The sequence below is a fragment of the Triticum dicoccoides genome, chromosome 5B, assembly GCF_002162155.2.
Source record: "Triticum dicoccoides isolate Atlit2015 ecotype Zavitan chromosome 5B, WEW_v2.0, whole genome shotgun sequence".
Classification (NCBI taxonomy): Eukaryota; Viridiplantae; Streptophyta; class Magnoliopsida; order Poales; family Poaceae; genus Triticum; species Triticum dicoccoides.
In genome coordinates, this window is record NC_041389.1 from 338,406,905 (window position 1) to 338,478,993 (window position 72,089).

General features: G+C 44.9%; 2 protein-coding genes across 2 annotated transcripts; one reads left to right on the plus strand and one right to left on the minus strand.

Annotated features, from left to right (window-relative positions):
• Positions 1 to 45,092: 45,092 nt before the first annotated feature.
• Positions 45,093 to 47,212, plus strand: LOC119308789 (bZIP transcription factor 44-like). Its single transcript, XM_037584937.1, has 2 exons — positions 45,093 to 46,135; positions 46,555 to 47,212. Exons 1-2 carry the CDS (start codon positions 45,953 to 45,955, stop codon positions 46,819 to 46,821), a joined length of 450 nt encoding a protein of 149 aa, XP_037440834.1. The 5' UTR covers positions 45,093 to 45,952; the 3' UTR covers positions 46,822 to 47,212.
• Positions 47,213 to 50,224: 3,012 nt separating this feature from the next.
• Positions 50,225 to 50,642, minus strand: LOC119305477. The gene has a single exon (XM_037581989.1). It carries the CDS (start codon positions 50,536 to 50,538, stop codon positions 50,419 to 50,421), a length of 120 nt encoding a protein of 39 aa, XP_037437886.1. The 5' UTR covers positions 50,539 to 50,642; the 3' UTR covers positions 50,225 to 50,418.
• Between the last annotated feature and the right edge of the window lie 21,447 nt (positions 50,643 to 72,089).

Consider the following 72,089-nt stretch of genomic DNA (forward strand, 5'->3'; position numbering starts at 1 on the left):
GTTGTTCTGCCTTCAAACTGAGCTGAACCTTGTCTACGTTGCGCATGGGCCTCCTTTTATATGCTCAAGGGGTCACCGACAGGTGGCAACGTAGACAAGGGTAAAAAATGGAAAAGGAGTTGCGGTTGGTACAACTACCTGTACAGTGTATCCTACCTAACCCTGACGGCAGGGGACAGGCATTAAATGCCTGTCTGTGTTGCTCAAATAGTGCAGGAAAGGACCGTCAGGGACGCCACTGTTCGCCACGATGGTAATCTTGTCAGCGCCGCTTGCCACCGCACACCGTTGGCTGCACAGCCTCTCGCCACGCGCGCCTGGAAAGGCCCCAGGGCGACACGTTGGTGGATGTGCTGGAGCGCAGGTACAGGGTGGTAGCTTGTCGCGGCAAGCGCCTTGCCGCGGTCATTGTCTTGTCGCGCCTGGAAGCTTGACGCTCACCGGGCCTTGTCGGGACACGTGGCGCGTCGCGGCAAGTTCCTTGAGATGCCTTGGTTGGCCTTCCCGGCAAGCTCCTCTTGCCGGGGTCTTGTCTCTTGGCTTGAATACTTTGTTCTTGAATGGTTCCAAAGGAACCATGGAGGACCTTGGCGGTCGCCCGGCAAGCCTTGCCGCGGGGTGCTGCAACTGCCCGTGCACAAGTTAGGGATACTAGGGTACCCCTACTCTAGTACACCGACAGTCTCTCGTTATGCGATGAAGTTGGAGCATGATTTATTTTTTATTGTCTTCCTTATGAGTGGCGGCCGGGGACAAGCGATGGTCTTTTCCTACCAATCTATCCCCCTAGGAGCATGTGTAGTAGTACTTTCTTAGAGGGCTGATAAACTTTTGCAATAAGTATGTGAGTTCTTTATGCCTATTGACTAATGTTGACTCCATGGATTATACGCACTTTCACCCTTCCACCATTTCTAGCCTCTTCGGTACCATGCATTGCCCTGTTCTCACCTTAAGAGTTCGTGCAAACTTCACCGGTGCATCCAACCCGTGATATGATACGCTCTTTCACACATAAGCCACCTTACATCTTCCTAAAAATAGCCACCATACCTACCTATTATGGCATTCCCATAGCCATTCTGAGATATATTGCCATGCAACTTCCACCATCCCATCTTATTATGACACACACAATCATTGTCATATTGCTTTGCATGATCATATAGTTGACATAGTATTTGTGGCTTGGCCATCGTTCATATTTTTATACATGTCACGCTAGATCATTGCACATCCCGGTACACCGCCGAAGGCATTCATATAGAGTCATATTTTTGTTCTAGTATGAGTTGTAAGTAAATAAAAGTGTGAGGATCATCATTATTAGAGCATTGTCCCATGTGAGGAAAGGATGATGGTGACTATGATTCCCCCACAAGTCGGGATGAGACTCCAGACTTAAATAAACAAAGAGGCCAAAGAGCCCAAAATAAAAAAAGAGAAAAAAGAAAGAAAAAATAAATATAAATGAGAGAAAAATATAGAAGGGACAATGTTACTATCCTTTTCCGCACTTGTGCTTCAAAATAGCACCATGTTCTTCATAATAGAGAGTCTCCTATTTTGTCACTTTCATATATTACTAGTGGTAATTTTTCATTATAGAACTTGGCTTGTATATTCCAATGATGGGCTTCCTCAAATTGCCCTAGGTCTTCGTGAGCAAGCGAGTTGGATACACACCCACTTAGTTTTCTTTTGAGCTTTCATACACTTATAGCTCTAGTGCATCCGTTTAATGGAAATCCCTACTCCTTGCATTGACATCAATTGATGGGCATCTCCATAGCCCATTGATTAGCCTCGTCAATGTGAGACTATTTCCTTTTTTGTCTTCTCCACACAACCTCCACCATCATATTCTATTCCACCTATAGTGCTATATCCATGGCCCATGCTCATGTGTTGCGTGAGACTTGAAAAAGCTTAAGAGCATTAAAAGTATGAACCAATTGCTTGGTTATCACCAGGGTTGTGCATGATAAATACTTTGTATTATGAAGATAGAGCATGACAAGATTATATGATTTTATAGGGATAACTTTCTTTAGCCAAAATATTTTGAGAAGACATGATTGCTTTATTAGTATGCTTGAAGTATTATCGTTTTTATGCTAATATTAAAATTTTGTTTTGCATCTTATGGATTTGAATATTCGTGCCACATAAAGAAATATTACATGATCAACATGTTAGGTAGCATTCCACATCAAAAATTCCGTTTTTATCATTTACCTACTCGAGGACGAGCAGGAATTAAGCTTGGGGATGCTTGATACGTCTCCAATGTATCTATAATATTTTATTGTTCCATGCTATTACATTATCCATCTTGGATGTTTTATAGGAATTATTATGCTATTTTATATCATTTTTCTGGGACTAACCTATTAACCTAGTGCCCAGTGCCAGTTGCCGTTTTTTTTATTTTTTGTCTTTTATTACAGAAAATCAATACCGAACAAAGTCCAAATGGAATGAAACTTTTTGACGAATTTTCTTGAGCCAGAAGACAACTAGGAAGCTTCGGGAGGAGTCCAGAAGGTCCACGGGTGAGCCACAAGGTCACCAAGCGCGCCATAGGGGGCGCCCTATGAGCTTGTGGGCCCCCATGTGGCTCCTCTAACCCTAATCTCAGCTCTATAAATACCCAAATACTCCTCGTATACCATAGGGCACACCAAAAATACTTTTCTGCCGCCTCAAGTTTCTGTCCTCATGAGATCCCATCTGGACACCTGTTCCGGTACTCTGCTAGAGGGGATTCGATCACGGAGGGCCTCTACATCAACTTTGTTGCCCTTCCGATGATGTGTGAGTAGTTTACCACAGACTTACGGGTCCATAGCTAGTACCTAGATGGCTTCTTCTCTCTCTTTGATCTTCAATACAATGTTCTCCTCGATGTTGTTGGAGATCTATTCTAATTAATGTTCTTTTGCAGTGCATTTGTTGAGATCCGATGAATTGTGGATTCATGATCAGATTATCTATGAATATTATTTGAGTCTTTTCTAAACTCTTTTATGCATGATTAAGATAGCTTTGTATTTCTATATGATCTATTGATTTGGTTTGGCCAACTAGATTGATTTTTCTTATAATGGGAGAGGTGCTTTGTTTTGGGTTCAATCTTGCGGTGTCCTCCCAGTGACAGAAGGGGTAGCGAGGCACGTATTTGTATTGTTGCCATTAAGGATAAAAAGATGGGGTTTATTTTATATTGATTAGATCTGTCCCTCTACATCATGTGATCTTGCTTAAGGCGTTACTCCGTTCTTGTTAACTTAATACACTAGATGCATGCTGGATAGCAGTCGATGTGTGGAGTAATAGTAGTAGATGCAGGCATGAGTTGGTCTACTTGTCAGTGACATGATGCCTATATTCATGATCATTGCCTTAGATATCGTCATAACTGGAGCCCTAGGTTATGACTATTGTATGATGAATATTATCCAACGTTATCACTGATCCAATGCCTACGAGCTTTTCACATATTGATCTTTGCTAAGTGACTACTATTACTGTTACCATTACTATTGCTATTACTATCAAACTATCATATTACTGTGCTACTGATCACTTTGCTGCAAATATTTAATCTCCTGGTCTGGTTGAATTGACAACTCAACTTCTAATACTTACAAATATTCTTTGGCTCCTGATACGTCTCCAATGTATCTATAATTTTTGATTGTTCCATATTGTTATATTATCAATCTTAGATGTTTTATATTCATTTTATAGCAACTTTATATCATTTTTTGAGACTAACCTATTGACATAGTGCCCAGTGTCAGTTGCTGTTTTTTGCTTGTTTTTTACTTTGCAGAATATCAATACCAAACTAAGTCCAAATGCTATGGAACTTTTTGGAGATATTTTTCTAGACAGAAGACACCTTGGGAGCCAAGGAAGTGCACGAGGGGAGGCCTGTGGAGTCCACTAGGCACCAGGGCACGCCCTGGTGGGTAGTGGGGCCCACGGGAGGCTTCTCCACCAACTATCAACTCTATAAATACTCTAGAATCCCACAAACCCTAGGGGAGTCGAGAGATCAGAGTTTCCATAGCCGCAAGTTCCAGAACCACGAGATCCAATCTAGAGGCCTTTTCTGGCACTTTGTCGGAGGGGTCAACAATCACTGAGGGGTTCTTCGTCATCACCCTTGCCCCTCCAATGATGCGTGAGTAGTTTACAATAGACCTACGGGTTCGTTGGTAGTAGCTAGATGGTTTCTTCTATCTTTTTGATCTTCAATACAATGTTCTCCTCGATGTTCTTAGAGATCTATTTGATGTAACTCTTTTTTGCGATGTGTTTGTTGGGATCCAATGAATTGCGAGTTTATGATGAGATCTATCTATGAATATTATTTGAGTCTTTGTTGAACTCTCTTATGCATGATTATTATAGCCTCGTATTTCTTCTCCGAAACTTTGGTTTGGTTTTGCCAACTAAATTGATTTTTCTTGCCATGGGAAGAGCTGCTTTGTGATGTGTTCGATCTTGCGGTGCTCATTCTCAGTGACAGAAGGAGACATGACACGCATGTACATTACCATTAAGGATAAAATATGGGGTCTATTCCTACATGAATAGATCTTGTCTACATCATGCCATCGTTCTTATTGCATTACTCCATTTCTCTGTGAACTTAATACACTTGATGCATGTTGGATAGCAGTCGATGTGTGGAGTAATAGTAGTAGATACAGACATGAGTGGGTCTACTAATATTGGACATGATGCCTATATACAAGATCATTTCCTTGGATATCGACATAATTATTTGCTCTTCTATCAATTGTCCAACAATAATTTGTTTACCCACCGTATGCTATTTTCTCAAGAGAAGCCTCTAGTGAAATCTAAACCCCCCGGGGTCTATTTCGTATCATATTGTTTTCAGATCTATTAATCCAAAAATCCAAAATATCTAGCTGCACTTTTTATTTATTTATTTTATTTTGTGTTTTTGCTAGATCTATTTATCCAATCTCATACAATTTAATCTATCTCAATACCAAGGAGGGATTGACAACCCTCTTACACGTTGGGTTGCAAGTTTTTGTTATTTGTGTGAAGGTACTGCTTACATAGTTTGGGTGGATCCTCCTACTGGATTGATACCTTGGTTTCATAACTGAGGGAAATACTTACCGTTGTTGTGTTGCAATCAGCTCCCATTGTGTCGAATCAATAAATTCGGGTTGAATACTCTACCCTCAAAAATTGCTGCGATCCCCTATGCTTGTGGGTTATCAATACCTGCGCATGAACAGGAGCAAATCCTGCAGAAGGGTCACTCCGAGGCTTATGGAGGACACCATGTGGGAGATAGAACTGCACACAATGTATTACAATCTTGTTTTTATTGGCCTACTCTTTTCAAGGATGCTCGTAAATTTGTCTTATCTTGTGATGAATGTCAAAGAATTGGTAATATTTGTAGATGTCAGGAAATGCCTATGAATTATTCACTTGTTATTGAACCATTTGATGTTTGGCGATTTGATTATATGGGACCTTTTCCTTCCTCTAATGGGTAAACACATATTTTGGTTGTTGTTGATTATGTCACTAAGTGGGTAGAAGCTATTCCAACTAGTAGTGTTGATCATAACACTTCCAGTAAAATGCTTAAAGAAGTTATTTTCCCAAGGTTTGGAGTCCCTAGATATTTAATGAGTGATGGTGGTTCACATTTTATTCATGGTGCTTTCCGTAAATTGCTTGCTAAATATGATGTCAACCATAGAATTGCATTCCCATATCACCCTCAATCTAGTGGTCAAGTTGAGTTGAGCAATAGATAAATAAAGTTAATATTGCAAAAGGTTGTCAATAGATCTCAAAAGAATTGGTCTAAGAAACTTGATGATGCACTATGGGCTTATAGAATCGCTTATAAAAATCCTATGGGAATGTCTCCATATAAAATGGTTTATGGAAAAGCTTGTCATTTGCCTCTCGAGTTAGAACATAAAGCATAAGCAATTAAAAAACTCAATTATGATTTCAAACTAGCCGGTGGAAAGAGTTTATTTGATATTAGCTCATTAGATTAATGGAGAACCAAAGCCTATGAAAATGCCAAATTATTTAAGAAAAAGTTAAAAGATGGCATGACAAAATAATCTAAAAGCGGGAATTCAAAGTGGGTGAGTATGTTCTATTGTACAATTTTCATTTTAGATTTTTTTGCAGGAAAACTTCTATCTAAATGGGAAGGACCATATATCATTGAGGAAGTATATCACTCTAGAGATATTAAGATCAATAATGCCGAAGGCACTAACCCGAAGGTGGTCAATGGACAAAGAATTAAGCATTATATCTCTGGTACGCCTATTAATGTTGAAACTAACATTATTCAAACTATGACACCAGAGGAACACATCAAAGAGACCTTCCAGAACACTCTAGAACCCTGAAAAGGAAGAGGTATGTGATACGGTAAGTAAACCAACTCAAAAAATTCCATAAAAATATTTTTTGTCATTTTTGGAATATTAGAAAAAATACAAAAATATGAAACACCAGAGGGGGCTACCCAGGTGCCCACTAAGCACAAGGGCGTGCCTATCCCTCCTAGTGCGCCCTGGTGGGTAGTGGGCCCCACGTGAGCCTTCCCAACTCCATTTTGTTCTAGAATACTTGTTTCGCAAGATAAAAATTCTTCATATATACTCCTGGACGTTTTGACCACTGTATCGTGGAAATATCCTTTGTTCTTGTTTCATGCTATTTTTCTGTCAGATCTAGATCACCATGGCTCCACCAAGCTCTTCCAAGGACAAGTTCTATTTGAAGGTCACAAACCCCTACCTACTGGAGGTGATAAAGCACCCTCAAGCCATTGAGATGCGTGAGGGGGTGCTCCACATCCAGGATGTTCAAGGGCCCAAGAAGACGGGAAGCGTGGAGGCCAGGATCGAGGTAGTGGAGTAGGAGATCTTCAAGCCCAAGGGATGGTGGAGCATGGACTTAGTGCCAACCACTCCATGATCACAGAATTCACCCGTGACCACAAGGTGGATGGCCAGTCTATGAAGGACCTCGTCTTCAACTTCAATGAACAATGATTATCTGCAAGGCCAAATTATGATCTTCAAAATCAAAATTTTGAGTATGAGGCAAGGTTCAAAGGTACGATTTTAGCTGCAAGTTTCAGGACTCCGGAGACTCGTGCATCCTTTTACAATGGTGAACCGATGCCATGGAAGTCGGAGGACAAGCCCACCACTTCATCACCACCACCATCACCTAAGAAGGAAACTTGAGTACATGGGTATAGGCACCCCCCTTGGCTTATGCCAAGCTTGGGGGAGGTGTCCCGATATCGTATCACCACGACTCCTATTATATTTACCTACTTTAGTTCAATCCTTAATTATTTTGTGATTAGTTGAATAAATTTTTTGCATGACCTATTTTCGAGTGCTAGTTTTGTGATCTATCTATGTAATCGTGTGAGAGTTATATAATAAAGTTTAGTTTGAGTTTTTGCTTATTTACTATTATGTTTCAATAAAAATAAAGAAAATAATGAAAAAGATAATATGCTAATCTTATGGAAAGTAATGACATTACATAAGGAAAATTTTAAGTGGTAAAATTCATTGAAAGTTGACAAACATAGCATTGGTCAATGATGAAATTCATGAAAAATTAATTAAGGAAGAGAAGATTCACATGCAAATACACTATCTTGGACATCTTTTATGATTGTGAGCCCCCATTAAATATTTTATGCCAAATTTTTGATGTTGGACAAGGAAGACAATGTAATGAATTATGTTTGCTTATATTCGCATAGAAGTTGTATTGTCATAGATCCTCCAACATGTGGTGCTTGCCCAACATCTTTGCTAGCCAAAAATCTGCACCAAGTAGAGATACTACTTGTGCATCCAAAAATCTTAACCCCAATTTCATGTTATGAGAGTCCACTGTACCTACCTATGGATTGAACAAGATCCTTCAAGTAAGTTATCATCGGTGCATAAAGCAATAAAAATTGCTTCTAAATATGCTTGATCTTTTATTGTAAGGGAAAATAAGAGTTGTACAAATTTGTGATGGCAAAGTAATAAAAGTGACAGACTACATAATAAAAGTTGCTATCATAAGGGGCAATATAACGTGGCGTTCCTTTGCATTAAGATCTTTTCCATCCAAAAACAAAAAGCGTATGACAACCTATGCTTCCCTATGCGAAGGGCCTATCTTTTACTTTTATGTATCTACTTTTTTATGCAAGAGTTGCTACTTCTTGAGCTTGCGTTGGTTTTTCCCTTGAAGAGGAAAGGGTGATGCAGCAAAGTAGAGATAAGTATTTCCCTCAGTTAAGAACCAAGGTATCAATCCATTAGGAGGAACACACAAGTCTCCAATAGTTGTACCTGCACGAACAAACAAATACTTGCACCCAACACGATAAAGGGGTTGTCAATCCCTTCACGGTTACTTGCAAGGATGAGATTGATAGTGATGCATATAAAACATAAGTAAAAGTGCAAAATAAAATAAAAGTAAATAAATTGCAGCAAGATATTTTTGTGTTTTTGATTTTGTAGATCTGAAAATAATATGATAAAAGATAGACTGGGGGCATAGTTTTCACTAGAGGCTTCTCTCTTGAAAGAAAGCATACAATGTGTAAACAAATTACTCTTGAGCAATTGATAGAAAAGCGCATGGTTATGACGATATCCAAGGCAATGATCATGTATATAGACATCATGTCTGAGACAAGTAGACCGACTCCTGCCTGCATATACTACTATTACTCCACACATCGACCGCTATCTAGCATGCATCTAAGTGTATTTAGTTAACAAGAACGGAGTAACGCCTTAAGAAAGATGACATGATGTAGAGGGATAGATCCAATCAATATGAACAAACCCCATCTTTTATCCCTAATGGCAACAATACAAATATGTGTCATGTCCCTTTCTGTCACTGGGATTGAGCACCACAAGATTGAACCCATTACAAAGCACCTCTTCGATTGCAAGAAAAATCAATCTAGTTATCCAAACCAAATCAATAGATCGGAGATAAATTACAAAGCTATATAAATCATGCATAAAAGAATTCAGAGAAGACCAAAATAACATTCATAGATAATCTGATCATAAATCCACAATTCATCGGATCTCAACAAACACACCGTGAAAGAAGATTACATCGAATAGATCTCCAAGAACATCGAGGAGAACATTGTATTGAAGATGAAAGAGAGAGAAGAAGCCATCTATATAATAGCTATGGACCCATAGGTCTGTGGTAAACTACTCACACATCATTAGAAGGGCAGCAAGGTTGATGTGCAAGTCCTCCGTGATCAAATCCCCCTCCGCCAGAGTACCGAAAAAGGTCTCGAGATGGGATCTCACGAAGACAGAAACTTGCGGTGGCGGAAGTATTTTTTTGGTGTGCGCTCTCATCTTAGGGGAATATTTGGGAATTTATAGAAGAAGAATTGGGGGACGCGCCCCCTGATCTTGTCGCCATCTCGTGGCCCTTCTGGTCTCCTCCCGAAGCTTCTAGGGTGTCTTGTGATCCAAGAAAAATCATCAAAAAGTTCTGTTCCATTTGGACCCCATTTGGTATTGATTTTCTGTAAAGACAAAAACAAAGAAAAAACAACAACTAGCACTGGGCACTAGGTTAACCGGTTAGTCCCAAAAAATGATATAAAATAGCTAATAGTGCATATAAAACATCTAAAATTGATAATATAATAGCATGGAACAATAAATAATTATAGATACGTTGGAGACGTATGAAGCATCCCTAGTATTAATTCATGCTTGTCCTCAAGCAAGTAAATGATGAAAACAATTTTTTTTATGTGGAACGCTACCTAACATGTTTATCAAGTAATCTTTATTTATGTGGCATGAATATTCAGATCCATAAGATTCAAAACAAAAGTTTAATATTGACATAACAGCAATAATAATTGAAGCATACTAAAAAGCAATCATGCCTTTTCAAAATATCATGGCTAAAGAAAGTTATCCCTACAAAATTATATAGTCTTGTTATGCTCCCTCTTCTTAACACAAATTATAAATCATGTACTACCACGGTGTTAGCCAAGCAATTGGTTCATACTTTTTAACGCGCTTCAGCTTTTTCAACTCTCACGCGTGAGTCATGGATATAGCACTTTAGGTGGAATAGAAGGTGGTAGTAGACAAAAAAGGGAGAAATTCTCACATCAATTAGGCAAATTAATGGGCTATGGAGATGCCCATAAATCAATATCAATGCGAGTGAGTTGGGATTGCCACGGATGCACTAGAGCTATAAGTGTATGAAAGCTTAAAAGAAAACTAAGTGGGTGCGCATCCAACTTGCTTGCTCATGAAGACCTCAGGCATTTGAGGAAGCCAATCATTGGAATAAACAAGCCAAGTTCTATAATGAAAAATTCCCACTAGTAATATATGAAAATGACAAAATTGGAGACTCTCTATCATGAAAAATGGTGTTATTTTGAATCACAAGTGTGGAAAAGGATAGTAACATTGTCCCTTCTCTCTTTTTCTCTGAGTTTTTATTTTATTTTTTTATTTTTTTATTTTGTTGGGCACTTTGGCCTCTTTTTTCTTGGGATCATTTGGCCTATTTTTTATTCCTCACATGGGACAATGCTCTAATATTGATGATCATCACACTTTTATTTACTTATAACTCAAGAATTACAACTCAATGTGACAACTCAAAATAACGGAACGGTGGAAGTTGCATGGCAATATATCTCGGAATGGCTATGGAAATGCCATAATAGGTAGGTATGGTGGTTGTTTTGAGGAAAGCTATAAGGATGCACTGGCGAAAGTTGCGCGGTACTAGAGTGCTAGCAAAAGTGGAAGGGTGAGAGTGTGTATAATCCATGAACTCAACATTAGTCATAAAGAACTCATGTACTTATTGCAAAAGTTTATTAGCCCTCGAAGAAAAGTACTATTATGCATGCTCCTAGGGGGGAGGTTGTTAGGATTTAACCATCCCCCCAATCTTCACGCAAAGGAAGACAATCAAGGATAAATTGTGCTCCAACTTCATCACATAACAGGAAGACCATACATGCATGCTACGGGAACCACAATCCTTAAAACAAATATTTTTACCATTCCACAATATACTACTAGAATGACTCTAATATCACCATCTTTATATCTCAAAACAAATGCAAGGAATCAAAGTTCTCATGTATTCAATGATCTTCATGGAAGTTTTTATTATATCCCTCTTGAATACCCATCATATTAGTTCTAAATTCACAACCCAAGCAAATTACCATACTATTTATAAGACTCACAAAATAATATAAGTGAAGCATGAGAGTTCAACAATTTGTTTAAAATATAACCAATGTCGTGCTCTAAAAGATATAAGTGAAGCACTAGAGCAACTGCCTAGCTAAAAAGATATAAGTGAAGCTCAAAAAGTATTCTAATAAATTCATAGTTAATGTGTGTCCCTATCAAAAAGGTGTATCCAGCAAGGATGATTGTGTCAAACTAAAAAGAAAATAAAAAAAGAATCATATAATATACAACGCTCCAAGCAAAACACATATAATGTAGTGAATAAAAATATAGCCTCAAGTAATTTACCGATGCATCGTAGATAAAAGAGGGGATGCCATCAGGGGCATCCCCAAGCTTAGATGCTTGGCTGTCCTTGAATATTAACCTGGTGTGCCTTGGGAATCCCCAAGCTCAGGCTCTTTCCACTCCTTATTCCTTAGCCCATCGAAACTTCACTCATAACTCGAAAACTTCACAACACAAAACTCAATAGAAAAATCGTGAGATCCACTAGTATAATAAAGCAAATCACCACTTTAGATATTTTTGTTAACTTATTTCAATTTTATATTTGCATTATATCTACTGTATTCTAACTTCACCATGGCTCATTCCCCCCGAAACAACCGATAGATTCATCAAAACAAGCGAACAACACAACGAAAATAAAATCTACCAAAAACAGAACAGTATGTAGTAATCTGAACATTAGACAAACTTTTGTAACTCCAAAAATTCTAAAACATTTGGACAACTTAGGAAATTTGTGTATAAATCTTGTGTAAAAAAACAGAATTTTATCACACTCCAGCAAATTTTAATAATTCTCCTACTAGACGCAAAAGTTTTTGTTTTTTCACAGAATCAAATCAACAATCTTCCAAATCATCCTAAAGGCTTTACTTGGCACAAACACTAACTAAAACAATAAAACACAATCATAACAGTAGCACAATTGTGTACACACATAAAAACATAAAAGAAAAATATTGGGTTGTCTTTAAAGCCTCTTAGGTAGGCATTGATAAAAGAAAAATAGGAAGAAGGAAGCATTAATAATTTCAACGCAAAGAGAGGCGATTTAGTAACATGAAAATTTCTACAACCATATTTTCATATCTCATAATATACATGTAGGATCATAATCAAATTCAACAATATAAGTATCACATAAGATATTATCTTTGTGATCCACATGCATGCAAAGTTGACACTCTTCCAAAATAGTGGGATTATCATCAAATAAAGTCATGACCTCTCCAAGCCCACTTTTATCAAAAAATTCATAAGATTGATCATTCGCAAAAGTAGTGGGATCATTATTACCTAGAGTTGACACTCTTTCAAACCCACTTTCAATATTATTGCAAACACTATTATCAATATCATATTCATCATGAGGCTTAAATAAATTTTCAAGATCATAAGAAGAATCACCCCAATCATGATCATTACAATAAGTAGTGGACATAGAAAAATTAGCATTCCCAAGCTTGGGGTTTTGCATATTGTTAACACAATTGACATTAATATAATTTATAATAACATCATTGCAATCATGCTTTTCATTCAAGGAGCTATCGTGAACCACTTTATAAATTCCCACTTCATCACAATTTTCACATTCACAAATTTCAATCAAAACTTCATAAAGATAATCTAGTGCACTCAACTCACCAAAAATTGATTCATCATAATTAGATCTTTTAAAAAGATTAGCAAGTGGATGAGTATCCATATCAATAAATTTTTAGCAAGCGAAGATGCAAGCAAATAGAAGGCACATGGCAACACAAGCAAAAATAGCAAACAAGCAAAAAGGAAAATGGAAAAAAAAGTATTTTTGTATTTTTGTAAAAAACTTTTAGAAGTGGGGGAGATGAAAACGAGAGGCAAATGGAAAATAATGTAAATTCAAGAGACGAGAGTTTATGATAGGTACTTGGTAGGCTTGATGTAGATCCTTCCCGACAATGGCGCCATAAATTCTTCCTGCAACTTCTTGAGCTTGCATTGGTTTTTCCCTTGAAGTGGAAAGGGTGATGCATAAAAGTAGAGATAAGTATTTCCCTCAGTTAAGAACCAAGGTATAAATCTAGTAGGAGGAACACACAAGTCTCCAATAGTTGTACATGCACGAATAAACAAATATTTGCACCCAACGCAATAAAGGGGTTGTCAATCCCTTCAAGGTTACTTGCAAGGATAAGATCTGATAGTGATACATATAAAAGATAAGTAAAAGTGCAAAAGAAAATAAAAGTAAATAAATTGCAGCAAGCTATTTTTGTGTTTTTGATTCTGTAGATCCGAAAATAAATATGATAAAATATAGACCCGGGGGCCATGATTTTCACCAGAGGCTTCTCTCCTGAAATAAAGCATACGATGGGTAAACAAATTACTATTGAGCAGTTGATAGAAAAGCGCATAGTTATGATGCTATCCAAGGCAATGATCATGTATATAGGCATCACGCTTGATACAGGTAGACCGACTCCTGCCTGCATCTACTACTATTACTCCACACATCGACCGCTATCCAGCATGCATCTAGTGTATTGAGTTAACAAGAACGGTGTAACGCCTTAAGCAAGATGACATGATGTAGAGGGATAGATCCAATCAAGATGAACAAACCCCATCTTTTTATCCTTAATGGAAACAATACAAATACGTGTCATGTCACTTTCGATCACTGGGATTGAGCACTGCAGGATTGAACCCATTACAAAGCACCTCTCCCATTGCAAAAAAAAGTCAACCTAGTTGGCCAAACCAAATTAATAGATCGGAGAGAAATACAAAGCTATATAAATCATGCATATAAGAGTTCAAAGAAGAGTCAAATAATATTCATAGATAATTTAAGGAAATATGCCCTAGAGGCAATAATAAAGTTGTTATTTTATATTTCCTTATTCATGATAAATGTTTATTATTCATGCTAGAATTGTATTAACCAGAAACATGATACATGTGTGGATACATCAATAGAACACCATGTCCATAGTATGCCTCTACTTGACTATCTCGTTGATCAAAGATGGTTAAGTTTCCTAGCCATAGACATGTGTTGTTATTTGATGAATGAGATCACGTCATTAGGAGAATGATGTGATGGACAAGACCCATCCATTAGCTTAGCATAATGATCATTCAGTATTATTGCTACTGCTTTCTTCATGTCAAATACATATTCCTCCGACTATGAGATTATGCAACTCCTGGATACTAGAGGAATGCCTTATGTGCTATCAAACATCACAACAAAACTAGGTGATTACAAAGATGCTCTACAGGTATCTCCGAAGGTGTTCGTTGGGTTGGCATAGATCGAGACTAGGATTTGTCACTCCGAGTATTGGAGAGGTATCTCTGGGCCCTATCGATAATGCACATTATAAGAAGCCTTGCAAGCAATGTGACTAATGAGTTAGTTGCAGGATGATGCATTACAGAACGAGTAAAGAGACTTGCCGGTAACGAGATTGAACTAGGTATGAAGATACCGATGTTTGAATCTCAGGCAAGTAACATACCGATGACAAAGGGAATAACGCATGTTGTCATAACAGTTTGACCGATAAAGATCTTCGTAGAATATGTGGGAGCCAATATGAGCATCCAGGTTCCGCTATTGATTATTGACCGGAGAGGTGTCTCGGTCATGTCTACATAGTTCTCGTACCCGTAGGGTCCGCACAATTAACGTTCGATGACGATTTTGTATTATATGAGTTATGTGATTTGGTAACCGAATGTTGTTCGAAGTCCCGGATGAGATCGTGGACATGACGAGGAGTCTCGAAATGGTCGAGAGGTAAATATTGATATAGAGGGCGATAGTATTCAGACACTGGAAGTGTTCTGGCGGTACCGGGTACGTATCGGGACACCAGAAGGGGTTTCGGGCATCGCCCCGGCAACTACATGGGCCTAATGGGCCAAGAAGGGGACAGACCAGCCCCTGAGGGGCTAGTGCACCCCATGTACGCCGAAATAGGAGGGGAAGGAAAGAGGAGAAGAGAGAAAGGAAGGGGAGGGATTCGGCCTCCCCCTTCCTTCTCTCCTCCCTCCTCCTTCCTTCCCCCTTCGCAAAGATATGGTAAGGGGGGGCGAATTGCAGTAGAGCCCCAAGTAGGATTCCTCCTACTTGGGCGCCCCCTTGGCTGCTCCCTCTCCCTCCCACCTATATATATGAAGGGTGGAGGCTCCTAGAACACACAATATTGATCCCTAGCCAGGTGCGGCGCCCCCTTCCACAATTTACGCCTCGGGTCATATTCGATGTGATCGCCATCGGCACGCTACCTCTACATCTACCTTCGGGATTAGTTCTAGACCTGAATAATTGTTATTTGGTGCCGGCGTTGAGCATGAACATTATATCTGGATCTTGTTTAGTGCAAAACGGTTATTCATTTAAATCAAAGAATAATGATTGTCCTATTTATAATAGTAATATATTTTATGGTCATGCACCCTTGAAGAGTGGTCTATTTATGTTAAATATTGGTTGTGGCGATACACATATTCATAATATTGATGCCAAAAGATGCAAAGTTGATAATGATAGTGCAACATATTTGTGGCAACACTGTTTAGGTCATATTTGTATAAAGCGGATGAAGAAACTCCATGCAGATGGACTTTTGGAATCACTTGATTATGAATAATTTGATACTTGCGAACCATGCCTCATGGGCAAGATGACTAAAACTTTGTTCACCGGAACAATGGAACGAGCCAATGACTTACTAGAAATAATACATACCGATGTATGCAGTCTGATGAGTGTTGAGGCTCGTGCCGGGTATCATTATTTTCTGACCTTCGCAGATTATTTGAGCAGATATGGGTATATCTACTTAATGAAACACAAGTCTGAAACATTTGAAAAGTTCAAAGAATTTCAGAGTGAAGTGGAGAATCATCGTAACAAGAAAATAAAGTTTCTTCGATTTGATCGTGGAGGTGAATATTTGAGTAAGGAGTTTGGCCTTCATTTAAAACAATGTGGAATAGTTTCACAACTCACGCCACCTGGAACACCACAGCGTAATGGTGTGTCCGAACGTCGTAACCGTACTTTATTAGATATGGTGCGATCTATGATGTCTCTTACCAATTTACCACTATCGTTTTGGGGTTATGCATTAGAGATAGCTGCATTCATGTTAAATAGGGCAACGTCAAAATCCGTTCAGGCGACACCGTATGAACTGTGATTTGGCAATAAACCTAAGCTGTTGTTTCTTAAATTTTGGGGATGCGATGCTTATATCAAAAGGCTTCAGCCTGATAAGCTCGAACCCAAATCGGAGAAGTGCATCTTCATAGGATACCCTAAGGAAACAATTGGGTACACCTTCTACCACAGATCCGAAAGCAAGATCTTTGTTGCCAAGAATGGAACCTTTCTAGAGAAAGAGTTTCTCTCGAAAGAAGTGAGTGGGAGGAAAGTAGAACTTGATGAGGTAATTGCACCTTCTCTCAATTTGGAAAGTAGCTCATCCGAGAAAACCGTTCCCATGATGCCTACACCAACTAGAGAGGAAGCTAATGATAATGATCATGAAACTTAAGATCAAGTTACTACAAAACCTCGTAGGTCAACCAAAGCATGATCCGCACCAGAGTGGTACGGCAATCCTATTCTGGAAGTCATGTTACTTGACCATGACGAACCTACGAACTATGAAGAAGCTATGATGAGCCCAGATTCTGATAAATGGCTTGAGGCCATGAAATCTGAGATAGGATCCATGTATGAGAACAAAGTGTGGACTTTAGTGGATTTGCCCGATGATCAGCGACCCATAGAGAATAAATGGACCTTCAACAAGAAGACTGACGTTGATGGTAATGTTACTGTCTATAAAGCTCGACTTGTTGCAAAAGGTTTTCGACAAGTTCAAGGAGTTGACTACGATGAGACTTTCTCACCCGTAGCGATGCTTAAGTCTGTCCGAATCATGTTAGCAATTGGCGCATCTTATGATTATGAAATCTGGCAAATGGACGTCAAAACTACATTCCTTAATGGATTTCTTAAAGAAGAGTTGTATATGATGCAACCAGAAGGTTTTGTCGATCCTAAAGGTGCTAACAAAGTGTGCAACCTCCAGCGATCCATTTATGGACTGGTGCAAGCATCTCGAAGTTGGAATATACGATTTGATGAGGTGATCAAAGCATATGGTTTTATACAGACTTTCGGAGAAGCCTGTATTTATAAGAAAGTGAGTGGGAGCTCTGTAGCATTTCTAATATTATATGTGGATGACATATTGTTGATTGGAAATGATATAGAATTTCTAGATAGCATAAAAGGATACTTGAATAAAAGTTTTTCAATGAAAGACCTCGGTGAAGCTGCTTATATATTGGGCATCAAGATCTATAAAGATAGATCAAGATGCTTGATAGGACTTTCACAAAGCACATACCTTGATAAAGTTTTGAAGAAGTTCAAAATGGATTAGTCAAAGAAAGGGTTCTTGCCGTGCTACAAGGTGTGTAGTTGAGTCAGACTGAATGCCCGACCACTGCAAAAGATAGAGAGAAAATGAAAGTCATTCCCTATGCCTCAGCCATAGGTTCTATCATGTATGCTATGCTGTGTACCAGACCTGCTGTGTGCCTTGCTATAAGTTTAGCAGAGATGTACAAAAGTAATCCAGGAGTGGATCACTGGACAATGGTCAAGAACATCCTAAAGTACCTAAAAAGGACTAAGGATATGTTTCTTGTTTATGGAGGTGACAAAGAGCTCTCCGTAAATGGTTACGTCGATGCTAGTTTTGACACTGACCGGATGACTCTAAGTCACAAACCGGATACATATTTTTATTGAATGGTGGAGTTGTCAGTTGGTGCAGTTCCAAGCTGAGCGTCGTGGTGGAATCTACGTGTGAAGCGGAGTACATAGCTGCTTCGGAAGCACCAAATGAAGGAGTCTGGATGAAGGAGTTCATATCCAATCTAGGTGTAATACCTAGCGCATCGGGTCCAATGAAAATCTTTTGTGACAATACTTGAGCAATTGCCTTGGCGAAGTGAGGGAGTCCTAGATTAAGGGGTCCTTGGGCGTCCGGCCTGTTGACATGGGCCGGACTGATGGGCTGTGAAGATACAATTCCGAAGACTCTTGCCTGTGTACGGATAGGGACTCTCCTTGGCATGGAAGGCAAGCTTGGCGCCCGGATATGAAGATTCCTTTCTTTGTAACCAACTTTGTACAACCCTAGTCCCCTCTGGTGTCTATATAAACCGGAGGGCTTAGTTCGTAGAGGCAATCATAATCATACAGGCTAGACTTCTGGGGTTTTAGCCATTACGATCTCGTGGTAGATCAACTCTTGTAATACTCATATTCATCAAGATCAATCAAGCAGGAAGTAGGGTATTACCTCCATAGAGAGGGCCTGGACCTGGGTAAACTTCGTGTCCCCCGCCTCCTGTTACCATCAACCTTAGACGCATAGTTCGGGACCCCCAACCCGAGATCCGCCGGTTTTGACACCCACATTGGTGCTTTCTTTGAGAGTTTCGTTGTGACGTCTGAGACAGGATTGATGGCTCGCCTTGTTGTTAAGGATAGTATCACCTCCGGAGGAGCCCTGGCCCCAGGTCAAACCCTCTGGCTGGGCGGATTTACCATGACTGCCCGTTCGGCCGTCAAGCCAACGATGACTTCTCGGGTCATCGAAAATCGCCTCCGTGTTGACTCTGAACACTCCAAATGGATGGATCCGACGGAGTTGTCGTCTTTAAATGAACTCCTTGATCGCATCGCCACCCTGGGGGTCGCTACAGACTACGATCGGATTGGGCTTAAACCCCGATCAGAGAGAAATCAAATCTCCACTGATCACCCATCAGGTAGCGGTAATCGAGGATCAAGACAACAAATCTCCCTCTATATTGAGGATGAACTATGTTTGGATTTCTGGGCTTGAAGAGCCAGATACCCGTCTACAGAACAAATGCCCTGCCCTCCGAACCTAGAATCGGACAACGGGCAGAAAAAATCGGTTGATATCCCGGAGCCTGGACTATTAAGTTCAGAAGTTTCTCAAACTCCGGATCCCAAATTGGTCAAGGTTCGGCTTTAAATCCAACCACTCACCCAGATACACGTGGTCTTATGTACATATGGCAGCAGTCTCAAGAAACGGTCCATCACTTTTGAGCCAGATTCCTCCTTGTCAAGGACAAGATCAAAGATTGCCACGACGAAGACGCGATCTCACTATCCTGCAACAATTGCATGGACGAGGGAACCCTCAATGCCATTAACCGCCGTCGCGTATTACCCTTCGCTGACTTGACAGCCATAGTGCAGAAGTACTGCGCAAAGGAAAGCGCCTGGAAAACTCAGGCAACTCCCTGGAAGCCACCAGTTTCCACTCAACCCCTCGCCCGGGCAAAAAGGATGCACCCTCATGGGTCGCCCCATCCAATAGTAAAGAAATCGAAGCCCATTACGGGGTGCGGAACCATTCTGGAGGGATGGCTCGATAGGCCATGCAAAATACACACAACACCGAATACCATACGAACCCACAACCTTAGAGCATGTTGGATACTCTGGCAAGTGGCCAAGAGCAACGAGGATCTCATCACCAAAAATACCGCAGAGCAACACCCCACGGAAGACGACGACCTCAGAGTATTGACGGTCTTCAAGACTTTCGCCTCAAACAATAGGCGCAAAAGGGCACTCCGCGGCCTCGCTGAAGTCTGCCAAGTCGCAGTAATAAACCCCTGGGATGACACGGCCATAACTTACAATGCCAGTGATGAACCAAAATTCAGGACAGTCCGAGCACCAGCCGCGTTGGTCCTAAGTCCAATCATGATCGGCTTTCAGCTTACGAAAGTGCTCATGGACGGCGGCAGCAGACTAAATATCATTTACGAGGAAACTCTCAACAAAATGGAAATAGACAGGAGCCGCATTGAGCAAAGTAGCACGACCTTCCGAGGAATCATTCCCAGTCGGGAGGCGTGATGCGCGGGGAAAATCACACTCGACGTGGTATTCGGCACACCAAAGAATTACCGGTCCGAAGAGATAACCTTCCAAGTGGCCCCACTCAATAGTGGATATCACGCCTTATTAGGGCGAGATGCATTTACACGCTTCCAAGCTATACCTCATTACGGGTACATGAAGCTCAAGATGCCCGGGCCCAATGGTATTATCACTCTTGCCAGTGATCCAGAGATAGCACTCCACGCCGAAAACAAAACTGCAGCCCTGGCCCTCGAGGCATTGTCTGAGGCCCTCGCGGCCAAAGAGTTAACCGCACTACGCTCCATGGTGGATAGGGACGACGTGATCCTGGACAAGTGACCCAAATCCATCACCTTTAAACCAGCAGATGAAATAGTAAAATTTCAAGTCCACCCGACGGACCCCAAGAAGACAGCATCCATCGGGGCACATCTGGACCCAATGGTTGACGCCACGCTACGAGAGTTCCTGCGCGAGAACTGGGACATATTCGCCTGGCACCCTTCTGATATGCCGGGAATCCCACGCAGTTTGTCTGAACACAGCCTAAACATACTGAAGGGATATAAACTGGTCAAGCAAACACTATGGCGCTTTTCCGAATTCAAACGACAAGCTATGGGGGAGGAGCTAGCCAAGTTAATCGAGGCCGGATTCATCAAAGAAATAAAACACCCGGACTGGCTGGAAAACCTGGTGATGGTGCCAAAGAAGGATAAATCCTGGCGCCTATGCGTCGATTTCAAAGACCTCAACAAGGCCTGCCCTAAGGATCCATTTCCCCTCCCTTGCATCGATCAGATTATTGATGCTACAGCCATACACGACTCACTATGTTTCCTCGACGCATACTCCAGATACCATCAAATCAAAATGAAGGAGTCCGACCAAGCCGCAACAACATTCATTACCCCATATGGGTCATTCTGCTTCAACACTATGCCCTTTGGACTTAAAAACGCCGGCGCCACCTACCAACGCATGATTCAAACATACCTGGAGAAACAGATCGGCAAGATAGTTGAAGCGTATGTAGATGACATCGTCATCAAAACTAGGAACATCGAGACATTAATAGACGATCTACGTCTCACATTCGACAACCTCCGTACATATGACATCAAGCTCAATCCGGAAAAGTGCTTTTTCGGTGTTCCCGCTGGAAAACTGCTGGGCTTCATCGTTTCCAATAGAGGAATTAAGGTGAACCCAGCTAAAATCCGAGCTTTGTCACAGTTGGCTATGCCAACAAACCTTAAACAAGTCCAAAAACTAGCCGGATGTGTGGCATCTTTAAGCCGCTTTATCTCTAGACTAGGAGAAAAGGCATTGCCACTTTATCGCCTTCTCTGACGCACCGATCACTTCGAGTGGACGGATGCAGCAACGGCCGGACAGGAAGAAATAAAGGCTCTTTTAGCGAGCAACCCAATCCTGGCCGCACCGAACGTCGGTGAACCCATGTTATTATACATATCGGCAGCACACCAAGTCGTGAGTGCGGTTCTCGTCGTTGAACGAAAGGAGGACGGACACAAATTCCTTCTTCAGAAGCTGGTATACTATGTATCCACTGTCCTCACACCATGCAAATCCTGGTACCCTCAGTACCAAAAAATAGCATACGCAGTCTTCATGGCATCCCGGAAGCTACGACACTACTTTCAAGAGTGCTTAATCACGGTGGCATCCGAAGTACCACTCAATGACATAATAAATAACCGCGATGCCACGAGCCGGATTGCCAAGTGGTCCATTGAGCTCCTCCCATTCGACATAACATACAGACCGTGCCGGGCCATTAAATCCCAAGTACTAGCCGATTTTGTCGCCGAATGAATGGAGGCCGAACTCCCTAAAGAGTACGACACATATTCCAACTGGGTCATGCACTTCGATGGCTCCAAAATGCTGGCGGGCTTAGGGGCGAGCGTTGTCCTAACATCCCCCACTAGAGATACAGTTCAGTACGTACTCCAAATATTGTACACAGACTCCAACAATGCATCCGAATACGAGGCCTTATTACATGGTCTTCGGATGGCTGTCTCCATGGGCATACAACGCCTGGAAGTGCGAGGGATTCAAACCTCGCAATATCTCAAATAAATGGAGATTTCGATGCCAAAGATCCGAAGATGGCGGCTTACCCTAACACCATTCTCAAAATGTCGGCTCGGTTCGAGGGGCTCGAGTTTCATCATGTGGCTTGAGAAAGTAATCAAGCGACGGATCTTCTTGCTCGCATCGGCGCTGATTGCAACCCCGTCCCACCTAACATCTTTCTGAAAAGGCTCTTCAAGCCATCTGTGGTGTGTCAAGGGGAGAGCGGTAACACCAGTTCAGATCTGATTATAACCCCAAATTCCAAACACACGGTATCATCAGGGGCTCAGCCACCAAAATAACACCGTCAGCCCATCTTATCATGGTAGTCGTTGCCCCATGGACTGAACCCTTTTTGTCCTACCCTAATCGGCGAGAAATCCCTGAGGATCAGAATGAGGCGCGCCGCATTGTCCGGCGCTCGAAAGCCGACAAGGTTCACGACGGAGAACTCTACAAGAAAAGTGCTATCGGAGTACTTCAAAGATGTATCTCCGACGAAGAGAGGCGATAGCTCTTGGCTGAAATTCATGCTGGTCTCGGTGGTCACCACATCGCGGCTCGGGCCCTTGTAAGCAAGGCCTTCCGTATAGGTTTCTATTGGCCGACGGCCCGAGCAGATGCGTAGGACCTTGTCCAACATTGCGTCAGATGCCAACTTTTCGCCAACCAAAGCCATATGCCACCCACCGCCCTACAAACAATCCGCATCACTTGGCCTTTCGCGGTCTGGGGGCTTGATATGGTCAGACCCCTTAAAGGAGGAAGCCATAAGAAAAAATATCTATTGGTCATGGTGGATAAATTCACTAAGTGGATAGAGGCCAAACCAGTTAAAACGGCCGAAGCCGGACCAGTGATAGACTTCATATCCGGTGTTGTGCACCGTTATGGTGTCCCACACAGCATCATCACTGATAACGGCTCCAATTTCACAGCCAATGAGGTGAAACCTTGTGTGTTAATCTGGGCATTAAGCCTGATTACGCCTCCGTCTATCAGCCGCAAACAAACGGTCAAGTCGAATGAGCCAATGATCTTATTATGAGCAGCATTAAGCCCAGACTAGTGCGGTCTTTGAAAGAATCAAACAAGCACTGGGTCGAGGAGCTCGACTCCATACTCTTGGGGATGTGGACCACGCCCAATTGCACTACCGGATATACACCTTTCTTCAGGGTGTACGGCGTAGAGGCTGTGTTGCCCCACGACATTATTCATGACTCACCTCGAGTGCACATGTATGAAGAGAGAGAGAGGTCGAGCTTGATCGCCAGGACATCTTAGATGCCCTAGAGGAGGAGCGCGACGTCGCAAAAGCCCTTTCCGCATTTGATCAACAATAGGCCTGCGGATATCAAAGCAGAGAAGTGCGGGACAAGACTTATAATGTTGGCGAACTCGTTCTACACTTGCCGGAGAAGAAAAATGACAAACTCAAGCCCAAGTGGGAGGGTCCCTTCATCATTGAGGAAGTTCTCACTGGAGGAGCGTACCGCCTGCGTGATGCATCAGACAATCACCTAGAGCCGAAGCCATGGAATGCGGCCAGACTTCGAAGATTCTATGCACTCCGAAGATTCTATGCCTAGCGCCGAACTCTTTGTTCGTCTCCTTCTCCCTTTCATTTCCATTATATTTTCCCTTTCTTTTTGTTTTTCCTTTTTTTAGCCTTAAAGCTTTCATGCGGCTAAACTGTGCACCTACGACATACACATCCTCAAATATGTACGTCTGTAGGATCTTGAAGTATGTCTAGAGGGGGGTGATTAGACTACTTGACCAATTAAAAACTTAGCCTTTTCCCAATTTTAGTCTTTGGCAGATTTTAGCTATCTTAGCAAAAGTCAAGCAATCTTCACACAATTCAAGCAAGCATGCAAAGAGTATATGAGCAGCGGAAAGTAAAGCATGCAACTTGCAAGAATGCAAAGGGAAGGGTTTGGAGATTTCAAACGCAATTTGGAGACACGGTGATTTTTGAGCCATGGTTTCGATAGGTGGTGCTATCATACATCCACGTTGATGGAGAATTCAACCCACGAAGGGTAACAGTTGCGCGAGTCCACGGAGGGCTCCACCCAAGAAGGGTCCACGAAGAAGCAACCTTGTCTATCCCACCATGGCCATCACCCATGAAGGACTTGCCTCACTAGCGGTAGATCTTCACAAAGTAGGCGATCTCCTTGCCCTTACAAACTCCTTGGTTCAACTCCACAATCTTGTCGGAGGCTCCCAAGTGACACCTAGCCAATCTAGGAGACACCACTCTCCAAGAAGTAACAAATGGTGTGTTGATGATGAACTCCTTGCTCTTGTGCTTCAAATGATAGTCTCCCCAACACTCAACTCTCTCTCATAGGATTTGGATCTGGTGGAAACAAGATTTGAGTGGAAAGCAACTTGGGGAAGGCTAGAGATCAAGATTCATATGGTAGGAATGGAATATCTTGGCCTCAACACATGAGTAGGTAGTTCTCTCTCAGAAATGGTAAGTTGGAAGTGTAGGTTCGTTCTGATGGCTCTCTCCATGAATGAAGAGGAGGTGGAGGGGTATATATAGCCTCCACACAAAATCTAACTGTTACACACAATTTACCAATCTCGATGGGACCGAATCAACAAACTTGGTCAGACCGATTTAGTAAACCTAGTGACCGTTAGGGTTTTCGGTGGGACCGACATGCAACTTGGTAGGACCGATATGGTTAGGGTTAGGGCATAACGTAATCTCGGTGAGACCGATTACACAAACTCGGTGAGACCGATTTTGGTAATAAGCTAACCAGAGAGTTGGTCAGGTAAACTCGGTGGGACCGGTTCGCTCATTTCGGTGGGACCGAAATGTTACGAAAAGGAAACAGAGAGTTTACAATGCAATCTCGGTGGGACCGATCGCTCACTTCGGTTAGACCGAAACGTTATGAAGGGAAACAGAGAGATTACAATCCCATCTCGGTGAGACCGAGATCCCTATCGGTGAGACTGATTTGCCTAGGGTTTGTGGCAGTGGCTATGACATTTGAACTCGATGGCGCCGGATAGAAAGAATCGATGGGGCCGAGTTTGACTTTTGGTTTAGGTCATATGAGGATATGAGAAAGTAGTTGAGGGTTTTTGGAGCATAACACTAAGCACTATGGAGCAAGAAACTCATTAAGCAACACCTCATCCCTCCTTGATAGTATTGGCTTTTCCTATAGACTCAATGTGATCTTGGATCACTAAAATGTAAAATGTAGAGTCTTGAGCTTTTGAGCTTGAGCCAATCCTTTTATCCTTAGTATTTTGAGGGATCCACTTTCCTCATCCATGCCATGCCATTCATTGAGCTTTTCCTGAAATATTTGTCTTGGAATAGTATTAGCCCAATGAGCTATATGTTGTTAGGAATTACCAAAACCACCTAGGGATAGTTGCACTTTCAATCTCCCCCTTTTTGGTAATTGATGACAACATATAGATCAAAGCTTCGACAAATGATAATAAGATTGAAAAACATTGTCGCTTTGAGAAGTATGTGATAAGCAAGAGCTCCCCTTAAATTTGTGCATAGTTTAAGATTTGCTTTGGACTGCAAATGCACAAGGAGTTAGGCTCATGGGTTACTCTTCCATGTCACATACATCTTGGTGGAGCGCTCAAAATAATAAAGATTGAATACATGCACTCATCACCAAGCAAAGTGAATGATCATATAGAGATAAATGAGATATTGTCATCTAACAAGCATTAAGGTAGCATATGATCAAACACATAATCAACATTTTATCACACAGACAATAAAGTAGTATCTCAAGCAAGCAAAAGCAAATAAAGTTCAACCACAAAGACAAGAGAGAACAAAAGCAAACTCTCTCTCTCTCTCGAAGCCTATGATCTATACATTTTTCTCCCCCTTTGGCAACAAGTTGCCAAAAAGTTCCTAGAAAATGCATAGTACTATTTCGTCTCTCAGGCTTGGTATTGATGTGGTGGTGTAGATATGACTCCAAGGACGAAGGCTTCAGTTGATGTGGATGGAGCTGGAGGTGTAGGTGCTGGAGCTGGTTGCCCCGGAGTTGTAGCTGGTGCAGATGAAGTGGCTCTAGTGTTTGTCACTGGCACTGCAAGTGATCTCTGAGCTCTAGGCACTCTGGCAAATGCATCTGTGGTTGTCTTGCCCTTCCTCTCCTGCATATCATCCTGAAGTTGCTCCACAACAGACTGGATCTCAGTTACTTTCACATCTAACTCATAGAACTTTTGTTCCATGATTCTTTCCAAGCTCTCCTGGTTTTGAGTTAGGGTGGCCAACCCTTTCTCAATCCTCAGTGTGGATGCTATCAAGTAACCAATCTGGTCCTGCTTGCTCTTCAGAAAGTACTCAGATGCCTCTTCAATAGTTGGCATCTTGGCAGCCTTCTCCTTCTTTGCCTTCTCCTTCTCTTGTGCTTGCACTGAAGATGGTTCATTTTCATTCATGACTACTTGGTTGTCTTCAAAGTCTGGATAGATAGCAAAGTGTTCCTTATCCAACAAGTATGTGCATGTTCCCATCTTAGAGTTGATCAGCTCCTGGATCTGTGGGGCATACCCACAACTTCTCTTCTGATCTGCTGCTGTCCTCTTGATGGTCTCAACTATGAGGCTCATGACCTTGAACTTCTGAGGCACATCAAATATATGTAGCAAGTTTATTGCATGGCCTCTGATCATGTTGTGGTCACCTGACTTGGGCAAGAGAGTGTGCCTAAGGATCCAGTTGATCGTTGGCAGTCCTGACAGAAGATAATGTACAGATCGAAACTTATGAGTTTCAAGAGCTTTATCTGGGATCTCCTTGTACATGTGTGACATAGAATTGTGATCCTTCTTCTTCTTGGCATAGACATCCAAGTCATCTTCACTCTCCTTAGGTGCATTGATCAGATTTTCCCATTTTTCAATTGTGGACTGGTACCTTGTACCTTCAGACATCCAAACTATTCTGCCATCCGGATAAAAGTGAGTTGTGGAGTAGAATTGCATTATGAGCTCATCATTCCACTTTGTGAACTTTTGTCCAACAAAGTCATCAACTCCACAAGCCTTAAAGCTGTCAAACACTCCTGGGTAGTGTTCCTCATTCTCCTTCAAGTATTTCCAGTCCACCCACCTCATGTCACAAACTATGGGCTTCTTGTCCAACAGCACAGTCTCATAGAAATCCTGTTGTTCCTTAGTGTGGAACCTGTAGTCAACAGCAGTCCTCCTCCTGATTGCATAAGGATCAGACAATCTCCACTGTCTGAGCCCTGCATCCTTCCTCAGCTTCATGTTCTCAGCCACTGGATGAGCATCATTGTGGTCTGGAATCTTAGGTTTCAGCTTTCTCAGAACTTGTCCTTCTTCTTCCTCCTCAGCAACTTCAGGCACTGGGGCCTTGTTCTTCTCAGAAACTGGTATGCTCCTAGTATTCCTCTTAGGTGCAGTCTTGGGCTTGAAGGCAGCTTTGGATGCTTCTTTGGGCTTTGATGATGCAGCCCCTGACCTAATAGCATCACCCATAAGCTTTTGTGCCTTGGGTGCTGGAGCAGCAGCTTCTTCCTCTTCATCTTCCATCATGGAAGGTTGTCCAACAACTCTGGCCATGGTCTTCTTGACCCTTTCCTTCCTCTTCTTTCCTTCTGTAGCAGCCTCTTTGGGATCAGATTTCTCAGGTTCTTGAGTTGAAGCTCTGACTTTCAGCATAAGTGTCCTCTTGGGAGGGACCTTCATGTTTAGTCCAGGCTTGGTGGCTACAACTGAGCCATATTCCTTCTTGAGCACTATCTTCTTGGAAGTGGCCTCATCCTCTTCTGCCACATAGTCTTCATCCTCAAAGTCTGAGGTTCTCTTCCTTCTGGCCCTGGAGGCAGCTTTGGGCAAGTTGCTTGGGGTGCTCCTGTTGCCATCATCTGAGATGCTAGAGGGACTAGTGCCCTCACTCATGTGAACCTGCTCCTCTTCCCTGTTCTGGCTGTCACTTTGGTCTGACATGCTGCAAACACTGACTGCTGACCCTGTGAATAGATGTACATGAGATAGAATGGATGAGCATCACAAAATACAGAGGTTTTTGCAAAAGAATGGTTCAAAAACTTAGTTTTTGTTTTCCACAGAAAGCATTTCGGATCTACCAATTTGCAAACTCGGTGATACCGAAGCAGCTTTGGGAACCTAAACTAGTGAAATCGGTCAGACCGAGTCACAGTTCGGTGGCACCGAGACTGCTAGGGTTTCACAGAGTTCTGAACTCGGTCACACCGATTTGCAATTCTCGGTCACACCGAGAATCACTTGTGCAATGGCATTAGCCGAATCGGTGGAACTGAGTTTTTCAACTCGGTGGGTCCAAGATGGTTTCGGCGGAAACCTAACCCTAAATTTTCAATTCACATCTAATCTATGGATTGTTTTGACTGGATAGAATTGTTTTAATCATGGCAAGAATCATGATTAACACAATGTGCTAGGAATAGGACGGGGATAGCACTGTGATCGAGTCCATACCCTAGCTTGGCGATGAACTCGCTACGGCGGCAACGGCGGGGTTGAATTCCGTTAACGACGGCGGAGACCAGTGACTGGAGGCGGCTGGTGACGAAGTCGACGATCCGGAGACCTTGGAGGCAGAGCGAGCTATGCGCGGGCGAAGGGGTTTGGAGAAAGTTTCCAAAGTTTTGCCCGTGAGTATATATGGCCCAACCCTCTCGGTGTGACCGAGTGGGAAAACTCGATGGCATCGAGATGCATAACTGTTGACAGTTACAGCAACTCGATGAGACCGAAAAGTTCAAATCGGTTGCACCGAGATTAAAAACCTAGATCGACTTAGTGATCTCGGTATGACCGAAATGGAAGAATCGGTCAGACCGAAACACACAAAGAAGTTTTGGAAGTTTAAGTCTATGAAGAATCGGGGACTCTGAGTGCTCCTCACACAGAGTGGTTCCAATCTGACTTGATCAAATTTTGTGATGTAGCATGAATAGAGTTTGAGACAAGAAAAGCATAGATAGCTAGAGAAGGTTCTTAGGCATTCTTGTTCATCCACTTGGCAAAAGAAAAACAAGCCAATCAATCAAAGAAATAAGTGGATGTCCTCGAATGAGTTAAATATGCAACTAACATGCTCACACAATAAAGTGGCAAATGAAATATGTGGCAAAGCATGCACAACCAGTTCTAGCATCTATCAAACAATTGACGATGACTAGGTCATCTATATATGATTATATTGACTTAGGAGTCAAATGAGAACATTTGATCATAGGTCATACTCATCGTTTAAGATCAAGTGGGGTTACCACTTTTACATAATGCATTGATGTGTTCACACCATTAGAGTTGCTTTGACTCAATTCTTAGAGTTAAGCTCCCCCTAGATGTGAAATCCCCCCCTAAGAGGGATGAACTAACCTTGGGTTTTGTCGATGATGACTTCATGTAGGTGTTGAAGATGTGGATGCTCAATGTTGATTAAGATCATTTGGAGCAATCCTTTGGAGTGAGTTGCACTTTCAATACCTACACGGGTTAGTCCCACAAGGAACAAGCAAGTATATCCGTACACATAGAGTGATGCACACACAAGATGATGTCCATGAAAGCATTAGGTTACCTTGTCCCTTGTCTTACCAACAATAGGATTTGTGACTCCTTGGACTAGTGCAAGATGTGCAAGTTGATTGCACTTGTCCTTGCCATAATGATATGAGTGAAGAATGTTGACGGAGTCACCCTCAAGAACTCTCTAGTTCTTCTTCTTCGGGTCCACATCATCTTGATGGGAATCCTTGGAGTTGTAGTCGTACTTGATGAAGTAGAACTTGACGTAGTCTTGGGAACCCACTTGACCAAGGCCTTAGGAGCTTTTTCAAATGCATCAATCTCCTCTTGAAGCTTGTCCTTGCCTTTTTGCTTGTGGTCTTGTGGTGGAAGATCATCTTAAGCTTGTGTCCCCTTGAAGGAAGTAGGATCATACTTCTCTTGTTGAGGAACAAACTTCGTCTTGGGGTATTGATCTTCTTCCCACTCAACTACATTGGCATTGAACTTTCGTTCAAAACCAACACCTTGGTTCTTCCGGTGCCTTCCTTGCTTGCGCACAATTTCCTCGAATTGCTTACTCCCGGCAAGGCTCTTGTAAACACCTTTCTCTATAATTCCCTTCAATAAGCTATTTTCTTGCTCAAGTGTAACTTGGCTAAGAGAATCATTAGTGGAATCAAGAGAACTACTAGAAGCAACAATATTGGATTTATCATGATTATTGTTACTACTAGAGGAAGAATCCTTCTTGTTTTTGTTACTAGACTTGACTTGAGGCATGTAAGTAGATAAGAGTAAACGCTTGGCAATGTAAGAAGAAGTTTTCTTGCGAAGATCATCATGGATTGCTTTTAAGAGCTCATGCTCTTGCTCAAGGTTGAGCTTTTCAAAGCGTAACTTCTCATGAGTCCTTAAAAGTTCTCGATGATCTTCTAAGATAGTTTCATGAGCTAACTTAAGAGTGTTTAGTTCTTTAGTAAGAAGCTCAATCTTCTCCTTATCATTGTCATTCGTTTTATCCTGATTAGCATGATTAATTGACGTTTCATCATAGTATTCATCACTAGAGTTGTCAATAAGTAAATCATCATCACCTAACAAGTCATCTTCATCACTATTGAAATCATCATACTCAGGGTGTGTTACCTTAGGGCCTTTAGCCATGAAGCATCTTCCAAGTCCTTCATTTGGTGAATCAAATATGTCGTAGGAGTTGGTTGACACAAGTGCTAGACCGGCAACACCTTCATCTTGAGTATGTTCGGAGTCGGAGTGATAGCTTCTCTCGGAGAGATGTTCAGAGTCGGAACCGGATACCCATTCACCAACATGAGCTTGATGTCTTCGTTTTGTGTAGCTCTTTGATGACTTGTCCTTCCTTTCTGAATCCTTGCTTCTCCGGGATGTTCTTCGTTCATAACAATCATCTCTACTCCTTCTCTCTATTGGCGGTGATTCTTCTCTTCTACTTCTTCTCTTGGGAGAATCTTCTCTTCTTTTGTAGGGTGCCGTACACTCATTGGAATAGTGTCCGGGTCTCCCACAATTGTAGCAATTTCACTCTCGACTGGAAGATCTTTTGTCATTGTAGGACCTTGACTTGGAGTTTCTCTCTTTGCTTCTACTCTTGTAGAATTTGTTGAAGTTATTCACCATTAAGCTCAATTCTTCATTGAAGGTTTGTTTCTCACTTGAGGATGTAGGAGCTTCACATGAGGCTTTGTAAGCACCACTTGACTTGTTGTGAAGTTCCTCCTTATCCTTGAGTGACATCTCATGAGCAACAATTCTTCCAATGACTTCCGTTGGCTTGAGATTCTTGTAGTTGGGCATCATTTGGATCAATGTGCACACGGTATCATATTTTCCATCCAATGCTCTTAGGATCTTCTTGATGATCAATTTGTCGGTCATCTCTTCACTTCCTAAGCCTGCAATCTCATTTGTGATAAGAGCAAGCCTAGAGTACATTTCAGCGACACCTTCACCATCCTTCATTTTGAACTTGTCAAGTTGACTTTGGAGCACATCCAATTTGGATTCCTTGACGGAGTCAGTACCTTCATGCATATCAATCAAAGTATCCCAAATTTCCTTTGCATTCTCAAGACAGCTGATTTTGTTGAATTCTTCGGGGCACAATCCGTTGAAGAGGATATCACAAGCTTGAGCGTTGTATTGGGGCATCTTCAACTCTTCAGCACTAGCTTCACGATTTGGTTCCCTCCCATCAAAGAATTCACCTTGCAATCCAATACACACAATAGCCCAAACGGCGGGGTTATGTCCGAGAATATGCATTTTCATCTTATGCTTCCAACTAGCAAAATTAGTACCATCAAAGTAAGGACCTCTACGGTGATAGTTTCCCTCGCTAGACGCCATACTCTCCTAGGTTGTGAAACCAAGGCTATGACCACCAAAAGCTATGGAAATCAAAGCAAATGGAGACCAAAGCTCTGATACCACTTGTAGGATCTTGAAGTATGTCTAGAGGGGGGTGATTAAACTACTTGACCAATTAAAAACTTAACCTTTTCCCAATTTTAGTCTTTGGCAGATTTTAGCTATCTTAGCAAAAGTCAAGCAATCTTCACACAATTCAAGCAAGCATGCAAAGAGTATATGAGCAGCAGAAAGTAAAGCATGCAACTTGCAAGAATGTAAAGGGAAGGGTTTGGAGATTTCAAACGCAATTTGGAGACACGGTGATTTTTGAGCCGTGGTTCCGATAAGTGGTGCTATCGTACATCCACGTTGATGGAGACTTCAACCCACAAAGGGTAATGGTTGCGTGAGTCCACGGAGGGCTCCACCCAAGAAGGGTCCACGAAGAAGCAACCTTGTCTATCCCACCATGGCCATCGCCCATGAAGGACTTGCCTCACTAGCGGTAGATCTTCACGAAGTAGGCGATCTCCTTGCCCTTACAAACTCCTTGGTTCAACTCCACAATCTTGTCGGAGGCTCCCAAGTGACACCTAGCCAATCTAGGAGACACCACTCTCCAAGAAGTAACAAATGGTGTGTTGATGATGAACTCCTTGCTCTTGTGCTTCAAATGATAGTCTCCCCAACACTCAACTCTCTCTCATATGATTTGGATCTGGTGGAAAGAATATTTGAGTGGAAAGCAACTTGGGGAAGGCTAGAGATCAAGATTCATATGGTAGGAATGGAATATCTTGGCCTCAACACATGAGTATGTAGTTCTCTCTCAGAAATGGTAAGTTGGAAGTGTAGGTTCATTCTGATGGCTCTCTCCACGAATGAAGATGAGGTGGAGGGGTATATATAGCCTCCACACAAAATCTAACCGTTATACACAATTTACCAATCTTGGTGGGACCGAATCAACAAAATCGGCCAGACCGATTTAGTAAACCTAGTGACCGTTAGGGTTTTCGATGGGACCGACATGCAACTCGGTAGGACCGATATGGTTAGGGTTAGGGCATACCGTAATCTCGATGAGACTGATTACACAAACTTGGTGAGACCGATTTTGGTAATAAGCTAACCAGAGAGTTGGTCAGGTAAACTCGGTGGGACCGGTTCGCTCATTTCGGTGGGACCGAAATATTACGAAAAGGAAAAAGAGAGTTTACATTGCAATCTCGGTGGGACCGATCGCTCACTTCGGTTAGACCGAAATGTTACTAAGGGAAATGGAGAGATTACAATCCCATCTCGGTGAGACCGAGATCCCTATCGGTGAGGACCGATTTGCCTAGGGTTTGTGGCAGTGGCTATGACATCTGAACTCGGTGGCGCCGGATAGAAAGAATCGGTGGGGCCGAGTTTGAATTTTGGTTTAGGTCATATGAGGATATGAGAAAGTAGTTGAGGGTTTTGGGAGCATATCACCAAGCACTATGGAGCAAGAAACTCATTAAGCAACACCTCATCCCTCCTTGATAGTATTGGCTTTTTCTATAGACTCAATGTGATCTTGGATCACTAAAATGTGAAATGTAGAGTCTTGAGGTTTTGAGCTTGAGCCAATCCTTTTATCCTTAGTATTTTGAGGGATCCACTTTCCTCATCCATGCCATGCCATTCATTGAGCTTTTCCTGAAATATTTTTCTTGGAATAGTATTAGCCCAATGAGCTATATGTTGTTAGGAATTACCAAAACCACCTAGGGATAGTTGCACTTTCAACGTCCATTATACTCGGGGGCTTCTTTTACAAAAGCTTATTATTATTTTCCGAGCATTAAGCTCACCACATATGTGTCTTTTTCCGCATATGTACCTTTTCTTCGCCATTATATGCATCGATGACTTAAGTTTTGGCCAAGCTGGGTTGTCTGGCTCCTACGCGTATGCCCTACGTTCCTGTTAGTTCGGCTAGGGCATAAAGGGAGCACCTCTGCGATTGTTACTGCTAGATCATCCAGATGTGTACCTCAGACTGGGTGAAGCCGAAAGCTAGCGTTCTTAAGGGAATATTCGGTCGACGGACTAAAGATGTTTTTTTTACTCATTACACTATGAACCCCCAGATGTTACGTATGCTGCGATTTTTCAATCATAGTTCGGGCATGCACGTTAACGCATAATCACCCAGGGAAAGGAACCCTTAACGGAACTATTCTCTCTAGAAGATGTTTCTTACAATTACAATGTAATATAACATAGCTAGCCGGATACAACTTGTATGTTCAAGCAACTATGACCCCTACGCCTGGTTTCCACGCATACCCCGGTATATATTACCGAGCGGGTATTCGGAAACACTCCGCACTGCGGGTCCAGAGGTCGAAGCGAAAAGGTCCGCCATGACAATCGTTTTACAATCCAGCTAGGGACAAATTTGTCAATTGAATTACATAGTAACTTGGACTCAAAAACTTCTTCCTCTATGCCATCTAACAGGCTATCTAGCTTACAATCCTGTTGGGAATACTTGGCGGCTATCTTTACCTAGTCATATACCAAACTAACTGGAATTTCTTTTCCATCTGACCCTTTAGGCCCGACCCAGGCCATATGATTCGGATCAAGCTTGGTGTATCGTGTTTTCACCATGGCCCAGGCCTCTCGTGCACCTTCCCGGCAGGCTGATATCTTCCACAATCGGAAACGCCACCGCGCTCCCTTGAATAGTTACACGCTCCTCCATCTTCCGGGAGGGGAGGCGGATGGCCATAAGGCCTTGGCAACACTTTGCATCGCCTGCCGAGCTCGCTCGTGCATTTACGACAGCTCTTGTAGCAGATCACCCGAAGATCAGTACATCTCCTCTTCGGGACGGCCAGTCAGCATACCTACACACATAACTCTGTCAGTTCCTTTCCTCGCTGAACTACACGGAGGTAAGATTGAACACATACTAAATATGCCGCCTCGCAGCCTCTTATTTTCCTTCACGCAGTCAGCCAACTGGGCCTGCACATCTTTCAGTTCTTCGCCTAGCTGGGTGTTGGAATCCTGGAGTTTGTTTTTCTCCTCCCTGACCCGTGTCAGTATACGTTCACCCGTGGCCTGTTGCCTTTTGGTTCCTTGTTCACCCGCTTGGGCGACTTCCAGTGCCTCTCCCGGATGATCTGACGATCTTGCCATAAGATATGCAACTGTGTTAGCATTGCTGGTATATAATTCTGCTTTTCTCGATGGAGGGACACATTACCAGGTGATACCTTCTTGGATTTCTCCAGTTCAGCGGTAGCAGCAGCTAGCCGGGTCTGACACTTTTCCAGCTCTTGAGACAACAGGTTGTTCTTCTCTGTGAGCACCTGGTTATACAATGATCCTTAAATCAGTTGTATTAACTGTTTCAAGTCTCGGGGGCTACTGGTATATAATTATCAGATTTGTACAAATGTGTACTTACTCGCATATCTTTCAAATGTTGGTTTGTGGCTCTGGTAAGCCCATCTCGAGCAGCTCGGATATATGCATCAGCCGAGCTGAAGGCGTTGAATGCCTCTTTTGTAAAGCCGGGGTCGTGAAGAGCAGCCTGCCGGCGCTGATGATTCATGGTGTTTTCCACTACAGAGTTTGTGGCGGATACATCATCCAAATCCTCTGCAGAAGGACAATCCAGCGTCACTCCCACGTCAGCCTATGTCCTTAAGGCAGGGTCTGGAATCTGGCTGGTGGAGGCATGACTGGCAGGATCCCCGGACATAGTACGGCGAACGTTCTTCCTAATAAGACATAACGGACAATGTCACACTTTGATGTGACAGCCTAGGAGCATATTTAAAACGCCATACCTCTTTGATAAAGGCTCGGCCATGTTTTCATTTGCCTTCCTCTTCGAAGGCCTGCACGGCGTAGGCAACGATCTCTTATGAGTCGCCTCAGGTGTAGTATGGCGTGCCGAGCGCCTCCCCTTTGGAGCACGAGGCAGTACGGTGGGTGAGGCGTAACGAGGAAGCTCTTTTAGAAGAGATGTCTCCTAGTTACTTACATGTGAGGTAGGGAGAAGACCAGGATAGTCGATGGTGATGGCCAGTTTCGTGCCGTCGTAGCTCACCTGGTAAAACACCCCGTCCTTGAGCGTCATGAATATGTCTGGATCCTCTTCGAATCTGGGGTCAAGGTCCCGGTTGTGGTCCTCTGGCTGTGGGGCAGGGCCGTGGAGCCCCTTGGTGATCTTCCGCCATTCCTGTTACAAATGGACGGATTAATGTCCATGGAAAGTGACACGGGGAGTAGATTGAGTAGAGTAGTGGGATTGGAACTCACCCAGCTAGGAGTATTGTACATGGAAAATCCATCTCGGTGCTTAACACGAGTGAATTCCTCTTTCTCCCCTTTGTATAGTTCGGCCAGTATTTTGGCCAAAGCGGCGGGGGTGTTCAGACCCTTCTGGCCGCAGCAGGAGGCGTCATCTTCCCCATATAGTGCCACATGGGAAGCATTCTGTATTGGAGTGGATGAACCCCTCGTACTATGGAAGTCTCCATTACCTCGACTATTGATAATCTGGACTGGGCGATCGTCTTTATCTTGCTCATCAATTGATGGACTTCCGCATTATCTTCCTCCTCGAGGCTCCGAGGGCGCCAGTTGTGGCCTTTCTTCAACGGAACACTTGAAAATTCGGGAAGACCCATTCGGACTGGGTCGGGAAGGGTGACGTCCTCGATATAGAACCATTCGGAAGGCCACTCTTCGGATGCCTTCTTTGGTGTGCCGGACAGGTATCCGGTCCCGGCGATGCGCCATACCTCGGCTCCGCCCACTTCAAATATTGATCCCTCTTGGCTACGAGGGACGAGGCAGAATTGTTTCCTCCATAATTCAAAATGGGCCTCACAACCCAGGAATAGCTCACAAACAGCAACATAACCCGCGATGTGCTGGATGGAGGCAGGAGTGAAATTGTGCAGTTGGAGGCCATAATACTTTAGAAGCCCTCGGAGGAACGGGTGGATTGGAAATCCAACGCCTCTCAACAAGTAGGGAATGAAGAACACTCGTTCCCCTGGATGGATTGGGGAAATTCTCTGCCTGAGCCCCGCCATTGAAGGAAGTCAATCCTTCTCGAACGGGGACTAGATCCGCGGGGGGGGGGGGATCCCTGTGTCTGCAGCTTCACTAGCTAACTGTGGGATACAGAACATTTCTCCCAATCGCCTTTTCCGGGGCCATGGGGACAGGAGGAAGAGCTGGGAGCACTAGCCATGTTGGAATGGTTTCTCCTAGCAAGCTCTGAGGATTCCTCGCTCGGTGTGGAATGGATCTGAAGATCCCAATCTATTTAAATAGGCGCCTTTCTTACATGGTCAGGGTGATATGTGCAAAAATACCCCGACCTCTCGTATTCGCTCGACACGTGGAAGCTGAAGTCATGAAGGTGTGGAAGTCGATGGGCGCGACATTTAATGGAAAGCCGAATACTGCTCTTTAAGGCAGGTACTTGAAGAAATCGGAGGAGGAACCCGCCTTGCAATGCCGAAGACAATTTGCACGCTGAACTCATCATCATTGAAAGACTGGTTCGGGGACTACTGAGGGAGTCCTGGATTAACGGGTCCTCGGGCGTCCGGCCTGTTGACATGGGCCAGACTGATGGGCTGTGAAGATACAAGACCGAAGACTCTTGTTTGTGTCCGGATAGGGACTCTCTTGGCGTGGAAGGCAAGCTTGGTGCCCGGATATGAAGATTCCTTTCTCTGTAACTGATTTTGTACAACCCTAGTCCCCTCCAGTGTCTATATAAACCGGAGGGCTTAGTCCGTAGAGGCAATCATAATCATACAGGCTAGACTTCTAGGGTTTTAGCCATTACGATCTCGTGGTAGATCAACTCTTGTAATACTCATATTCATCAAGATCAATCAAGTAGGAAGTAGGGTATTACCTCCATAGTAAGGGCCCGAACCTGGGTAAACATCGTGTCCCCCGTTTCCTGTTACCATCAACCGTAGACGCATAGTTCGGGACCCCCTACCCGAGATCCGCCGGTTTTGACATCGACACGAAGGAATCCAGATTTCACAAAAAGACCAAACACATCAAGAGACGCTTCAACTCGATCTGTTATCTAGTCAAGGAGGGAGACATAGAGATTTGCAAAATACACACGGATCTGAATGTGGCAGACCCATTGACTAAGCCTCTTCCACGAGCAAAACATGATCAGCACCAAGACTCCATGGTGTTAGAATCATTACAATGTAATCTAGATTATTGACTCTAGTGTAAGTGGGAGACTGAAGAAAACATGCCTTAGAGGCAATAATGAAGTTGTTATTTTATATTTCCTTATTCATGATAAATGCTTATTATTCATGCTAGAATTGTATTAACCGGAAACCTGATACATGTGTGGATACATAGACAAAACACCATGTCCCTAGTATGCCTCTACTTGACTAGCTCGTTGATCAAAGACGGTTAAGTTTCCTAGCCATAGACATGTGTTGTCATTTGATGAGCGAGATCACATCATTAGGAGAATGATGTGATGGACAAGACCCATCCGTTAGCTAAGCATAATGATCATTCAGTTTTATTGCTACTGCTTTCTTAATGTCAAATACATATTCCTCCGACTATAAAGATGCTCTACAGGTATCTCCGAAGGTGTTTGTTGGGTTGGCATAGATTGAGATTGGGACTTGTCACTCCGAGTATCAGAGAGGTATCTCTGGGCCCTCTCGGTAATGCACATTATAAGAAGCCTTGCAAGCAATGTGACTAATGAGTTAGTTACGGGATGATGCATTACAGAACGAGTAAAGAGACTTGCCGGTAACGAGATTGAACTAGGTATGAAGATACCGACGATCAAATCTCGGGCAAGTAACATACCAATGACAAAGGGAATAACGTATGTTGTCATAACGGTTTGACCGATAAAGATCTTCGTAGAATATGTGGGAGCCAATATGAGCATCCAGGTTCCGCTATTGGTTATTGACCGGAGAGGTGTGTTCGTCATGTGTACATAGTTCTCGAACCCGTAGGGTCCGCACGCTTTTGTATTATATGAGTTATGTGATTTGGTGACCGAATGTTGTTTGGAGTCTCGGATGAGATCATGGACATGATGAGGAGTCTCGAAATGGTCGAGAGGTAAAGATTTATATATAGGACGATAGTATTCAGACACCGGAAGTGTTCCGGGGGTACCGAGTATGTATCGGGTCACCGGAAGGGGTTCCGGGCATCCCCCGACAACTACATGGGCCTAATGGGCCAAGAAGTGGACAGACCAGCCCCTGAGCGGCTGGTGCGCCCCATGTAGGCCAAAATAGGAGGGGAAGGAAAGAGGAGAAGAGAGAAAGGAAGGGGAGGGATTCGGCCTCCCCCTTCCTTTTCTCCTCCCTCCTCCTTCCTTCCCCCTCCGCAAAGATATGGTAAGGAGGGAGGGGCCGAATTGCACTAGGGCCCCAAGTAGGATTCCTCCTACTTGGGCGCCCCCTTGGCTGCTCCTTCTCCCTCCCACCTATATATATGAAGGGGGAGACGCCTAGAACACACAATATTGATTCCTAGCCGTGTGCGGTGCCCCCCTCCACAGTTTACGCCTCCAGCCATATTCACGTAGTGCTTAGGCGAAGCCCTGCGTGGATCACTTCACCAGCACCCTCACCATGCCGTCGTGCTAACGCAACTCTTCCTCAACACTTTGCTGGATCAAGAGTTCAAGGGACGTCATCGATCTGAACGTGTGCAGAACTCGAAGGTGTCGTACGTTCGGTGCTTGATTGGTCGGAACGAGAATAAGTTCGACTACATCAACCGCATTGGCAAACACTTCCGCTTTCGGTCTATGAGGATATGTGGACACACTATCCCCCTCTCGTTGCTATGCGTCTCCTAGATAATCTTGCGTGAGCATAAGAATTTTTTTGAAATTGCATGCTACGTTTCCCAACAATAATTTGATCATAAACCCACAATTCGTCAGATCTCAACAAACACACCGCAAAAGAAGATTACATCGAATAGATCTCCAAGAACATCAAGGAGAACATTGTGTTGAAGATCAAAGAGAGAGAAGGCATCTAGCTACTAGCTATGGACCCATAGGTCTGTGGTAAACTACTCACACATCATCGGAAGGGCAACAAGGTTGATGTAGAAGTCATCCGTGATCGAATCCCCCTCTGGCAGAGTACCGGAAAAGGTCCCCGGATGGGATCTCACGAAGACAAAACCTTGCGGCAGCGGAAAAGTAATTTTTGGTGTGCACTCTGGTCTTCGGGTAATATTTGGGTATTTATATATTAAGAATTAAGGTTAGAGGAGCCACGAGGGGCCCACAAGCTTGGGAGTGGACCCGCTGAGCTTGTGTCCATCTTGTGGCCCTTCCGGCCTCCTCCCAAAGCTACTAGGGTGTCTTGTGACCAAGAAAAAATGTCAAAATGTTTCGTTCCATTTGGACTCCGTTTGGTATTGATTTACTGTAAAGAAAAAAAAGGAAAAAATAACGACTGGCACTGAGCACTGGGTTAATAGGCTAGTCCCAAAAAATGATATAAAATAGCGTAATAATGCATATAAAACATCCAACATAATAGCATGGAACAATAAAAATTTATAGATGCGTTGGAGACGTGTCAAGAGTCAATAGTGTTCTCCTCTATTCCTTTTTATTTTTCTCCTTTGCAAGCATCGTGTGATGGAGAAAGATCTAGGCACATATGTCCAGTTGGATATGAGTGATCATGTGTTATTATTGTTGACATCACCCCTGAGGTGAATAAGTTGGGAGGCAAAATTATAAGCCCCTATCTTTCTATGTGTCTGGCTGAAACTTTTGCTCCATATATATGTTGTGAGTGTTAGAAATCATATAATACTAAATGATGGTTGAGTATGTGGACTTGCTAAAAAGCTCCGACACGAGACCCTTCTTGAAAATATATGATGAATTGCAATTGCATTGTTGACTGAGAACATAGTTTGTTAGTTTTCAAGAAAATTTATGCCTTATACTTTGATGTTGTGATGAATTATTACTTGATCATTAGAAGTTATATGATAATAAATATTGTTGTTATAATAATAATCATGATGCTACTATGTTTGTATTCTGTTTTAACAACACCTCTCTCTCTCTCTAAACATGTGGACATCATTATCGATGCCGGCTTTCGCTTGAGGGCAAGCAAGGTCTAAACTTGGGGGAGTTGATACATCCATTTTGCATCATGTTTTCCTACTGTTATTTATAGTGTTTTCAATCAATATAAAACTCTGTGGAGTAATTCTAATGCCTTTTCTCTCATAATATGTAAGGTTTACACAAAGAGGGAGATTACTGGCAGCTGGAAGTCAGGACCTGGAAAAGCTATGTCAGATATACCTATTCTGCACATCTCCAAATGAGCTGAAATTTTATGGAGATTTATTTTGGAATATATAAAAATTATTGGAGAAAAGAAACACCAGAGGGGGACACCCAGGTACCCACTAGGCACCAGGGCACGCCTACCACCCCCCTGGCGCGCTCTGGTGGGTAGTGGGGCCCTTGGCCAGCCTCCAGTGCCCATCTTCTGGTATTAAGCCCATTTTTCCTAGAAAAAAAATAAGGAGAGGACTTTCGAGACGGAGCGCCGCCGTCTCGAGGCGAAACTTGGGCAGGAACACTTTTGCTCTCTGGCAGAGAGATTCCACTGGGGATACTTTCCTCCGGGAGGGGGGAATCAAAGCCATCATCATCACCAACAACCCTCTAATCTTGGGAGGGCCAATATTCATCAACATCTTCAACAACACCATCTCATCTCAAACCCTAGTTCATCTCTTGTATTCAATTTTTGTATCAAAACCTCAGATTGATACCTGCAGGTTGCTAGTAGTGTTGATTACATCTTGTAGTTGATGCTATGGTTTATTTAGTGGAAGATCGTATGTTCGGATCTATTATGATATTCAATACCCCTCTGATCTTGAGCATGAATATATTTTGTGAGTAGTTACTTTTGTTCTTGAGGACATGGGAGAAGTCTTGTCATCAGTAATCATGTGAATTGGGTATTCGTTCGATATTTTGATGATATGTATGTTCTTGACTCCCTTAGTGGTGTTATGTGAACGTCGACAACATAACACTTCACCAACTTTGGGCCTAAGGGAATGCATTATGGAGTAGTTATTAGACACTGGGTTATTAGAGCGACAGAAGGTTAAACCGTAGTTTATGAGCTATTCTGTAAGGGGCTGATTTGGATCCATATGTTCAATGTTATGGTTAGATTTTATCTTAATTCTTCTTTCGTAGTTGAGGATGCTTGCGAGAAGGGTTAATCATAAGTGGGAGGTTTGTTCAAGTAAGAACAATACCCAAGCACCGGTCCACCCACATATTAAATTATCAATGCAGCGAACGTGAGTCAAACAAATATGACGAAAGTGACTAGAAGAAATTCTCGTGTGTCTTCAAGAACACTTTGCTTATTATAAGAGACCATTCCGGTCTGTCCTTTGCTACAAAAAGGATTGTGCTACCTTGCTGCACTTTTGTTACTGTTACTATTACTTGCTTGTTACAAATTACCTTAATATCAAACTATCTGTTACCAATAATTTCAGTGCCTGCAGAAAATACCTTGCTGAAACCGCTTGTCATTTCCTTCTGCTCCTCGTTGGGTTCGACACTCTTACTTATCGAAAGAACTATGATTGATCCCCTATACTTATGGATCATCAGTGAGGTCAATCTCCCTCAGGTCAAGACTCTCGATAATAGTGTTAAACATGAATGACCTTCTTCCATCGAAGTTGTCATTATTCTTTGCTTCTCTCCTTGTGATCATGTTAAAATCTCCCCCTACCAAGATAGGTAACATCTCATGCCCACAAACCCACACAAGGTCCGCCAGGAAATCTAGTTTAAGTTGTGGTTACGCCGCTCCGCAAACGACAACTAGTGCCCATCTGAACCCATCTATTTTCGAGCGCACCCGAAACTTAACGGCAAAGTCTCCAAGTATGACACTCGCCACTTCTAGCGTTTCGCACTTGACCCTAAGTAAGATCCCGCCGAATCTTCCCCTTCGTGGTAAACAAGGCCGATCAAAATTGAGGCCACCGGATACGGTACGAAGAAACTGCGACGTAAAATTGTCCCTACCCGTCTCTAGTAAGGCAATAAAGTCTAGTTTTTGTTCTAGTGATGTTTCCACAAGGAACCTTCTTTTAGCCTTTTAGCCAACTCCGCCAGACCTCTGCTACTCCAAAATATTCCTTTCATTTTTCATCATGAAATTTTTGTTTGAATCTTATTCTCATGCTTCTATGAACCGCAGATATTGGATAAACCTTCTTCTTCCAGAAACGTTTTGGTTTATCCTGCGCCACCTTCGAGTCCTCATGACCGAGGTCAGTTTGTAGGTCATCCTCTGGTTGCAAAGGAGCCGTATACCCCTCTGCAACCATCCCATCATCCTCATCATCTAACACACTATTGGGTACTAGTCCTCGCACAGACTTTCTAGCGCCCTAACCCCAAGTGCATTAATTTCACTATCATTCATAGGTTTTACTGTCACAATATTACGAAGGATCTCCATGGCTTTGTCAGCCTCTAAGTCTAACAAGTCATTTACTGATTTAGTTACTTCCTTCCCATTGTTAACAAGGTAATTTTGCCGCAAGTTTACTTAAATTGGGTAAAAAATGTAGGGAAAAAGACTGCTAAATTGGGTAATTGTTGTCATAAACGTGAAACTAAGGGACAGGAACGAAACAATTGCCCATAAGATCTCAACGACTGTGGCAGGCCAACCAATTCCTCTGTCGGCAAAAAACATAAATTTGACCTCCGGACGAAACTATTTCACAAACTAAACTATGTTTAAAAATATTTCACTCAGCTGACCTCTAATATGCAGCGCCCAACAGCAAGGCGCTACACTCTTATTGTGCAGCGCCTAACACACAGGCGCCACACTGTGCAGCGCCTAGCTGTAAGGAGCTGCACTACACTGTGCAGCGCCTAACTGTAAGGAGTTGCACAGTAGAGTGCAGCGCCTTACTGTTGGGAGCTGCACAAAAGGGTCAGCGGTGTGAAATATTTTTGAAAACAGTTTAGTTTGTGAAATACTTTCGCTTTGAGGTCAAATTTTTTAATTCTGCCTCCTCTGTCTGTGGACACAAAACTAGTTAATGTCCAATGATGACCTAATGATTTCCTGAGATACACGTTACTAGCCTAGAACACCAAAAATATAAAATGAAAAGAAGCTCTGTCCTCTTCTTTTCTTTTCCGATGATCCCTTGCTCACACTTGATGATCTTACATATTTCACAATAATATACGGCAGGGGCAATCGTCTCTTCAAGGCGATGACTCTTAGCTCGACCACCGTTTCTCTACATTTTCTACCCAAAAGCGACTCTCGGCTAGTAGTAATTCCTTCCCAATGCTAAACCGCGGATGACGTTGCAGGCAATCAAACCGAAACCACGGACGGACGGCAAAAATCAGGATGAAATGATTCCTGACGCTGCCAGCAGATGCCACAGAAGATTCCGAGCACACCTCGCCATCCCTTTCACCTTTCCCGTCCACCACCACCATTACCAATTTCCTCCGCGATTGTTTCTCTCGCTAAAACCGCCCATTTTTCGGCTATAAATGCCGCCTCTCCACCAAGCTTCAATTCCCTTTTCCCCTCTTCCCCAGCTCCCTTGCTAGGTTTCCTTCCGCTCCGCTGTGAGAGCCCCTTTGCTGGCAAACAGCAGAGCAGAGCACAGTCTGTTTCCTGGCTGCTGCCTAGCCCGTCCACAGTGGGCAAAAGCCTGCCACCTCAGCCAAATCCTTCTTCCCAAATCTTAGGTTTTGACTTGGGGAGGCTCTGCCCAAATTTGTTTCTCCGCTCATCCATTTCCAGGGGAGGTTCTGCCAAAAAATTCTCCCCTCATCATCCATTTTCCAGGGGAGGCTCTGCCAAAAATTCCTTCTCCCATCGTCCATTTCCAGGGGAGGCTCTGCCAAAATTCCCTCTGCAGTTCACTCCATCTCCAAGGGGAGGTTCTGCCCAAATTTGATCTGCACCCGTTTCATTTCCAAGGGGAGCTTCTGGCAAAAAATAAAAATATATATTTCTTGCCACACAGCACCAAAACTTGCATCTGAAAACAGAACACATCGGTAATTTCATTTGCAAGGTAAAGAAAAGAGTCTGTTGTGTTCTTGATGATAGAACCGCAGTAGCACGTGTAGATGTTGTTGCTGGTCCTGTCGGAGCATCTCCTCTCCGGATTTATGGTCGGCGCAGCGATCACTCGCCTCGTCCAGTCCTTCTCCGTCGTCTTCCTCTACTGGTTCTACGTCTTCTCCCTAACCTCCCTGTAGCTCTGTAGCTGTAGCTGGAGTTCATACTACTAGTAACATAATCAAGCTAGCTAGCACTGAGTAACAAAGGTACCCAAGTGCTGTTACAAGGTGTGTTTTTATACTCTAGATATAAGAGCAAGTGAAACTGCTGTAAGTTGTTGAGAGGTGACCATGTCAAGTGGGACCTCGTTCGCGTCGAGCCAAGGGACCCGGAGCTCCAGGTCCGCTGAGGATTGCCCGGACCTCCGGGCCCAGATGGAGAAGAGGAGGAAGAGGAGGAAGGAGTCCAACCGGGAGTCGGCACGCCGATCTAGGGTGCGCAAGCAACAACACCTCGACGACCTCTCCTCGCAGGTTTGTTACACCCTTCCAAGCATGCTATTTATATAAGTGCACATAAGCATAAAGTTTGTACATGTCCATAATTTAATTGTTTAGTTGTCATTAATATTTAAAACATGTTTTTTTTTTGAGAGCATGCACCCAAGCATGTGAAAACAAAAATCGATGAAAACGAAGGCCCGCCTGAAATATCTGCTCAGACAAAACATAGTTATTGTGATTTCCATGCCCCACCAGTTGCCCCCTACCTAACACTTTGAACAACACCACAAATTCATCCATCATCATGAGCTGCTTATAGTTTGCAATAGGTTGAGTTTCATCAAACTAGCAGCATCACATCTTCTACATGAAAGAAAACCTAACAAGAACATGAGGAAAAAAAGAATCTACATATTGCTAAGAAGAAAATATTTTTGTGACAAAAACAGGTGGATCAGCTGAAGAACCAGAGCCAGCAACTGAGCATGGTGCTGGGCATGACCACCCAAAACCTTGTGGCACTGCAAGCACAGAACTCGGTGATGCAGACACAGAAGATGGAGCTGGAGAGCAGGCTGTGCGCCCTGGGCGAGATCATCTGCTGCATGAACTCAATCACCAACGCCGCGAACCCCGCCGCCGCCATGGGCGCCACGGCAAGCGGTGCCTACGACATTTTTGGCGCCGGCAGCACATGGAGCCAGCCCATAGACTAGTACCAGTGCTTCTAGGGAAGAAGAAGAATGGATGGTTGATGTTGTCATAGCTGGTAGGGCCTCTGTGAAGGCATCAGGTTCTGTATCAATCATGTAGGGCCTTCGTGTCACCATTGATGCGTGCCCCCCTCTCTCTTGATTGTTTATTTTGTGAGGTTGGGTTGTAATGGTTGGTGAGGGAGGGTAGGAGGGGAATTGATGGGCCATTTTGTCAAAGAGAGAGAGAGGCTAGGGATTTTCTACTGGCTCCTGATGGTGATGTCTAGCTAGTAAGATGTGGAATTGGTACCTCTTGATATATAGTATATGCAAAGTGCTTCTCCATCTTCATGTACTCCCTGACTTTGTACTAAATCAGCGACACTTATTTTGGGACGAAGGGAGTATATAATTATCTCCGCCTAGATCCTTCTCTTATTGCACGTGTCTCTTTTCCTCTTGGTTAGGTTCAAGTATTGTGCTCCAACATTTTTGAGATGTGAAGCTAGGTAGGTTTTTGCCATAATTTCAAGTATTGTGCTCCAACATTTTTGAGATGTGAAGCTAGGTAGGTTTTTGCCATAATTTCTATTTTGCAGATTGGTGTAGATTTGGTATAGAAGCATTGCAACATTTTACGGATAAAAGTCGAATATTACTCTATTGTCATCGCAACAAGGCAATGTGACTCATGAAAGAAGTATGCAAGCCAGATACCTAATTAATCAGAATAATTAATGGAGGCCGGGAATAAATCCATAAATTCACTAAATTCCTAATGCACGCCAACTCTTGTGTAAATGTGAGTGCTAGAATTTGAACCCTAATGGATACTGTCGTGCCTCAACAACTCTACCAACCCACCAAAAGGTGGGTTCTCTGCCTCTGCATTGTTCAATGTACAGAGCCTCAACTTACTACAGAACCTTGCAAAATCCTCATGATAGCCCATAGCTAAACACTAGGGGAGGGAAACAAAGTCCAGGCCAAAACAGGATAAAGCACAAACCGACCTAAGGATAGAGCATGCAAGAGATTATAATCTACAAGGGGGTCAACAATTTTCTGCTTACAAAAACATCATAGCCACAACGTCATATAACTCAACGTAAAGCAGCCACCCCAACCAAAGTCATGAGACGAAGATTCATTTTTAACCTAAATAGCCAGCTCAAAAATATGGAGGAGAATTTTTTGGTGTACACAAATTATATCTTTATACTCCCTCCGTTCACTTTTATAAGGCTTTGTAGATGTTTCAGACAGTGTGCAAAACAGCTCAATTTCACTTGTCTGAAACGACTTACAAAAATGAACGGAGGGAGTAGCATCTTTATATCTTTTTTAACATAGTACAATCACAGATGCTCGCATATACGCACCCCTATGAACACGCATACATCGCTGGAAAGCCTGAAATAAATCCAGCAAAATGCGAGCATGGCTGATTCCATCACAAAGAACCTAACCATATGAGGTACGCTTATTTCACGCATCTTCATATCTTTTTCTAAAGGAAATTGATGAGACAAAATCAATAAAAGTGAAAGCTGCAATGTATGCATCTGTTTCTAACAGTGTACTACAATGCTAGCACATTTCAAACTTTACCAAAGTTATGATGGACAGGACAAACATATGTTTCTCCAAGGTATCAAAGTCAGAGACCTCCGTCACAGTACAGAACCGAATGCTACCTTTACAAACAAAGTGTTATTCCCCAATGTGACAAATTAGGTACACAGGAAAAAAAGCACTCGTTTTCTCAACATAATGTTAGTAATATAGCATGGCTATAATATTTGGAACAAAGCAGTACTGTCACATTAGAGTGAATATTTCTTTCTTTCATGGCCTAAAATAACTGAAGATTTGTTTCCTTTCCTCCAAAATTCATATAAGTGCACGCAGGACCGCCTGATGATGCCTAAGCTGGAGCTGCTTTTTGGTATTTCGTTGCTAGGTCTTTAGTTTAGTTCTTCTTTCTTAGCTTTGTAGGCTTGCTTATTTGCTTTATTTTTTCGGTCAGTTTGTAGGTTTTTGGCTCTTGGTTCTTCTTGTTATGCTTTCGCCATCGTGTCGTTCTCCTGAGGCTGCGGGCATCAGTCGATGCATAGACCCAGGGTGATACTTCCTTTTCGATAAAGAAACCATGGCATTTTCCTTTAGTACTAAGAATTCTTTTACGACACACATTTAGATGCATATTCCAGAAGAAAAAAAATCACATGAGACTCAATTATGTACTAAATTCCAATAGTGTTGGATATCATACCTCTGAAAACACAATTGCTCTTGGAAAACCTAAAGGGCCAGGAGCTCCGCAATTCATTAAGCAGAAAAAAATTGATCCAGTTTATACAGAAAACAGGACCGAAAACCTCACGGAAGGCCCCTTTTGTAAGGAAAACCGGGCCTACGGGCAATGAAAACATAACCTTGGCCATGGCACAGCGAAAGACAAGTTTGTATTGTTCATAGGAAAGAATAACCCCATCCGGAAGATATCGCTTGGCATCGAGTATTCTGTAACCTCTTGAGTGCCTTTACATTTCAGCTTTCTCTGGTCTGAACCAGAGGGATAGCAGATGCAGATTTTCCTCTTTTCGGATCCGCCAAATGATGTATCAGCTTAATCATTCAAAGGCGAAGAGTTTCTGAGAGAAACCAAGAAAAGCAAAACCAACACAAACATGTGAAGAAAGATCTAGAAGATGTGTAATCCCCAAAAGAAGAGCCAAAAAGGAACTGTAGAACAGTCAGAGCACTGATCAGCTTTCACAAAGTGGGCTCGCATTTCACTATGGTTCATTTCACCATCAGCCTTTATTTCAAAAACGAGGAAGGCACTGTTTTGTGCTTTGGCAAAAGCTATGTGCTCCCTCCCACAAGCACCTACACACTGACCAGCTTTTGAGATCTTTTCTAATTGCGGTTAGGATATTATTGGTGTACTCAAGCAAAGAAATGTGTGTCCGCTGCTCGGACGTGTCTCTTGTTTTGTAATTTTGGGGTAGGAAGCTAATTAGACTGCTAGGGCAAGCCGATCATGGTCGCGTCGAAAACCCCATAAACCGGGTCCGTTGCAGTAGGAATTAAACTCGGGCCACTGTCCTGTAAACTGCTGAGATATCACACTCGGTGCAGGTTTGATAAGAGGAGAGTGAGGTGAACATTCAGAGAAATCGGTGCATTGAGCATCAAGCATCAAAAGCCATCAGCCTCGGACTTGGAAATGGTACCAACTAATGATGGGATGACAAATTCCATATCAAATCTGCTGGTCTCACCTCCCTCCACTGCACCTGTGGTATATGCTAGATTATGTTCCCGGCGCCAAGAAAATTTTGATTTCCTTTTTTTTTCTCGAACACACATCAAAATGCATGCCATGTTTTAGAAGAAGAAAAGGGACAAAGGGGTATAAACCTCAGATTATTTCTGGAGATACCACATCAAGAAAGAAGTTGCCTTTCATTTCCAGTCTTCCTACTTTGACAGGTTATATACAGCTGTTACATACATCAGAGATAGAGACCCAAAATTTCAGCCACTAGGTTGGCCAGTCAGATAGAGAAGTAAGAGAAGCTGTGAAGAAATTCACTCCGAATCGCTTGATCAGTCATGCCAGCTTAGGAGCATCACGACGCAGCGACGGATGATGTAGAGCCTGGCCTTGTGCTCCTTGAGAGACCTCTTGAGCCCCTTGAGCTTCAGATCATGAGCACCCACCCTCATCTTCTGATGATCTAGAAATGTGGTAGCTTCTTGGGTTTGGAATCCCAGACTCTGGTTTGTGTTGTGGTTTTTGGAGTTTGTAGTAGTATGGTTTATATAGGCAGTTGCCATGCCCCTGTGTCAGCTGATGAGGGTTCTTTCAACGCCATGCTTGTGCACATATTTCCATAAACTAACTTATCGCTGCGTCCATGTCTGCATAAAGAAAAGAAAGTCTTATGTGATCCTGGAGTAATCTAAGTTCAATTTCCTGACGCCGGATTGACCCGATGATAAATAATAGGGTAATCGCATTGCAGTATCATCTGCACCGCATGATGGATAAATAAAAGAAGTTTATGATAAGGATGACTAAGCTCCCAATGGGATACCAGATAGAGCCACTACCATGGGTACCAAAGAAATCTCATGTTATAGTGCATATACCTAATTTTAGTTTTCCATTCAAGGATTAAACAGCTCAAAAATATCGCCGGCGCAAACCATTCCTATATGTCCACCAAAGGGTTGACAAAAACTGAGTAACACAACATGGTAAGCACAGCATGTATCTGCAATGTTTGCTTTGTTGACACAACATGGCTTGTCTGGTTTAGCCGTTTAGGGATAACGTAAACAGAGCATGTAGGGCACCTAACTAAGCCAATGTCAAACATTAGGTTATATTTTATTTGTGGAGGTAGAAAAGTCAGCACCAATTACTTGTACAGGGGTATCACAATAACTTCCATAGTCAACTACTGCTTGTTATGCAAGGTCAGCACAGTTGTGAATGTCAACTGAAACCCTGCTCCCAGAACGCAAGCTTAGCAGACAAACAGATGCAAGTAAGCTCCCTCCGGTTATGTACATCGAACCTGCCCGTCAGTTACATGTTGGCTGCTGCTAATCGATCAGTGTTTTCCTTTCCCTTTTTAGAAAGGGAAATGTTTGGATCCAAAGAATCTTAAACACAATCTAGGGGAGCAATGGCAGTAGTCTTGTTCATACGAAATCTGCAATAAAGTTGTCCATACAAACTATAGAAGAGTTACCCGTTTTCATTCGAATTAAATTTGTCACAACTTTGTAATTCTTTTTTCTGTCCACGCAAACTGATACTGAAAAATTTAAACAGATAGCAAGAAATTAGGATGTACATTTAACTTTTCTTCAGAAGAAAAAAGAAGTAAATGTGTAATGCACATTTATACCTCATAGGTGGGAGCCCTGTAGTGTGCCACTTCTTCACAATGACAGTAGAGGCTGATAGGTCGAATAGGGGTGGAAGGTCCCATACCCTACTTGAAATCTCATTTTAGTTGAAAGTAGGAACGAGAGCAGACCAGATTCTTTTGTCCTATCCGGACCAAAAACTGAGACAACCAACCCAGAGCTATCTCTTTTTGGTTAGTTTCGGAGCGGAAATGGATGCAAATTTTCTTCCGTAGAATACGGAACTGAATGTGGAAGCATGGCTTCTTGTTGAAAGGAATATGAAAACAAAGAGCTGACAAGTGCAATATGGATTACTTGTATTACATGTTTAGCCTGTTGGGTTATAACAGAAAAATATTTCAACAAAACATGGGGGTTAGTTAAGTCATGTTGGGATTCTCAATCGATAAATAAATAAATCATGTTGGTTTTACTAAATTTGAATTGCCTTGAACTAGTTCGGTAATAAACACTTAAAACAAAACTCTACAAACAATCGCAAACACTCTTCTGACAAAGTTTTAGCTTGTGATGAATCATTTATAGCCTCTTTTTTGCTCCAAAAGTTTGAGATTAGGAAGTCTTCATTAATTAGTTGAGAGTCCTTTCACGAGCCAGTTGAATGTAAAACTTTCCTAAGGCAAGGTTTCTGATCTTTCAGTTTGAAATATTTGAGCCTTTACTGTGAGTGGACGTTGGATTGGAAGTTCTTAATGGAACATTTAGTTTGAAATATTTTCTCAATATTTCTTCAATTTTATTTCTGCAAAAATTCTTCAATAGGAAGAGACCCAATATCTTTTTGTTTACAAAAGAATAAAACTGATTTTTTTTAAGTAGAGTATCAGTGTATCACATTAACCTCCAAAGTCAACCTGTTTAGAATAACAAATTAGAATGTCAAGCAGGAGGGTAAGGAGTCAAACTAAAGCATCCATAGTAAACACCTTCATCTGAAAATTAGCACAGTATGTCAACCTGGCAAGCTTGGCAGACAAAGAAAGACAAGCTAGCTTTAAACAGAAACAAATTACAAGTTATGTACTAGTACAATGTACCTGTCGGCCGGCGTTCAGTTTTTCAAGTTACAGGGAATGGTTGGATGGCTGCTGCTATGTAAACCATTCTGGCTCTGGATCAAAAGAATCTTAAACAAAATCTAGGAGAGCCTGAACATGTAAATAAGCTCCCAAAAGGCAAGCTTGTAAGACAAACAGATGCAAATAAGCTCTAAACAAACCCCTCCAGTTATGTACATCGAACCTGCCCGTCAGTTACATGTTTGCTGCTGCTAATCAAAAAGGTGTTTTCCTTTCCTTTAAAAAAACATATGGATCTAAAGAATCTTAAACACAATCTAGGAGAGCAATGGCAGTAGACTTGTTCAAGTGAAATATGCAATTCCTATCTGTTTTTGCCTGCCGGTTGTGGCTATCCCCTTTTCTTTCCTTTCATGCTCCTTGTTGAGCTTTTGTTATTTTGTATGAGACTACGAGACCTTTGTTGAACCTTTTGCGTTTTAATAATATGGCCGTATGCATCGTTCTGATGCAGAGGCCGGGGTAAACCCCCTTTTCGAAAAAAAAGTGAAATATGCAATAAAGTTGTCCATACAAACTACTCCCTCTGTTCACTATATAAGATGTTCTAACTTTTTTCTGATTCAAATGTAATATAGATGCATTTTAGTGTGTTTGTTCACTCATTTCAATCCACAGGTAGTCCGTATTGAAACATCTAAAACATCTTATATTTGTGAACGGAGGGAGTAGTATACAAGACTCGCATGTCTTTCTTCGAATTAAATTGGTCACAATTTTATAATTCATCTTTTCTGTCCTCACAAACTGATAGTACTACACAATTTAAACAGATACCGAAAATTAAGATGTACACCTAACTTATTTCAAGAGAGAGAAAAGAAGTTAATGTACAATGCACATTTATACCTCATAGGTGGTAGCCCTTGTAATGTGCCACTTCCTCCAGATGACGATAGAGGGTGGGTGGCAGGTCGAATCTGGGTGGAAGGTCCCCAATTATCTTGTTTTAGTTGAAAAGTAGGAACGAGAATGTAACAGAATTTTTTTGTCCTATCCGGACCAAAAACTGAGATGGACAGTCCAGAAACTATCTTTTTTTGAGACAGTTTCGGAGCGGAAATGGATGCAGTTTTTTTAACTATTTCTTCAACTTTGTGTTTGCTGCAATTACTCTTCAAGAGGAAGAGACTCCTGGTTCCAATATCTTTTTTGTTTACAGAGGAATAAAACTGGAAATTTTAAGAGTAGAGTATCAGTGTACCACATTAACCTCCAAAGTCAACCTGTTTAGAATTACAAACTACAATGTCAACCAGGAAGGTAAGTTGAGTTAAACTAAAGCATTCCATAGTAAACTACTTCCTCTGAAAAATAGCACACCATGTTAACCATCCCTGGCAGGCTCGGCCAGGCAGACAAAGAAAGACAAGCTAGCTCTAAACAAAAACAAATTGGCCATTTGAATTACAAGTTGGGTATGTACAATGCACCTGTCGGCCGGTGCTCAGTTTTTCAAATTACCTGCTATGAAACCATTCTGGCTCTGGATCAAAAGAATCTTAAACACATCTAGCAGAGCCTTGGGGAGAATGCTTCATTAGATGAGACCCAAGATAGCATTGGGACTTTGGGGAGCATCCTCACCGTTTATTAGTTATTACTCATAAGAAGAATCATATTACCTGCCCATGCTCTGACTTTGGCTCCGGGCGACATTTAGCCAAACTCTGCCCTGGCTGGCGTCACGCCATTGCTGCCGGATTTCATCCACATTGTGTGCCCTTTGGCACCGTGCCAGCGAGCTCCGTTAACGCCTGTATCGCGCTCCTCCGCATTTAATAAAACTTTTTTAGATATTTCTAGAGGTGGGTACATTTGATTTAATATATTTAGGGTTGTGGGAGAGGAGTACATCATATGACATAGCATCGCCATCAGTACCGGCAAATTCTTTTCAGGTAGTAAAGTTATTGCAATTCGGGTCACGAATAGGTGAACCAGTGACATGCAGTAAAAGTGTGACGAATGCATCTTTATCAGCACATCTGACCCCTCGTGAAATGATATCATCTAATGGACTATGAGCGATGGCACAGCAGCAGCAATCTACTAATGGATTGTGAGCTATCTCGTAACGTGCTAAACCGATCAACATCCAAAAATGCCAAGGAAGATACTCAGTGTAGCAATGGTGTTATTTAATATGGGGGTTTATACAATCCAGTTAAATTATGTTCTGTAAAAAGCACTCAAAAACAACTCAACAAAAAAGCACTCAAAACCAAAAATATATAAACTATTGCAAGCACCATTGTTATGAAGTTTGGCTCGTACGATGGATTGGGAATACTTCCTCTGGCGAGCTCCGGATGGCTCCTCTTCCCTCTCTCCCTCCCCACCCTTCCTCCCCTTCTCCTCCTCGGCTCGGTAAATCTGCGCCCCGCCCTTCCCCGGTGACTGGCGTCCGGTCGCCCTCACCTTCAGGTGTAGCTCCCCCTTCCCTATCCTCCCCTGTTTCTTCGCAGGTGGATCCTTCCCCTTCCCTCTCTTTGCTGCCGGTTCTTGGATCTCGTTTTTGGGCGCTGTTGTCGGATGAGGAGGACTCGCGGTCTCTGCCTTCCTCCCCCGGTGGTGCGGTGGCCTGCGCTGGGGAGGTGGCGGTCGCCTGCACCGCCCCTCGCCCTCGTAAGTTTGCCCCCGGGGGTCGGGGCCAGCCGTTGGGGGTGTCTCCGTCGGCCGACGGCTGGTTCCGGGTCTCGCGGCGTCGGCGTAGATCTGGTAAGTTTGCGTCCACGTCTCCTGCGCTTGGTGTCTTGGGTCGTGCTCCTGATGGGGAGCTTGGAGGCTCTCCATCTCCCTCTCCATCTCCGGCTGCGGGGGCTCCGTCGCCGGCGGTGGCGGCGGCGGGGCCGCTGGTCGCTCCGTGTTCCCTAGATCCAGATCTCTGTGTAGTGGCCGCCGGTTCGCGGGCCAGCTCCCCGTGTGGGCCTGCTGGGCCTGTCGGGGCGGTGCTGGCTAGTGGGCCTCCCCCCCCCTCCCTCTCATCGGTTATCGATTTCCCCCCGCTGGTTTCTCTAGGCCCAGGTGGGCCCCCCGCCCGGTTACTGGCTCCCCATCCCTCTCCGGCCCACTTGGCGAGCCGGGCCCAGGGGGGCACGGCTCGCTCGGGCTATTTATGGATCCCTCGCGGCTCGATACCCCCCCTGCTAGGGTTTACTGCGTCCGCCGCTGACTTGCGCCGCTGTCGTCTTCCCATCCGTCGCATCATCAGATCCCCCCCACCTCCACCCCTCCTTCTTCCTTTTGCTGCGGTGATCTCCATGGACAAATCTAGGGGTTCTTCCTGCGAGGCGCTTTCTGGTTGCAAACGGCGCCGCGAGGATTCCCCCGCCTCCGCGGTGGATCTGGAGCTTGAGGCTTCGCTCCGCTCCAAGCTGGAGTCGGAGCAAGCGGCGCGCGAGCAGGCGGCTCGTGCTCGCGAGGCCTGGGCTCCGGGTCCGGAGCGGGTGAAGGAGGGTGTGACTGGATCTGGCTTGCAGGGCTCTGGGTCTGGTCCCTCTCCCTCCCCGGTGGTGGACCCGTGGGAGGCGGCGGTGGCTTCTGGCGGTGGGATGTCTTCGTCCTCGGCTTCCCTCCCGGCTCCGGGGGTTGGGCGTGGTCCGTCGGCTCCGTCTCGGCCCCTACCTCCCCCTCCTCCTCGCTCGTTTGGGGCCGGATCTGGTTTTCGTCCGCCGCCTCGATCCTTCGCGGGGCCGGCGCGTCGGCCGCCCGGTTCGGCTTCTGGGGATGGGATCCTTCCCCCTCCCCAATTGCAGCAGCAATCCCGCCCCTCTCCCTCTTCCCACAGCAACCCCTCGGCGCTTACCTGCTTCGCTTGCCACAGACCGGGCCACTTTCAGTCTCGCTGCACCAATCCACCATTCTGCTTGATTTGTCGCTCTGATGGTCACCTCATGGTCAATTGCATGGATAGACAGAAACCTCCCGCGGTCATCCAGTTTGGTCTGGGTCTTCCTGGCTGCTCCTTCTTCGCTTTTGATGGTGATCTGCCTGTTCGGGAGGTGGCTCCTACGCTGTCCAATGCGGCTATTGTCTCTGTCAAATACCAAAAGATCTCCCCCCAAACTCTGCTGGAAGGGCTTCGCATCTGGGATGTGGCTAGTTGGGACTGGCAAGTTGTGCAGCTGTCAGAGTTTGACTTCTCTGTGGTGTTCCCCTCCAAAGATTGCCTGCGAATGATTGCTTCCTGCACCAGCTTCACCTTACCTCTTAATCAACTGGTGGTTTCTGTCAAAGCGGCTGCATCCAACGGTACTGCTGTTGGTCCTTTGTCTCAAGTGTGGGTGTTGATTGAAGATCTACCTGCTAGTCTGCGCTCGTCTGTTTTCCTCATGTCCTTTGGGGTTTTGATTGGGAAACCCATCGAGGTGGATGAGGAGTCTTTGAACAAGGTTGGTCCTGCTCGGTTGAAGGTCTGGTGTGTTGATCCTGATCGGGTGCATGGCTTCATTGATGTCTATCCCTCTCCCAATGGCATCAGGTTGCGGGTGCGGGTGGAGGGGGCGACGACGGATGCTCCACCTTCCCCCCTCCTCCTGCTAACCCTTCGGATAAACATGACAAGGAAGGGGATGGTTCTTTTGGTGGCCCCAATCAGAGTTTTGGGTCTAATCTCCGCTTCACTCAATCTGAATGGGATGGCCTGGCAGACTCAGAACGTGAGATGTTTCATTCTCAAGCGCCTGCTGGTGATGCTCCTCGTGAAGATGTAGTGATTCCCCCTTCAGTCCAGATGCCCCCCTTTGCTGCTGCTGATCTGCCTAAAGCTCCGCCCTGCTCGGCGACTCCTGTGTCTGCTGCATGCTCCAACCTCCCAGCTCGCCCTATCTCCCCCACTCGTTCGGGTATTGAAGATCTCCCTGGCTCTCCTGCTCGTGATATGATGGAATCACAACACCCCTCGAAGAAGAAATCCTCAGTTCGCAAGTACTCGGCTAAGAGTCGGACCTCCTCGGGCTCGAAGCAATCTATGACGGGGATCTGTCGGTGTCTTGATCATGATCTGGGCTCCATGTCCCGCTCGGGCCCCCACGCTGGCTCTCCTGCTGCGCGGTCGCCTGCTATCCGCTCCCCGGTGTCCACGGCCCGCAAAGGTAGGCGGGTTTCACATTCTGGTGGCTCGATTCTGGAAAGGGCGGAGAAGCGGGCTGCGGCGAAGGACCTCCCTCCCCCAGGTACCTCCCCATCCCCATCGGTCGCTGTTTCTCCGGTTCGGGTGGTTTTACCTTCGATGTCTGATGATCATCTTTTAAACATTATGTCGGACGTGGGTTTGGTGGTTGATACTTCTGTTGGCTCCCCCAGTTCGCTCCTTGCTATTATTCGGGCTAATGAATTGGCCCAAGCTACCATTGCGAAAGCCAAAGAGGCTGTTGCCTCGCGGGTGGCGGATGCTGGTTGTGTTGTGGGGGAGGCTTCGGGTGCTGGTAGTGGCCAGCCCTCATCCTCATCCTGCCTTGCTAAGAGGGGTACTAATAAACGATCTAAAACCTGTGTGGCCCCCAGCAGGTCGAGCCTCCGTATCAAGAACCTTTCGTATAAATGAGGGCCTTATTCTGGAATATTAGAGGTTTCGGTGCTAGGGGGCGCCGTGACCAACTGAAAGATTTGGTTCGTTCTAACTCTATTGACTTTGTGGGGCTGGTTGAAACGTTTAAGGATTCCTTTACCCCCAGTGAGCTTTCTGCTATCGTGGGTATGGATAGATTTCAGTGGCAATCTTTACCGGCTTCGGGCCACTCTGGTGGGATTCTGATAGGTTCTAATAAGGATATTTTTGACTTTGTTGCTGTTGATCATGGGTTTTATTGGGATAGTGTTGTTCTCTCGCATAGATCTATGAATGCCCTCTGTGAATTTATAGTTGTTTATGGGCCCGCGGATCACTCCTTTTCGCACCTTTTCCTTGATGAACTTTCGATCAAGCTTGAGTCCTGTTCTCTCCCGACGGTGATTGGGGAGACTTTAATCTTCTGCGATGCCCTCTTGACAAGAATAATGATAATTTTTCCTGGTCTTTAGCCAATGCTTTTAACGACTTTATTAGTGTCAACGCCATTCGGGAGCTTCCTCGGGGGGGAGCCGGCTTTACTTGGTCTAATCATCAGGCGAACCCTATCAGATCCGTGCTTGATCGTGTCTTCCTATGTCCCAGTTGGGATGCCTTGTTTCCTAGGTCCTCTCTTCTAGCTAAATGTATTGTGGGGTCAGACCACACCCCCTTGATTCTGGATGATGGTTCCATTCGCAATAGACCTCCGACTAGATTTCAGTTTGATGCTTCTTGGCTGTCTGTTGATGGCTTTGTTGACATGGTTGCGGCGAAAATCTCCCAATCCCTCTCTCACAACCCCCGCTCTTTTGGCCCTTTGGATGATTGGCAGTCATGTGCCTATGCTTTACGAAAATTTCTTAGAGGCTGGTCGCGTAACCGTGCGGCGGAGGATCGCCGCTCCAAAGCCTTCCTTGAAAATCAGATCCTGGAGCTGGATCGTACTGCGGACTCTATTGGGCTCTCGGATGATGGTTGGGCTGTTCGCTATAATCTGGAGGCCGCTCTTCTGCAGCTGCATCATCAGGCTGAGATTTACTGGCGTCAGAGGGGCACCCTTAATTGGACTCTCAAAGGAGACGCTCCTACTGCTTATTTCTTTGCGATTGCAAACGGTAGGCGTAGGCGTTGTGAGATTAATAGCCTATTGATTAATGGTATGCGCTCTACAGACCAATCTGTGATTATGGCTCACGTGGTGGACTTCTTTTCGTCTCTGTTAGGGGCTAAACCTCCATCGGGCCTGTCCATCTCCCCCCACCTCTGGAGTTCTGGTCTTAAAATTTCTCCTGAGGAGAATGCTTCCTTGATGATTCCGCTCTCCGATCAGGAAATCTGGGATGTGGTTAATTCTGCCAATACTAATGCTGCTTCCGGGCCTGATGGCTTCTCCATCCCTTTCTTTCGGAAATTTTGGCCCTAGTTGAAACAGTTGGTGTGTAACGTTATTCAGGGTTTTTGTCTTGGTACTGTCGACATCTCTCGCCTGAACTATGCTGTTATATCCCTGATCCCTAAGGTTAAGGGTGCTGATGTCATTTCCCAATTCCGGCCTATAGCGTTGATTAACAACTTTGCCAAGTTCCCTTCCAAAGGATTTGCGAACCGGCTGTCTCCGGTAGCTCACAGAGTTATTAGTCCCTTCCAATCTGCTTTTATCAAAGGGCGCTTTATTTTAGATGGCATTCTATCCCTTCATGAGATAGTTCATGACCTCCATGTGCGTAAATCCAAAGCTATCATTCTCAAACTAGACTTCGAAAAAGCGTATGACTCGGTTAGCTGGTCTTTTCTCAGGCAGATTCTTCTTGCCAAAGGGTTCGACGGTGCCTATGTTCACCGTATCATGCAGTTGGTCTCAGGTGGCCACACTGCAGTTGCCGTAAATGGCGCTATTAGCAACTTCTTTGCGAATGGGAGGGGCCTCCGCCAAGGGGATCCAGCCTCCCCTGTTCTTTTCAACTTTGTGGCTGACGCTTTCTCCTGTATGCTCTCCAAAGCGGCTCGATGTGGACACATTATTCCTGTGGTCTCTCACCTACTTCCGGAAGGGGTCTCTCATTTGCAATATGCGGATGACACAATCATCTTGGTAGAGTTGGACAATGCCTGTATTGCCAATCTGAAATTTATTCTGTTGTGCTTCGAAGCTGTTTCTGGTCTTAAGATCAATTTTGCCAAGAGTGAGGTTATGGTGACGGGGGTTGACCGGGCGGAGGCCTTGCGGGTGGCCAGACTCCTCAACTACTCCTTAGGTTCCTTTCCTTTCAAATATTTAGGTCTTCCTATCTCTCCTGGTCTGCTTCACGCGAAAGACTTCGCTCCGGTGGTTGCTAAAGTGGGGAATAGGGTGCTTCCTTGGAGGGGTAGGTATAATACCAATGCTGGCAAAGTGGCTCTAATCAATTCTTGCTTATCCTCTCTCCCGTTGTTCCTTATGGGCTTTTACCGTCTCACGGATGGTGTGCATGCTGGCTTCGACAAACATAGGGGTGGCTTTTATTGGAATTCTGCATATAACAAAAGGAAGTATAGGTTGGTTAAGTGGCAACTTATGTGCAAGCCTAAAAACCTTGGGGGGTTAGGCATTATTAATACTCGGGTGATGAATATTTGTCTGCTCATTAAGTGGTGGTGGAAAATTATGACGGTTGGGGCCGATGTGCTGTGGTTTTCAATTCTTAAGGCTAAATATTTTCCTAACTCCAACCCTATGTTTGCTCCTGCGCGGCGTGGTTCGCAGTTTTGGAAAGCCCTTGTTAAAGTTCGGCCGATTTTTTTGGAGCACGTTAAGTTTTGTGTGGGTAATGGGTCTGCTGTTCGTTTTTGGTTAGATTGGTGGTCCGGGGATGCTCCCCTGGCTGTTAGCTTTCCGGTTCTGTTCTCTTATTGCCCCAACCTGCAAATCTCCATCGCGGAGGTGGCTGCTAATAATTGGGACTTGGCTTTTCGTCGGGCCCTGTCTCCTGAAGAGTTGGAAGAATGGCAAAGTCTTTCTGCCCTCTTCCCTGTGCTCTCGGAGGAGGCTGACTCTGTGGTTTGGCCACTTACGGCCTCTGGGCTATTCTCGGTCAAATCGTTGTATTCTAGACTCATTGGTGGTACTACTTCGGCTCGCTTCTCTTGTATTTGGAAATCTAAGGTCCCTCCTAAGATTAAGATTTTCCTCTGGCAAGCCTTCCGAGGTCGCCTTCCTTCTGCTGATCAGATCAAAAAACGCAATGGGCCGGGCTCGGAATTCTGTAACTTGTGTGGGGCTTTGGAAAACTCTAATCACATCTTTTTCAACTGTGTTCTTGCCAAATTAGTTTGGTCTTGCGTAAGATCATGGCTTCGGGTCTTCTGGGATCCCTCCTCTTTCGCAGACACTAGAACCCTAGCCAAATCTCTGGTAGGGGTCACCAAGAGGGTTTCTGGGTTGGCTTGGGAGCCTTATGTTGGACTCTTTGGACCATTAGAAACAAATTTACTATTGAACTTACCTTCCCATCTAAGCCTGCTGACGTTCTTTTCAAATCATGTATATTCTTGCAGCAGTGGAGATTATTGACTAAGGAGCCAGATCGGGACGCCCTGGACCTGCTCATCGCCAAAATTCGGGCTTCAGCCTCTCAGATCTCCGGGACGAATCATGGCGTATAAGCCTGGTGCTGTAGTTTGCGGGATTAGGTCTCCTTCTCTCCCCGGCCTGCGTGCCGTGTTTGGCAGCTGCCTGTTTCGTTAGGAATTTGGGCCTATTTAACTTCTCCTTGTGTTTCTGAGACTGTGTGAACCTTGGGTATTCGTGACGCTGCCATGTGGCTTTATTTATAAAGTCGGGCTTTGGCCTTTTCTCTAAAAAAAAGAAGTTTGGCTCGTGATGAACTATGAACTTTGTGATGAACCATCTATATGTTTTTTCCTTGTACAGAAGTTTGAGGTTATGAAGTGTTATTCAATCAGGATTGCTATTTCTCTTTTTCCGCGAATACCCAGAGCTTGCGTATCATTTCATCGGATTTTTTTCAAAACTATCACCTTTTTTGAAGCAAATTCGGAAACTATATCACAGAATGAAAAAAATGCAAAACTATGACCCTGTCGGCCTCGCTTGGGCCGAAAAGGGACTTTTCGGCCAGCCTTCGGCCGAAAAGAGGACATCGGCCCGGGGTTGACCGAAAACGGGCTGTGGTGGGCCGAAGAGTTGCTGTCGGTGGTGGCCCGGCCGAAAATAGTAGCTTCGGCCAGCTGGTGGCCGAAATGGGCCCTTTTCGGCCTAGCCCAGGCCGAAGTGTACTTCGGCCACCCGTAGGCCGAAAAGGCTGGATAAGCCCGAGCGGTGGCTTCTTCCTCCTGTGTCGCTGCTGTTCTTCTCGGCCTAGTGTAGACCAAAAAGTACTTTTCGGCCTAGAGTAGACCAAAAAGTACTTTTCGGCCTAGTGTAGACCGAAAACAGCCATTTCGGCCAGCTCAAGCACTGTTCGGCCATGGCACGGCCGAAAACACTACTTCGGCCAACAGTTGGCCGAAAACTACCTTTTCGGCCTCCACGTGGCCGACAGGGTCATAGTTTTGCATTTTTTTCATTCTGTGCTATAGTTTTCGAAATTGCTACAAAATACGTCATAGTTTTGAAAAAAAATCATTTCATGGATAGATAGGAGAGAACAACAGTAACATAGATGAGGGAGTGGGGAACTGGGAAAAGATACAACACAACATGCACTAACCTAGCTCGAGCTCCAGCCAAGGAAGGCGAAGAGACAGACCCAGAGCACCTCACGACCAACACAAAGCACCATCGTCGCACGTCCACCGCTCCAGGACAGACCAAATCAAGGTACCACCCACCTTAAGTGCCTAAAGGAGTTGGCAAGTGGGTTGCGGAATCTGGCTGGGCGGGAGGAAGAAGCCATGGACGAGGCACCGGTGATGTCGTACATTGCACCCCGGATGCCCATGCCCTGAGAAGCAGCCCAAAACCAAGCATGACGTCCAACATCTTCAACACCAACACCGGAGACACCACGAGCAACTAAGACTACGCCTTCACGAAGGATACGACGTCGGGTCGTTGCCGCCGTCCGATCTGGTGAACAGACCTGGGGTTTCCCCATGCTTTAAACGGACAAAAGGCCATGGCAGCGCCTTCAAGAAGGAGACGACACCCACAAGTGTCGCCGCTGCCAGCATCAGCAAGACAAGCAGGGATTTCGATAGCAGCTGCGGGCTGGTCTCCTCACTCAATGGGGGGTCCCTTGGCCGGTGCGCCATGCCGGCCCTTGACGACAAGAGAGTACGGCGGGGCTAGGTATCCGAGCGGCGGCCTCGGCGATGGACGCACCATCCTGGCGAGGGTAGCGCGGTGGTTGTCCATCCATGGTTGTTGGTGGCGGTGGATTTGGGCATCCTCACCTGAATCTAGCTGTTGGAAGAGGACTGTGGGGTGACGACCCTGGTTACAGATGGCGGTGATCCAACTTGCCAAGGGGGAATGCCCTAGATTGGGAGCTTGATGGTTGTGCGTTGGCTATGGCACATCGCATGCCTGCCGCGGTTCAACCCGTAAGCAATTGGATGGCACGGGCATGGACAACTTGAGCTTTGGTGGCAGTGACCAGATCCGCGGCATGAGTTTGGCGGCTCCTCGATGGACATGGAGGCGATAAGCGGGAAGACGTCCCACCCAGCCATGTGTTTCTTTGGTGCATGGTTGCGAGGAGTGTCGGGAGAGGCATTTTCTCCTCCTCTGGTGGACACAACGGTGGTGGCTGGTGCAGCTTTCGGAAGATCCATCTGCAGCATGGTGCTTGAAACTCCGCTTCATGTCGGGGTTGAAAACCCTTGTTCTATCCTTCATTGGTCGAGCTCAGCAACGGTGAACTTGCATCGTTACCTTGTTAAAGGCATTGTCTCCATGGTAAAGTACTGACCTTGATTGGTTGGTCTTAACATTTCGGATGAAAATCATTGGTCGTCTCCCGCTAGATGCGGAGACGGCACTGTGAAGGTGTTATCCCTTCTTGAAGGCATTGTTGTGGAAGAAGTTGGCTTACTCATAGGTGTTCTCTTAATATCTTGTAATGGTTCTGCGATAGTTGTTCTCTGCCTGTTGATGATTTTGGCCTCCTCACCTTGTATCAACTTGAATAAAACAGGGCTGCATGCATCTGAGAATGCAGAAGCCGGGAGGTTTATCGTTCCTTCTCGAAAAAAGGCTTATGACCTCTCAGTTTGAACTTTTTTAGCTTTTTACTGTGAGGCACTATTTCTTCAACTTTATGTGTGCTGCAGTAATTTTACAAGAGGAAGAGACTTCGAGTTCCAATATCCTTTTTGTTTACGAAGGAATAAAACTGAAATTTTAATAGTAGAATATCAGTGTCTCACATTCACCTCCAAAGCCAACCTGTTTAGAATAACAAATTACAATGTCAAGGAGGTTAAGGATCTAAAGCATTCCATAGTAAACCACTTCATCCGAAAAGTATCACACTATGTTAAGCATCCCTGGAAGGCTTGGCAGACAAAGAAAACAAGCTCTAAACAAAAACAAATTGGCCATATGAATTACCATGCAGTACAATGTACCTGTCGGCCGGTGTACAGTTTTTCAAGCTTCAAGGAATGGTTGGATGGCTGCCGTGATGAAGCCATTCTGGTTCTGGATTAAAAGAATCTTAAACACAATCTAGGAGAGCCTTGGGGACAATGCTTCACACAGAAGTATATGCTTCATTTTTTGATTTAATATATGTAGGACTGTGGGAGAGGAGCACATCAGATGACAAAACATCACCATCGTTACGTGCAATTTCTTTTCAGGTAGTAAAGTTACTGCATTCGGGTCACCAATAGGTGATCCAATGATATGCAGTAAAAGTGTGTGACGAATGCATCTTTATCAGCACATCTGACCCCTTTGTGAAATAATATCACCTAATGGACCATGAGCTAGCTAGGGCACAGCAGCAGCAGCAGCAATCTAGTCATGGATTATGAGCTATCTCGCAACGTGCTAAACCCATCCACATCAAGAAAGGCCAGGGAAGATACTCAGTGTAGCAATGGTGAGATCACATCACCATCCACATCTTTACATATAAAAAATGTATCTATCCAATAAGAGACAAAATCATAAAGCACTGACTGCTGTGGTGAAACAACAGTAAGTAAATCTGCAGACAGTATAACCCACTTGCATCTCGCTGTGCATTAGGTTCTATGGTGAATCTACCCAAGTGGTGCCCTTGGGAGATGCTCAGCTTTGGCTTGTGACCCAATAAAGCAGCATAGTTACCATTCCCAAAGGCCCAAACCGCTGCCTAACAGCGATCAGTTTCGTGTTACTACACAAACAAAACCATGGGAATCGTTTGACTGCCTCTTCAACGCCTTTTGTAGCCTTGATGCTACTGTAGTTGCTAGATGCCCCAAGTTATCACGCCCTAGGGACAGTCAGGCAGACAGACAGTTAGCAAACCGGACACAAAAATAACCGCTTGCTTGTCCTCAGGATGTACTGTTGCAAGGGTGCAGCAGCAAAGATGGTCTTTACTCAGTGGCCATAACGAATTTTGCCTCCTTGCTAAAAATGAGGGTTTTGCACGGAAATGAGAGAGAGAGAGAGAGAGAGAGAGAGAGAGAGAGAGAGAGAGAGAGAGAGAGAGAGAGAGAGAGAGAAGATATGTGCCAGAATGAGACACAAGGTTCAATCAGGGAGCCATGCCCACTACAGATCCCACTGCCATACCAGACACAGGAAGCAGGGCATATATGCCGCTGCTCCTTCTGCAATGTTTTCAGGGCTAGGTGTGTGCATGCATGCATGGACCACATACAGATACATACTGGTTGCAGCAGGCATGCATTGACAACATGCACTCAACTCATGGTGCTGGTGAGGATACCACTGTCCTCATCCAACAATATGTGTGCTTCGGATGGCGAAGCGGGCGATGCGGAGGGCGATGTGGGGGGCGACTCGGAGGGCGTCTCCAATGGCTTGCTGACGGCGAGGACCGGATCTTCGCCACCGCCCTTCCATCTCTCCTCGGCGCCTGAGATCCAACAGATTCCTCCTAGTACCTCGGTGGCGGCGCCGTCGGGCGGAACGGAGGAGAAGGGAGGATCGACTGAAGCCCAAGGCGACGAGATCGGTCGAAATGAATGCAGTCTGGTTCAATGGCGGGCGAAGTTTTCTGAGGGGATCAACTACAACAGCTGGATCGAAGGACGCCTTCGTTTCTCTCCACGTTCGAGATGGATGGCGCTCCTAGATCTGGACAAGACGTCCTCGCTGGCGACTATCTTCCGGACGACGGCAAGATTGAGGTTGGTTCCAGATTCACGCTCGATTTATATGATGTAGTTGTTTGTGAGTGCATGCAGGTGGATGTTCAAATGGGATCACCGGAGGTGATCGAGCTGGCGGAGCCGATGGTTCATGTGAAACCGGGAGGGAGGTTTTGGGCGCTCATTGACAGTGACGACGAGGACCAGGCCGAGGGTGGATCAACCACGCAGGAGGCTGCGGTGAAAATCGCCTCGCCGAGTGCTCGTTCGTCCACAGCGATTACGCCCGTTCAGCGCATCCCTCCAATTCAAAAATCGAAGCCGGGCTTGAAGCCATGGTGCGGTCCAATCCCGAAGATCATGAGGAAAACGGTAACTTTGTCTGATTTCATTCCGGATGATTGGACCCTAGTGACCAGGAAGAAGAACAAGGGGCGGCGGCCTCCGGCGCCGCCGAGGCCGGAGCCGGCGACCGGCCGTTCGTCCGTGATTCGGGCGGATCGGATCACGCGTTTGATGTCCTTGCTGGGTGCTGACGGGCTCGACATTGTGGGCCACGATACGGGCCCATCGACAACAGCAAAGATTGATGTTTTTCAGTCCGTGGACTGTGGGCCGGGATTAGCGGGGCTGGAAGCCCAGGCAAAACCGGTAGAGGCCTTCGTGCATGTGATTGCGTCGGATCGCGAGCTGCCACATGCACGATCGTCTCCCTGTCGAGGCGTTATTCTAGCTAGGGTTCGCCGCCGCGGTCGGGTGGGATTTCCTTCGTCAGTTCGGGACCGAGTCAGGCGAGGCTCTCGGCAACCCGATCTTGCGGAAACAACAGCTAGCGGCGCGATGCCGCCAAAACTTCCGCCGCCGGCGGCGAAATATGTCGCTACCCCAGGAGCTTCTGCCGGGGCAGCGGAGCTGCCGGCGCCGGTCTTGGCTAGGGCGGCGCCTGGTGCGAGGCCGCCCAGAGGTGCGGTTACGCCAGCCCCCAGGGGACCTGCGCCGCCTCCGATACGGGCGCCGACCCAGACGGCGGCTGGGGGGGAACCGCGCTTATGCCTAGGGCGCCAGCTCCACCGCGAGGACCGGTACCTCCGCCTACTGCCGGTCCGCGGCCACCACCGGTGCCGGTTCCCAGGGCCGAGGTGACAACAACGCAGAGACCATGGCCGAGGCAAATGGCGGCAGCTCCGGGCTCTGGTGCTCAAAACTCCACTCGCAACGGCTCGAGCGCGTCGGCGGGAGATGATCGAAACCCACCGCGCGGTCAGTGGGGCGACGACGGATACGATGCTTATGGTGCTGGGTTGCACAGGGGCTCTTCCTCAACCGGTGGAGGCCGAGGATATGCTCGGGTGGACAAGGGACAGAGTAACAATGGTTTCCAAGGACCGACCGGGAACTTTGTCGAGGGAGCTCCCGGTCCCAACCGTGCTTTTCGCGGGCGCTTCCGTGGAGGTCGGGGCGGTAACCGCAGGTTTAATCAGACTCGGTATGCTAGGACGGCTACAGTGACGGCGGTCGCGGAGGGTGCATCAGAGTTACCCCAGGTGGCAGTGGAGACGGTGCAGGCTTTGGCTTCAGTCTCGCTGCCTGAGCCTATGCAGACTGAGGATACTGTTTCCGAGCACGGTTCTGACAAGGTCGAGAGTGACAAATTGTCTAAGTGGGCGGCTAAGAAGAAAAAGCTCACTTGTTTCCGGTGTGGGGAACCGGGGCACTTTTTGGTCCAGTGTACGGCGGAGCTTTGTGATCTTTCCCGGAAGCCTAATCACACAGCGGCTGACTGTCCTCTGATGTTGGGGCCAAAACCTTCCGTCCAGATATACGGGGTGTGTTGCTCCGAGTTGATGTTTTTTGAATCTCCGTCTGCGGAACCTTCCACGCCCATAGTGGAAACCTCCTTCCCCGGTGTTGTGAAGGTGGTCCACGGGCCTTTGACCGAAGCACAGATTATTCAGCAGTTGAGAGAGCTAGCTCCGGGTAATTTTCAGTGGTCATTACTTAAGCTCTCTGATAATTCGTATAAAGTGGACTTCCCTTCTAAGGAGGATCAGGTGAGGATTCTCAAGTTTGGTATGAGCAGGGTCACAGGCACTAGCTTTGTGCTGGCGTTCGATGAGTGGAAAAAGAAAGAACCACAGGGCACACCTTTAACTCAGATTTGGGTTCGTTTCTCTGGTGCCCCGTCTGCTCCTTTGGACAGCTTTCTGGTGACATGGAGTCTGGGGTCGCTGATAGGTAAGACCGAGCAGGTGGATATGCAGTTCACTCGGGCTCATGGGGTCGCACGGCTGCTAGTTAGTGTCGCCAATATTCAGTTCTTGCCAGACGTGGTGCCTTGGACTTACGCAGGCGTTCTGTATCAGTTGGACGTGCACTATGAGGATCCTGATCTTTTCAATGAGTTTGAGGATGACAATCCCATGGACACTTCTGAGGGAGGTGGGGGTTCAGGTACCAGGGATGACAATGCTAAGAGTAATGAGGATAAGGCTTTGGGACCGTCGGGGCAGTCGGAGAATGCCGACTCCACTCCTGTTGGGCCGTCCTCCACGGTACCAACTACCACGCTTCAGCTGGGTTCTCTTGGGGCCTTCTCGGCGCCGCCGAGATTGTCGAGTGTTAGGGCTGGTCCTCCGAGTCCAAGACTTAGATTATGTGTGGGGAGGTCGGTCGACCACACTGATGAGGTGGGGCAGCAGGCCCCGTCGTCTGTCCCTCGCTCGCCTTCAGCCATGGCGATCGTGGCGGAGCCGGTCGCTGCGGGACGAGCGGACTTGCAGGAGGCTAGACCTTCTGGGTCCTTGATGTGGCTGGAGACTGGGGGCGGCGCAGCCCCACTGGAGAGGTCCCCGGATGGCAGGGAAACGGGTGCGCAGGAGGCCGCCCTTTCTCCTGCGGTGGCACTGGAAGGCAGCCTGGTGGGTGCGTTTCCTGCGGAACCGGCAGCGCCTTTTTCTTTGGGCACGAGCATCGGCGAGGTGGATACTTCGTCATCTCGGGTGGCTGCTCCGGCGGCTCCGGTGATGGTCTGAGCGGCTGGGGGACGGGCAGGAGGCTCTTCCCCTAGCGCTACTTCGCGCGAGGAGGTCCGCGAGTTGGAGGATTCGGCGTCTCTGGTGGCTGCTCCGGTGGCCTCGGTGATGGCCACTGCGGCTGTGGGACGGGCAGGAGGCTCTTCCCCTACCGCTACTTCGCGCGACGAGGTCATCGCGTTCGGTGGGATCCCGGACCCGGTCTCTGTAGGGAGACGGGTCAGCGGGAGACTACAGGAGCACTCCGATGTTGATGACATGCAGCTGAGGTGCGCGTTGAGAGCGGCCAAGCTGCGGGACGTCGAGACTACAACTGGTATGTCAGTTAATAAGTCTAATTCTATTATGCATTTTACCAATGAAGAGATTGTTCATAATGCAAACCAAATAGGAGTGTCTCTTGGTAACGATGATCTAGAGATCTCTAAATCGGTTAATGAGATGCTAGACTTGGAAGCTGAACGTGCGTTAGAATTGGTTCGTAACATAGCTGCAGTAAAACCGATGAATGAGTCGGAGATTGACAAGCTAGGGGTTAGGGTTCTTGATAGCTTGTGTGCTGATCTTGATCCTGCGGTCCAGGTGACGGAGGAGGAGGATGAGTATACCTCTCCGGTAACCACAAACCTAGAGGTGGTGCCTGTGGCCGTAGAGCCTCTTTCCGAGCGTGTTGAATCTATTGATGGTGGGGTTAAGCCTAAGAGGACCTGGAAACGTAAGGTTTATCCGGTGTCGGCTGTGTGTAGAAGTGCTAGGATCCGTACCTCCTAAAAATTTCATGATGAATTATGAAAGGCATTTTTTGGAACAGCAGAGGTCTTAAAGACTTGGCTAAAAGACGTTTTCTAGCAGAAGCTTCTATTGAACATCACTTAGACTTTATTGCTTTGTCCGAAACTGGACGAGGTAATTTTTCAGCACAGTTTCTTAGCACCTTAGCAGGGGGGGTAGACTTTGATTGGCATTGTCTCCCACCTCGAGGAAGATCCGGTGGGGTTCTACTCGGGGTTAAGTGCGATACGTTGGAGGTTCGGAGTGTAGTGATGGGTGAATTTGCGGTTAAGTTTAGGGTAAGAACGAAAGCTGATGGTTTTGATTGGGCTTTGGTGGCAGTCTATGGGGCTGCGCAACCCGAACTTAAACCAGATTTCCTGGCGGACTTAGTCCGAGTTTGCGGGAATGAGCAACTACCTGTCTTAGTGGGAGGTGACTTTAACATTATTCGAAGAAAGGAAGAAAAGAATAATGACAACTTTGACGGCAGATGGTCCTTTATGTTCAATACTATCATAGAGAGCTTGGACCTCAGAGAGATAGAGCTTTCGGGTAGGAAATTCACTTGGGCAAACTCATTACCGGTTCCGACGTTTGAGAAGTTGGACCGTGTTCTGGCAAGTGTTGAGTGGGAACAGAAGTTTCCTCTGGTAACGGTGCAGGCGTTGACACGAGGTATCTCGGATCACACACCGCTATTAGTGGACTCAGGGGCCCCAACTCATTTGGGTAATAAGAATATTTTCTCTTTCGAGCTTGCTTGGTTTGAAAGAGAAGGATTTATCGATCTGTTGGCTAGAGAGTGGGCTAAAGACTCGGGGGGAAGGTCACCCATGGAGCGGTGGCAATGCAAGATTCGTCATCTGCGAAGGTTCCTTCGTGGATGGGCTAAGCATACGAACGGAATTTATAAGGCGGAGAAGGAAAGGCTCCTTATGATGATTCACACCCTAGAGTTAAAAGCTGAAACCTCTCTTTTAGATACCAGAGAGTTGGAGTCTAAATTGGAGGTCGAGCTAAGGCTGAAAGAGCTTCTCCGTGAGGAGGAATTGAAGTGGGCTCTCAGAGCTAAGGTTCGCAAGGTTGTCCAAGGTGAGGATAATACCCAATTCTTTCATATGATTGCTAACGGAAAGCATCGTAAGAAGAGAATTTTTCAATTAGAACAAGATGAAGGAACGATAGTTGGTCAGGAAAACCTGAAAGTTTACATTACCAACTACTATAAGCAGTTATTTGGACCTCCGGAACGGAGTTTTGTGTCTTTGGATGAGTCAAGAGTTGAGGATGTTCCCCAACTTCAGACGGAAGAGAATGAGATTTTGACTGCCCCTTTCACGGAGAAGGAGGTGTATGAGGCCATTGCACAAATGAATAATAATAAAGCGCCAGGACCAGATGGGTTTCCGGCGGAGTTCTACAAAAAGTGCTGGCATTTCATTAAACATGACCTGTTGCTCATGTTTCATGAATTGTTTAATGGTCAGCTTCATTTATTCAAGCTTAATTTTGGAACAATAACTCTTCTTCCTAAGAAGACAGAGGCTATTCGCATTGAGCAGTTCAGACCCATTTGTTTGCTTAATGTAAGTTTCAAAATTTTCACTAAGGTTGGGACGA

Coding starts and splice junctions, on each gene's coding strand:
- LOC119308789 (XM_037584937.1), top strand. CDS start 45,953: ATGTCAAGTGGGACCTCGTTCGCGTCGAGCCAAGGGACCCGGAGCTCC. Junction 46,136..46,554: donor TCGACGACCTCTCCTCGCAG/GTTTGTTACACC, acceptor TGACAAAAACAG/GTGGATCAGCTGAAGAACCA.
- LOC119305477 (XM_037581989.1), bottom strand. CDS start 50,538: ATGAGGGTGGGTGCTCATGATCTGAAGCTCAAGGGGCTCAAGAGGTCT.